General features: G+C 39.1%; 6 protein-coding genes across 10 annotated transcripts; 3 read left to right on the forward strand and 3 right to left on the reverse strand.

Annotated features, from left to right (window-relative positions):
- The first annotated feature begins 4,969 nt into the window (after positions 1-4,969).
- PNSB1 (NDH-dependent cyclic electron flow 1) lies at positions 4,970-7,953 on the forward strand. The gene is made up of 6 exons (XM_078996248.1): positions 4,970-5,696; positions 5,773-5,963; positions 6,123-6,380; positions 6,473-6,578; positions 7,471-7,556; positions 7,657-7,953. The coding sequence occupies exons 1-6, from the start codon at positions 5,106-5,108 to the stop codon at positions 7,820-7,822; spliced, it is 1,398 nt and encodes a 465-aa protein (XP_078852374.1). The 5' UTR covers positions 4,970-5,105; the 3' UTR covers positions 7,823-7,953.
- A 107-nt stretch (positions 7,954-8,060) lies between these two features.
- On the reverse strand, positions 8,061-9,079 carry PLMT (phospholipid N-methyltransferase). Its single transcript, XM_078996250.1, has 2 exons — positions 8,753-9,079; positions 8,061-8,488 (listed from the first exon to the last, which is right to left on the reverse strand). Exons 1-2 carry the CDS (start codon positions 8,995-8,997, stop codon positions 8,239-8,241), a joined length of 495 nt encoding a protein of 164 aa, XP_078852376.1. The 5' UTR covers positions 8,998-9,079; the 3' UTR covers positions 8,061-8,238.
- Positions 9,080-13,203: 4,124 nt separating this feature from the next.
- Positions 13,204-14,853, forward strand: LOC145044929 (uncharacterized). The gene is made up of 2 exons (XM_078993285.1): positions 13,204-13,458; positions 14,578-14,853. The coding sequence occupies exons 1-2, from the start codon at positions 13,320-13,322 to the stop codon at positions 14,661-14,663; spliced, it is 225 nt and encodes a 74-aa protein (XP_078849411.1). The 5' UTR covers positions 13,204-13,319; the 3' UTR covers positions 14,664-14,853.
- Positions 14,854-16,319: 1,466 nt separating this feature from the next.
- On the reverse strand, positions 16,320-19,804 carry LOC145048800 (magnesium transporter MRS2-1-like). 3 transcript variants are annotated; one of them, XM_078997419.1, is made up of 7 exons: positions 19,647-19,804; positions 19,433-19,512; positions 18,145-18,745; positions 17,901-18,029; positions 17,250-17,612; positions 16,974-17,021; positions 16,320-16,890 (listed from the first exon to the last, which is right to left on the reverse strand). In XM_078997419.1, the coding sequence occupies exons 3-7, from the start codon at positions 18,724-18,726 to the stop codon at positions 16,660-16,662; spliced, it is 1,353 nt and encodes a 450-aa protein (XP_078853545.1). In that variant the 5' UTR covers positions 18,727-18,745; positions 19,433-19,512; positions 19,647-19,804; the 3' UTR covers positions 16,320-16,659. The 3 variants fall into 3 exon arrangements, with proteins under 3 accessions (XP_078853545.1, XP_078853546.1, XP_078853544.1); XM_078997420.1 differs by having other exon boundaries at positions 19,605-19,804; XM_078997418.1 differs by having other exon boundaries at positions 19,581-19,804.
- Positions 19,805-29,803: 9,999 nt separating this feature from the next.
- On the reverse strand, positions 29,804-32,905 carry LOC144997180 (putative protein phosphatase 2C 60). 3 transcript variants are annotated; one of them, XM_078957021.1, is made up of 11 exons: positions 32,776-32,905; positions 32,145-32,288; positions 31,878-31,941; positions 31,680-31,788; positions 31,437-31,590; positions 31,226-31,351; positions 31,004-31,127; positions 30,857-30,933; positions 30,666-30,718; positions 30,425-30,479; positions 29,804-30,269 (listed from the first exon to the last, which is right to left on the reverse strand). In XM_078957021.1, exons 2-11 carry the CDS (start codon positions 32,259-32,261, stop codon positions 30,072-30,074), a joined length of 1,077 nt encoding a protein of 358 aa, XP_078813147.1. In that variant the 5' UTR covers positions 32,262-32,288; positions 32,776-32,905; the 3' UTR covers positions 29,804-30,071. The 3 variants fall into 3 exon arrangements, with proteins under 3 accessions (XP_078813147.1, XP_078813149.1, XP_078813148.1); XM_078957023.1 differs by having other exon boundaries at positions 32,798-32,900; XM_078957022.1 differs by lacking the exon at positions 32,776-32,905 and adding an exon at positions 32,616-32,755.
- Positions 32,906-65,674: 32,769 nt separating this feature from the next.
- LOC145046457 (shikimate O-hydroxycinnamoyltransferase-like) lies at positions 65,675-67,419 on the forward strand. The gene is made up of 2 exons (XM_078994742.1): positions 65,675-65,820; positions 65,961-67,419. The coding sequence occupies exons 1-2, from the start codon at positions 65,690-65,692 to the stop codon at positions 67,258-67,260; spliced, it is 1,431 nt and encodes a 476-aa protein (XP_078850868.1). The 5' UTR covers positions 65,675-65,689; the 3' UTR covers positions 67,261-67,419.
- Positions 67,420-71,701: the final 4,282 nt, after the last annotated feature.

Consider the following 71,701-nt stretch of genomic DNA (forward strand, 5'->3'; position numbering starts at 1 on the left):
TCTAGTTTGCTCATTGATTTATTCTAAGCACTTTTCCCAAAAGGCATGAGTGGGTTTGAGGCCTCTAAGGGCTTGATCTATGAGTTTAAGGCCAAGGAACCACTCCTAAAGGAGTTTACGGCCGTAAACTCTAATCCTTAGAGTTTTGGGAAGTTTAAAGCCCCTAATGCCTTTCTAGTGATTTCTAATGAAGTATGATGCTATTTTGGAGGATTAAAACCATCATTTGAGTGGGTTTTGGGGAGTTTACGGCCTAGATAAATGCTTGGGCTGTAAACTCCAAGTCATGCCCCATTTCATTGTGTTTAAGTCCTTAAATCCTTCCTAGCATTTTATAGAAATAGTCTAAGGCCATTTGGGGGACAAAAACCAACATTTTGGGCATGTTTGGGGAGTTACGGCCTAAGCATGTGCTTGGGCTGTAAACTCATTTTCATCCTTCATTTTGATGTGTTTAAGTGATCTAAACCCAAAGGAATAAGCCCTTAATTTATAAGTTAAGCCCTAGTGTGGTTTGGGAGTGTTTTTGGGGTCTTTTAACATGATTTTGAGGTGTTTACGGCCTAAGCTTGTGCTTGGGCCGTAAACTCTCTTTTAACCCCCAAATCCATGAGTTTTAATGTTTAAAAACTCCTAGGCCAATACCTCAATTTATTTCCAAGCCATTAGGGACAAGATTGGGTCCTTTTGGCCTCATTTTGGGTGTTTACGGCCTAAGGAGGTTCTTAGGCCGTAAACTCCTTTTTCATTGCTTCTAAGTCCGAGTTTTGGGCTATAAACTCAATTCAATATGTTTAGAATAAGTTAGGGTAAGCGGACTTACAATTTGGAAGGGTTTGGTTGCGGATTCGGGGCTAAAACGAGTCTAGAGAGAGAGTATATAAAGAGAGTGTAAAAAGTATCCAATGGACTCCACTCACCCTTACATAGGGTTTTGAGTCGGGACACAGTGGAATTCTACCTGATACTGCCGTTAAACGGGGCTTTTGGTCGCACCCGATTTAGTGGTCGTAATAATAAAACTTAACATTTCCAATTAAATGGAAATATGTGTCATGTATTTTATTTCCCTTTTATCATGAATTAAACGGCATATAAACATACACAATTGAAATGTTTATTAAACTTGACGACTTCTCATTAACGGAACTTTTGAACAGTGGAATATTCCGTTAACGGTAACGGAGAAATGTAACGGGGCAACTTGGGTTGTCGCACTCACCGAGTTGGCCATGCAAACTCATCGAGTCTCTTCAGTCCTATCTCCATTCAGATGTTTTTAAGCCACCCCAAAGCTCCATATTGCAGATATAAGCTCCTAAGGCATACTTCCTATGTAGAGTTGCAAACTTTACGTACATGCAAGATGATAAGGGCTAAAATCAAACTAAGAGGTTTTAGGTGATGAAAAGGCATTATCTTGCTAAAGGCTGAATCTTTATAACTATGAGGACCAAGATGAGCCTAGATGTAACACCCCGAGTTCAGAAGAGCAAAGTTCTGGGTGCTTAGTGTAAATATGGAAGACCGACTCGGCGAGTCAATAGGTAGACTCGGCGAGTCGGGTCGCGAATCTGGTCATGTGTTAAGTGACTAACTCGGCGAGTCGGAGGAGTGACTCGGCGAGTTGGTGCTGGGTGGAGAAAAACCTTGATCCGAAGTTTGTGCTTTATATAAAGGACATAATACCCTCTCTTTAGCCTCTTTACACTCCCTTTGAGTCCCAGAAACCCTAATAGTCGTGAGTTAGAGCTTGGAGAGTGTTTGGAGCTTTGAGAAATGAATTTGGTGGAGGAGACTTGAAGAAGCAAGAGGCAACCATCAAGGATTTCGTGTGGATCCAGAATCCACTCCAGTTTGGGGCACGTTTGTGAGGTATTAAGCTGTTACCTTAACCCTTTTCTTCTAGAATCATTCATATGTGGAGGCTAGGGTTTTCCTTGGTTAAGGGAATTGTTATAGAAGCTAGATATGAAGCTGAAACTTTAGATCTAAACTTCTTTTGAGTCCTAAGGTCATAAAGTTTCAATCCTTGGATGATTGGCGAAGCCCCTTTTGTCTAAAACCCAAGCCCTAGTGTGTTTTGAGTTTATATCTCCTTGATGTCACTTAAAGTTTGCAACTTTACGTGAGGAATAGCTTTTGGAAGGGTAGATCTATGGATTGGAGCTCCATAATGGCTTAAAAAGCCACCGCATGGGTTAAGAACTAGAGGTACTCGGCGAGTCACATGGGTGTACACAGCGAGTTGGATGAAGATGGGCAGGAACTCGACGAGTTGGAAGAACAACTTGGCGAGTCTGTTGAGGATTGCCTTGGACTCAGCGAGTTTGTTCTTGGACTCGGCGAGTCTGGTCGTGAAGTCCTAACTTTTTTGGTTGAGCTATGAATCAGTGAGTTGAGCATGAAGTGATTCAGAGTTTGTAGGACTCGGCGAGTTGGGTCACGATATGGGAGTTTTCAGAGCCCAGGGACTCGACGAGTCAGCGGGCTGACTCGGCGAATAGAGCCAGTCAGGAAGTTTGACTTTGACTGAGGACTTTGACTTTGACCAAGAGTTGACCAGTTGACTTCCAAGGGTAATTTGGTAATTATTGGTATTTATTGAGTTCAATCTTTTGGTATTATCAGTGGTGGGGTTCGTGTCGGAGGTTGGAGCAGCGTGATCCTATCTTTTCAGCCAACAGTTGCGAGGTGAGTTATCCTCACTATACTAAGGGGTCTAAGGCACCAAGGCCGGCCCATCAGATTTGATATCCTAGTAGTTATTGATATGTTGAGTTGAATTAGTAATGTATGCGTGTTGATATGTTAGTCGGGTAGGTCCGTAGGACTGCCTGTGATACTGATTGATTACTTGTATGTGCATTTATCTGTTACATGTCGACATGTTATGTGGGATGGGTTGAGGTTGTACTGCTCTGTGCGGTAGCCAACAAACCCTAGAGTATTCCAAATATGAGCTGAGGGCCCGGAAGGCATTCCAGACTCATACTGAGGACTCGGGAGTATTCCAGATATGAGTTGAGGGCCCGGAAGGCATTCCAGACTCATACTGAGGACTCGAGAGTATTCCATATATGAGTTGAGGGCCTGGAAGGCATTCCAGACTCATACTAAGGACTCGGGAGTATTCCAGATATGAGCTGAGGGCCCGGTAGGCATTCCAGACTCATACTGAGGACTCGGGAGCATTCTAGATACAAGCTGAGGGCCCAGTAGGCATTCCAGACTCGTACTGAGGGCTCAATGGCATTCCAGATACGAGCTAAGGGCCCGATAGGCATTCCAGACTCATACTGAGGGCCCATGGGGTAGTTCAGCTTGTAGAGCTGTGGACCCAGTGCATGATGTTCTGTTTCTATTCTGTTATGATATGTTATGCGTATGGTATATGTGGTTGGTATTTTGGGGGTATCTCACTAAGCTTTCGGGCTTACAGTTGTGGTTTAATGTTTTCAGGTACTTCAGGAGACCGTGGCAAGGCGAAGGCATGATCGTACCGCTCCTCATGTTTTTGTTTTATGATATGGTTCTTGGAATACTCTGATAATAAATGTATTGAAAACCTTTTTGTAATAACTTAATGAAATTGGGTTGTTTTTGAAATGTTTAAATTGGCTTGAATTTTTAGAGTGTTACACTAGATCTGAAGTTGCAACTTCAGATCATGGCCCAACACCCGAAATGAACCACCAACATGCAAAAATGTCCCTAATCTCAAACATAGAAAGATCTAGCTAGAAGAAGGTCAAGGTAACAACTTGTTACCTTCAAGTGATGCTAGAATGGAGTAGAATTAAATCCACAACTTTTCCTTGCTCCAAGCTCCTTGATCTTCAAGCTCTTCTTACCAAGATCCACCTTCCAAGCTTAATAACACACAAATATGGAGAGTAAATACGATCTAGAGTTACTGAGCTCAAAAGGGGCTGTAAGGGAGGCTAATGACTCTTTAAATAGGGTGCAAAGCCTTGGAAATTAGGGTTTCATCCTCCAGCTCCAACTCGTCGAGTTGGTCACTTAAGTCACGTGGCCAAATCCGTTCCTACTCAAGATTAGGGTTTCATTAAGGGTTGGACCGTCATGAGTTGCTTTTGAAGCAAGTTAGGGTAATCTGGATTTTAATGAGGATTTAGGGTTTCCAAAACTAACGAGTTTCGTTAGTTTTATCATGATTACCCTCAGAAAGCTAAATTTCCCACTATGTTACCATAATGACCCAACCGGGGGCTCTACCCCTTGGACCCTACTAGAGGCGCCCAGACCCCGCCAAAGGGGCACCACCCTTTTGGAAACCTCGAACCTAGGAGCGCTGCCCTCGGACCCCCGACTTGTCGTCGAACTGGCTTTTAATTTGATCTTATACATGCGTGCACTCCGCACAAACCCGTACATATATTAGAGTACAAATTAAGAAGCTCATTAGCTCACATGTTAATTCCAGTTACATAAAATGACATGGTGTCACTAAAATCACTAACAAAACTCAACTCGCCAAAAACATGAGTGCACATGATAATGATTTAAAATCCATAAGTATCTTAAAACATTTGGTAATTGATCGGAAAGAATTTAAGGTGATAGTATGTATTTAGTGAAATTTAATGAAAACAAATGGCCAATGACCTAGCGGTAAGGAGTGATCCTGTTATAGGAGGAGAGGTTGTGGGTTCAAGTCTCGGTTGAGACATAAGTGGTTATTTAAGAGTAGGTTACTTAGTTTGCCGTTAAAAAAAAATGAAAAGCTAAAGTGATCGATGATAGGCACCTTCCCTGTTATTTTGTGTGTAACCTTAACATCTAGTTTGTTGGTTTAAGTAAAGATGAAAAAAGGAAAAGGAAATAAGTAGAGAAAAAGAAAAGGAAAAAAAAATATGTAGGAAAAAAAAAAAAAGGAGGGAAAATTTTTTATTTTTGACAAGTAAATGCAACGTTTTGTCCTGTTTTAAGTCTGTTCTAAAATGATAGAGCTCTCAAGCCCCTTATCCAACCATCTTCCACACATTCAAATCCCAATATACCTCTTCAGCTTTCTCTTCCCAGTCATCTACAGATGACATAATCACAACCTCCAAGCTTGGAGTTCTGATCAGTATTCATCAATGGCTACCACTTCGCTACTACCCAAATCCATTCCACCAATTTTCACAAACCCCACTTCAATTTCCTCCACTCGATTCGGTACTCTTCCTTTTCAAAACAATCCAGCAGATCGTCAACCACATTGTCCAGTACGAACATCAACTGTTCAAGCAAATGCAAAAAAGAAAAACAAGTGGCTGGACCCATTCGATACAGGTGAGGACCCGGACATGGAATATGGATCGCAGTATTCTGAGGGTAAGCAATCCGAGGACCCAAGACCACCCGAGAATCCAGACAACCCGTATGGGTTTCTCAAGTTTCCACCGGGGTTCATGCCAGAAGTTATGTCGTTAGGGTTGAAAATCAGGGGTGATGTTAGGAGATGTTGTGTTGTGATTTCTGGTGGGGTTTATGAAAACCTGTTGTTTTTCCCAACCATCCAACTGATTAAGGATCGATACCCTGGTGTTCAGGTGGATGTCCTGAGCTCGGCCAGAGGGAAACAAGCTTTTGAGCTGAACAAAAATGTGAGATGGGCGGATGTTTTTGATCCAGAAGACGATTTCCCTGAGCCTGCAGAATACCTTGATTTACTCGGACTACTCAAGGTTAGATTGGCAAAATGGTGATTTAACAAATAATTTTTAGGAGTGATATGTGATTATATATGTGGTAGTTTTGCAGAATAGGTACTATGATATGATGCTTTCAACGAAACTAGCAGGTTTAGGACATGCGTCGTTTCTGTTCATGTCAGCAGCTACGGAGCGGGTGAGTTACATATATCCAAATGTGAATTCCGCAGGAGCAGGATTACTTCTATCCCAAACATTCACACCGGATCACTTGAATCTCTCTGAGGCTGGATATAACATGTCAGTTGCTTGCTGCCTACTATTATCATAAAGACAAATTCTTGTTTCATATGGATTTGTTTTGCTTTGCTTAACAAACTTAAATTTTAGTATTTTACAACCCAACGATGATATATGATTAATTGATTATAGGATTTATTTAATTTTGTTATCCAACAGGTACCATCAGATGACTGATTGGTTAGCGAGGCCAGGGAGGAGTGTACCGAGGCAAATAATTCCACCACTTAAAGTATCCATTTCCAGAAAGCTAAAGGACGTAGTGGCTGACAAATACAATAAAATTGGTGTTGAGAAAGGGAAATATATTGTCATACACGGTATACAATCCGATTCAAAAGCCTCTATGCAATCAAGGGGGGATACCGATAGCTTACTACCCTTAAATATATGGGCCCAGATAACAAATTCAATCAGGTACCTGATCAAAGTGTTGCATAATTTTTAATTTTATTTTTATTTTTATATATGTGATGGTTTCTTGTTTGATATGTAATGTTGTTATATAGGGGAGTCAAACCGGTCTATGTCATCCCTCATGAGAAAGAAAGAGAGAATGTGGAGGAAATTGTAGGAGATGATACCAATATAATATTCATCACCACACCAGGACAGGTTTCAATTTCTCTCCACCCTTTTGACTTAATACTTAATACACGTATTCAGGACAATATGTAGGAGCTGTTTCTATTTGACTTAATGGATTACATACTAAATCTAGACATACTAACTTAACCTTTTACCTATTTGCCTTCTTCCTTTTCCTCCCAACCCCTCTCACGTTGCAATTGATGAATATTGTCAAATTTGTGGTTTTGGAACATAAGGGTAAAATACTCACTTAGCCTAATTCAAATGGTTTATTTAACAAACCTTGTGTATACAACATTCTATTCATACATCAACCATTACCATCACCATTCAGCACTTTACAATACAATTATTAATGGGGAAAAGAAAAATAAACAGTTCCTTAAAGCCAGTATCCATCAATGTTAATTTTTTTACTTAAAGCATAATTAACGACCTTAAAAAAAAAAAAAAAAAAAAACGGAACTACCCGTATTAAGTCCTACCTTTTTAGAAGTTTTCCCTTGTTTCCTTTTTTTTTCTTTCACTTCCCTAAGTATTTGTCATTTTCTCATATACTTTTCAAACTTCATTTATCCAGACAACATTTTAGGCCTAAATGCAAGAAATAACAAAATACTTTCATTTATTATAGCTGACTACTCTCATTTCTTTGTATAACAGATTGTATTTCAATTTTTTTCTTATCAAGTCACTGACCTGCGAAAATTCTATCCAAAATATAGCCTTTTACTTTGAATTTTTTTTTTTTCCTTTTGTATCAAGACATTATATCTTGAAAAAGTTGCTTTGTATTTAGAAGACATTACTATAAATAATTAGGTAGATTGTTCAAAGTAGAGTGTTGTAACAGGAAATATGAATGTAAGATGCTATAGTAAACAAATGAATGAAAGCTCATTGCTATTTCTTGCAGTTGGCTGCTTTTATTAATGACTCTGCTGGGGTTATATCTACAAACACAGCAGCAATACAACTAGCAATCGCACGTGAAAAACCCTGGTGAGTTTCTCCATAAAAAAAAGTCAACTTTATGATGAGTCAAACAACAATAATGGTAATGACTTACTGGTCAAACTTTTTGACTTTAAATCTGTTGCAGTGTGGCATTGTTTGGGTCTGAAGAGAAAGCAAAATTGTTTCTTCCAAACATAAAAGACAGTAAATGCATTGTAGCTTCATCAAAGACAGGGAAGTTGGTAGATATCGACACTAATGCTGTCAAAAATGCAGTCCAGATATTTGAGATGCCACTCGCTATTGCCTAGAATCAACAACAGCATACCTTTTTTTTTCGTTTAAATATTTCTGTCATTTAATTGTATATTTGACATCAAAATTTGTTGATAAAATCCAGCTTCACAAGATACAATTGCATTATATAGCATCTGTTTTCTCATGTGTAGCGACTAAATTTACATGTTCATTCTTAGTTTTTATGAGAGGGGCAAATGCAAAAGAATAGCACACACATACTTTGATTTGTTTGTTTAATATAGGGTCAAATGCAAGAAATGGTGTCAAACTTAAACAGTTAAACACTAGAGGAAATTTATTAATGCATACAACAACATCAAAATTGGAGGACAATGAAAAACAAAACATGAATCTATCTGGAATAACAAATTTGAATCTGTGTTCTCGAAATCAGTCGGGAAACTGAAAGGTGTTGACCGGTCAAATTTCAAGAAAGTGGGTTGGCACGAGAAGCTGGATCCTCCTTTGATTCAACATGGATCATGAAAATGTAGCCTAAAACCCAGAGGAAGATATACAAGAAGGGAACCCATGGTATGCAAGCTACAAGGCTCATAATGCTACCTACATACTGAGGATCATTTATTGTCCCAAAAGGGAACTCAGTGACCCAAGGTATATTCTTCCCAAAGCGTACACCATAGTAAGTGCCTGACTCACCAAGCAACTGATATACCCTGTAATTAATTCATCATCCAAAAAAAAACTTAGAATCCGAGTAATCAGTTGATCTTTCAAATATTAAACACACAGCTTATGCACACAAAAGTTATTGTAGAAGTCTTATAATCATCAATTGTAGAGCGTCGATAAGATCTTAGCAAACCCTAATCTAAACCTAAGTTGCATTTTCATTACCAATAAAGTCAAAAATCATCCCAAAACTTCACCCTAATTGCTATTTCGTATTAACTAGAGGTTCAGGGCATATGTGTACCGACCTGAAGTTAAGAAACTGGCCGAGTAAGAAGAGGGGCCAGAAGTAGAGAGGAGGAGGCCATGAGAAGGTTGAAACGGAGAAGAGCGACGCGAACTGAACCAGCTTGAGAAAATGAGAAACCATAGCCATGATTTTGGAAGGGTCTCGACCTTTTCCGCAGAGATTCACCCATTTTTGTGGGTGATTCCATAGCCAATAGTAGAACGGAAAGGGCACCATAACTCCGAAGCATGCGAATATCCCCATCCCCTAAAATCCAGTTGCTCTCAACTGAGCGTTTGAACTTTAAATCTCGGTTTGCAGTTTGCAATGCAAAACCCCGTTTTATATCTTGGGATAATGATACGAGAGGGTAACACAACTTTGTTTATGTTGAGTGGTTGACTGATTTTTTTTTTTTTTTCGTTTTTGATTTATTCTAAATTATTTAAAATGATTCACATTTTATTCTTATAAAAGTTTAATGATTAAATACAAACAAAATTGAAAGTTTGTTATCCTTTCAAACTATTATCCCGTAAATAGTTCTAAATATTATTAAGAATGAGCACAAACTAAATATGAAAGTCACAAAAATGAGGATGTTGTAGCAATCGTGTGATATATCTTTATTATGTAAGGTACTGGAAATCACAGTTACAAATACAATAAAAGCAACTTTAATCACATAGAAATTAAAGAGACAAAGATTGTCGTGGTTTCAGATATATACTTAGAACATAGATAACTGTTTTCAATCTACAAGGTGCAGATGGTTGTTGTAAATTGTGTGAGGAAGAGAGAACGTATGTTAAAAAAGTGTGAATATAATGCAATGTTAACTTTGAATGGGGTTTTTCTCTTTACAAGCACACTAGCTTGATTAAAGAGTGCATAAGTTCAATGTTGTAGAGTAGTATATGAGTAGTCTAGGTGCTAGTTACATTTACATTGTTTCTGCATTTTGCCTAGTTTTCGTTGTTTTTACTAGGGATGAGCAAAAGGACCAAACCGGCCCGAACCGGCCCGGAACTGGGAACCGGCTTCGGCCAAAATCAAGAACCGAACCGGCCCGGCGGTTCTATCGGTTCCAGTTCTACCGGTTCCCGGTTCCTACCGGTTCTTGTCGTGTCTTTAAATGTTGGAACCGATCCTTGAAAAATAGCATCATACGGTTCCGGTTTTTGCCGGTTCTACCGGTTTTTGCCGGTTCTACCGGTTCCGGTTATATCGGTTCCGGTTCCTACCGGTTCCCGGTTCCAAAAATCCACAAAAATAATGTCCCGGTCCCGGCCCGACCGGTTCCATCGGGTTCCGGTTCCGGTGCCGGTACCGGTTCCGGCCGGTTCCCCGGTCCATATGCTCATCCCTAGTTTTTACTTTCAACTTGTTTTGATGATACTTTTCTTCATGGTTATTATTTAATCTACTTTTTCTATTTGTATGTTAGTTCTATATGTACATTCTCACTATGCTCCTTTTGATTTTTAATCTACTTTTCGTTTTATTGTTCGTATATGTGTTCTTTTGCCTTTGTGAAACTCTACTGATTTATTTCTCCGTTGTGGGTTGGCATTTCACTCATGAATAAAGAAACTCTAGTTAAAAGTTTATCTCATTGACTAGGATTAAAATAATGAACTAAAACATGGTTATGTGATATGCATTCTATTCTGTAATACTCCTTACAAACACAACATAAAACAAATCATAGTTACTGAAACCAAAATTATTAATCAAAGTAATTGCTACCAATAAGAAAAATAAATTAAGGGGTGATTATAAAAAAATGATAATGACTTGAAATGGTAACAAACTTTCAATTAGTTCATATTTAGTCACTGAACTTTTTTTCGTGCTTGATTTACCCATGAATTATTTGAAATGTTCACATTTTACCCTTATGTCCGTTTGTAACCAGTCATAAGGGTAAATGTGAACAATTTCAAATAATTATGGGGTAAATCACGCATGAAAAAAATTAAGTTACTAGATGTGAACAAAGTAGAAAGTTCGTTACCTTCCTTTCCAAAAAAATTTCTAAAAACTTCGTTACCTAAGCTTTTCTAATCCCCCCAAACAACTAGGGATGAGCGTGGGACGGAACCGGTACCGACCCGTCCCGTTCCCGATTTCCCGAATACCGAATTTGATCAAAAGTTAATTCCGAGTACCGAACCGAATTAACATCACCAGTACTCGGTACTAGTACAGGTACCGGCGGTACCGATTCCCGAATTTCATGTATTTGGAGTACCAAGTACCGTCCCGTATTTCTAAATTCGGTACGGTTCGGTACCGGTTCCGGTACGGTACCGGTACGGGATCAGAATTTGGAACAAACTGCTCATCCCTACAAACAACCCTAAGCTCCCTAGAACTCCTAGAAAAGCTCCATAAACCCCTATAGAACCGTCCCCTCCCCTAGGATGGTTCTAGAATCAGTCAATGTCCAACTTTTGGACATTGACACTTTTAGTCATTCTACTTTTAATTAATCCAATTAATCCCAATATTCTAATTAATTTTTGATTAATTCTTAATTAAAAAATAATATTTCTAATTAATATATTTTTTTCAAGACATATTAATAAATTGTTTATATTGATTTCTAATTAATCTATTAATCATACAATAATTCAACAAATCATCATTTCTTTCCAAAAACCATTCCAGTCAATTACTAGGTTTGAGGGCAACCCAAAATGACTTTGCTAATAATTTAATCTTATAAAAATTTAGTTAATAGCTTAAACACCTAGTCCAACAAGCACTTCCATTAGCTGACCCTCATGTCGTGACCAACTCATGGTCACGTTGTGGGAAACAAACTCAACCCGATCCCACTCAGTCACGATTCAACTCAGTCAACTCAACTCAATCTCGATCCAAAACATCATCACATCGTGATGTATAGGTCATCAAGTTAAGCAAAAATTAGTCTAAGTTAATCGAGGATAACCCTAGTCTTCACGTCGTGACAACATGGATGTTACCTCGTGAAAACTAATTATCTTAGCTTAATGGATTCAACCATTTTCCATCGATTCCACGAGCTCCAAAGCTCATATCTGATTCTTCCCACGATATTAATGGATAAAGTTTCCAACTTTATCCATTAAGACATCCCTCTAAGCCAAGATCTCAAGTCCAAGGTCCTTAATGACAACTTTAATGCATGAAATCAACCATTAAACACTTAATTCATATAGTCTTCAATCCAAAATTTCCAGAAGGGTTTTAGGGACCCAATGATCACTAAAAATATAAACTTTATGGAAATGCATGCCCCATGCATGTCCTTTCCCAAACCTAGGTCAAAAGATGCAATATAACCAAAAATTCATGCAAGGTCCCTAAATTACAACCACATCTTAAATATATGTGATATAATGCTCTTGGGACTTAGAGGGGTTATAAAGTTGCAAACTTTATCTTTTCTACTCATCCCATCTTCACAAGTGGAGCAACATATGGCATAAAACTTAGATCTAAGAGACATACAACAACAAGATGAGAGTTTGAGGACTTACAAAAAGTCCATAAGCCACATATAAGGATGAAGAGGGATTCTTGGAGGATCTAGGCACCAAAACTTCTTCTCCTTCCTTCAAAACCACCAAAGCTTGCAAAAATAAGCTCAAAAGCTTCAAGAGAGTTAGGGTTTGACCAAAGGGTCGTTTGGAGGTGATGGAGGTTGAGGGTGAAGAAAACAATAACCCCTCACTTTCTTTAAGTAAGGTCTAAGTCCGAAATTAGGGTTTTACATCTGAGTAGGTGTCACGTCGTGGCCTATAGAGTGTCACGTCGTGATCCATAGAGTGTCATGTCGTGATACATAAATGATTCATCCCGAAGAATGCGATCATGTCATGACCCTCCAAGCATTCATATTTACTTTACATTTTCATACCTTAAGGATCCGAATGTTACACACTTTTTCTTTCTACAGATGTCAGTGACGCTATGATTGACCAAACGCAACCAGCTGTGGATATGGTTTGTGATTCCATAGTTGTCGTCAATGATTTCTTTTCCAACGAGACCATTGGGGGTGGAAGTGGGAATGGATAAGGGCTAGGGTTTAACTACCCGGTATATATGTATTAACTTTAACTCCGACGATAGGTAGGGTGGTGGTGCAGGAGACCAGAGAATCAGAGATGGTTTTCAGGGGGTATGAAACACAAATACGGTAAAGGTAAAAAGGAGGGTGTGGGGGTGGCGTCTAATTAAAGGTAGGGTAAGTTTATTTAATGTTTTGATTTATATAATAATTAAAATTGAATTATAAAAGAAATTCAAAATAACATTAAGGGTAAAAATGTAAAATAATCAGTCAAATCAGAGGAAACAAAAACACAATCCGTTCAAAAAAGGAAATTAGAAATCACACGTTACCCCAAACGAGATAGACCATTTGTGTAATTTACCCTTTTTATTATTTGGTCCATCGTTATTGACCCGATGATTCCTCATTTGTTAACTATATCGGATCCTAGAAGTAAACAGAAGGGTTTATTTGCTTCGCACGAAGAAGGCAGTGGGAAAGAAACCAGAGGGTTTAGGCCGTGGAGGGGAAATTAGAAATGGGAAGCCAGGCGAATCATGGAGGATTTAGGGCAAAAATGGAGCACTACCTTTACAGTGGTGAAAAGAAGCATGTCGCGGCTGGCATGGCCATCATCGGCGTCCTCTTTGGCGTTCCATGGTACCTCATGAACCGAGGTAATCTCTCTATCCATCCATTCGTCGTTACTGGTCACTTAGATTGCATCTTTTTAATCTAAACATTAGGGTTTTTATTCACGCTTTGATTGATTGCATCTAGGATCAGTCGATTTATCTTTTATGTTTTTGCTAGCTTAAATTATACACCAAGATGCAAAAAATGCCTCCCATGATCAGGGTTAGATATTAGTAAAGATTAGCAAAGTAAGGGTAAGGTTATTAAGGGTCATATAATAGATTTCTAATTCTAGGGTGTGTGTGGACTTCCATTTTGGAAGTGGTTATTCAATAATTGGATTGCTTTGTTTGGGTATCAGAAGGTTATTAAGGGGTCACATAATCAATTTGCACTTGTTAGTTGTTACTAAACAGTTAAGTAAAATTACTTAGATTTTTTTATCTCCTTCTATTAATAATCATATACACTTCATACATGTAACACCATGAAGGTGATTATTACATCTTCAAGTAGCATAAGCAACTCGTACACTGCCTCATGCAAGCGTTCATTACAGTATATGTGATTATTCAGCATTATATATTCAGTTTTAAAACACATATTCTGACACCATCTTATTGGATTATCTGTAAGGTTAAAAGAATAGTCAAGTTAGGTTAATGTTGGGAAGAGTTTTGTTGCATGTTGTGATAAAGTGTTGTATGCATAAGGTCTTATTCTTTTCTAGACTGAATAAATTAGTTGAGTGTGAGTAAATGAACATTTTCCCCTTATATTCCCAAAAGCAAATTTCACAGTATTCATCAAGCTTTTAATGTGAGATGAGTTAGGAGGAAAAGAAAAGGCAAATATGTAAAGAGTTGGTGTCTTAATACATTAACTCAGGTTTTTTGAGTTAACTCATTAAGTCATTATGTCTAGATCAAGTAGAAAAGAATTAGCCATGTATAGCTGTCGACATTAAGTGCTTAACCCATTAACCCCAGTGATTCTAAACAAAACATCCCCTTAGTGGGACTTTAATGGGGACAAAACTTAATCCGGTATTATTATTATTTTTTTGACTTGATGCATAAAGGACAACTTAACTAAAAACTAAAAAGTCACTATAAAGTCCTAATTTTTACATATTTGCTTATTTTTGTTGTTAATTAAAGGTACAAAACATCAATCCCATCAAGACTACTTGGAGAAAGCTGATAGAGCTCGAAATGCACGTCTACATTCTGCACCATCAAAATAAATGATAAACTGATATCTACACCCATCATGTTTTGTTTTATAGAATACTCGTACAACCTAGTATGTCCAAAATGCTGTATTGCTTTTGGTTTTTTTCATTATTTTGTTAAGCGAATGATTTCTTGTGCTTTGTATTTGGATTTTGAAAGATAGAAATAATTGGATTTTGAAGGGGCATTTAGTTGGCAGAATGCTTTATGTCAAAAGAAGAAAGGAACTAGAACATAGATGGATGATAATGTCTAATGTTTGACCAAAATGAAAATTAGTAACAAAATTGTTTAAAAAAAGTATATATATATTCAAATAGCTTTGGTTCTATGTAAACAATTTATTGATTTTATTTATTTTAGTGTCTATCTGTGTACATATATAATATAACGAGAGTATTTTGGTAAGAATGGTAAAATCTAGGGGTCGTTTGGTTTGCTGGAATATGTTGGAATTGAAATTTAGGGATGAACATGGGTTGGTTTGGATCGGTTTTTTGCTAAAACCAAACCAAACCGTAGAAAGTCGGTTTTTCGGTTTTTAAACCCATATAGGTTCGGTTTTTGCATGGGTCGGTGTTTCGGTTTTCCGAGTTGGGTTTATGGGTTTTCGGTTTTAAACCGTGGGTTTATGAGCTCCTGTTTTTTTCCTAGTTTTTTGATTCAAACCTAGTGAAAATACATTGCGATAAATAGTATTGTATCTACTTTAAATATACTAAAATAAAAAGTACGAATTCTAGTATTATAAAAGCATAAAAGTGATCAAAAGATCAAAGTTTAACATTATTAAGAGTTTGTTGAAAATAAACATAAAGTATTAAAGAGATTAAGTCTAAAGTCTAAAACTAAAAGTTTAAATCATAATATAAATAATATATATGTGGGTCGGTTCGGTTTTTATGGGCGGTTTTATACATCAAAACTGAACCAAACCGTTATTTTTCGGTTTTTCTAAAATTCAAACCTAAACCGTCGGTTATTGCTTTGGTTTCGGTTTTACGGTTTCGGTTATGTCGGTTTCTTTTGGTTTTTCGGTTTTCGGTTCGGTTTTTGCTCATCCCTATTGAAATTTAATTCCATCATTTTCCTATGTTTGGTTCAAGTTTTGAGAAGTAATTGGATTCTCAAATGTGTCAAACTTTCCTTCCATTGAAAGAAAATAAATTCTATCTAAAAGATGAGGAAATTCAAAATTTCTTCAAATGAGAATGTTAAAGATTACCATATTACCCTTTTCATTTTTAACACTAAATATGAAAAACCTCCGTCATTACTCGTGACCACTTCCACCGCAACCTTCGCCACCATTACCTACCATCTCCACTACCACCCACCACCACCACCTCCGCCACCCACCCACCACGACGACCACCACTAACCATCACCATTGATGTCGTTGCCACTGCCACCCACCACTACCATCGCTTCCGTTGCCACCACCACCATCACCATCGCCAACACCATTACCACCACCACCGTCACCACCACCAACACCACCCATAACCTCTGTCACCATCGCCGCCGCCCCACCACCGTTTACTATTTTTATAATTTATATAATATATCTTTACATATAACTATAAAACAAAGTAAAAGTAAACAAAAACCAAGAAGGATAGTTCTATCATTTTACACTGTTTCAATTTTATTTTTCGCCAACCAAATAAAATATAAAATTGGATTTAAATTCCATTTACTGCTAACCAAACAGAATATTGAATTGGATTTCAATTCAAGACAAATTCCAATTCCTTTAACAGATTCCAATTCCTTCAAAAACATTTTGTGAACCAAACGCAGCCCTAGGGTTCTCACCGAACTTAATTATGTGACTTTGCATAATTTAAAACATCCATAAAGTAATTACAAAGAAGTAAAAGGAAATGAGGGAAGGTTTGATTCAACCCTTTTATCAAATAATCTCCATAGGGTGTTTTTTCATTTTGCATTGAAGAAATAATAAGAGTTCGGATCTGGTGGTATCCAATACCATTGAAGGATTTACTACAATGGCATGAGTCTTCTGTACTTGAAAAACCAGAGAAAGGAAGCAAACAAAAAGAGTCCAAAAATCCCTGTAACAAGCAGTACCCATTTAAATGCAGACTGGCTAGTAAACAACCCGATCTCAAAATTCATCCCAAAAATCCCCGCCACCACCCCAAATATCGCCACAATAAACGTCGCTGTTGTCAGCAACAACTCAAACTGTATCAGCTGGTTCCGAACATTATCCTGCATTGCAGTGATACATCCACATTCATCATCTTACTTTTCTTTTCAATACAAACAGTAACCACTCATACATACATACATACCAATTGAATATTGATGAAGTCTTCAGTATCATCAATGTATTCCTTCAGCTATTACATTTACACCCACAACACCAAAAGGAAACCATCAATAAACGTTTTAACTAAATCACAACACAAATCCACTAGACACAACCCAATATTACAACAGACAGAGTAAATTACAATTTTGGTCCCTCAGTTGCTCTATCTCAAGAGAAGAATCAGGTATACTCTAGGGGACCAAAACTGTAACATAGTTATGAGTTGATATAAATAAAGTACAAAGGAAAGAGATACCGATGTGAGCTTATTGAGAGTGCTATCAGTGACAATAAAATAAGCTTCAAGAAGCATCTCCAGCTCATCAATATTTCCAGTTGCAGTATCTGAACTCCTTATGCTATCATGCCTGCTGCTCCTTGCAAGGCTTAGATTCTTTTCAAGCCTTTTCCCATTTCCATCTCTTGGTGAAGAAACTGGAGACACAGGAGCAGATACAGATTGCGTTCCATCTGTTGATCTGTATCCCGCCATAGATCCATCTCCACCACCAGTACCACCACTGTAGAATAACGACTCATTTCCCCCTTTCTTTTCAGTCAAATACATTTCAGCCATATCTCCATCATCATCCATCAGTTGCTCTATCTCATCTCTTACCTATTACATAGTACATACAAACCTTTAATATATATCTAACTTACAACAATGCTCCCTGACTTTTGTGATTTTTTTTTTTTTCAATTTTGGTCCCTTCTTTATACATGTTAGATTTCCTCTCTTCAGCACTTTTCTACATGTCTTTTACTTTGTTCATGTTCATGTTCATGATAGGAAAATAAACAATCCGGACCAAAATGAAAATTATAAAAAAACTCAAGGACCAATCTTGTAATTTACTCTATAAAAAAATTAATAAGCAGGAAGAGATGGAGGATATTATAAGACCTTCTGAACCCTCCGAGTCAAAGCAACTAGTCTGCTTTTCAGTCTACGAACACGCTCCAAATTCGAAGTACTGATCTTTGATGTAAGTTCATCAAGCAATGGATATGCTTCAATTTCTAATTCTGATGCCTGATCAAATTAAGCAACATTTTTTTTATAAACAGGCAAATGATGTTAGGGTCAAACTGATCACAATTTAGTCATCATTAAATCCTAATAAATCGTAAGAGCAATTAAACAAAACCTGAGTGTCCAGAAATGTACAAGCAGCCTCAAGAGCAACTTCTAAAGCCTTGAACTCAAAGGGAAGATAGTCGGGTGAAGGGCTTCCAAACATATCCCGAAAAGTCCTAACTCCTTTCCATCTGCTAAAATCAGAGCTTTCTGATTGCCAAACATCACCTGCATCCCCTGCAGCTTTTAACCTTCGTTGCAACTCCACCACATACTGTAACACATAGCTGTCGAGTGAATTCAAAAGAAGAACTTCATCCGATGTTATAATACACCGAATCTGCTCCAAATTCACAACTATTGCCTTCTCTCTCCCAAGAATTGTTGAGGGGTACACGAATAATGGATCAAGAAGACGAAGATCACGTGCAGGAAGATCACAGCGACGCATCATGGTAAATTTGTCAACTTCAATAACTTGGGCTTCACCAGATGCAGCATCAACACGGATCCATGATCGAAGCCCTTGCCCACGTTTTTTTAGGCCCAGAACATCTACTCCTTGAAAGGGCTGCCGCCTGTAAGATGCATCTCTAGGGTTTATACCAGATGCAGGTTTTGATGGGAGGAGACGTTCTTTTAGGTCTTCCATTACAGAGCTCTGATTGCACCTACATGTATGGATAGACTTAAACAAACTTTCATAATAATCTGAATTCAATTGTTTACGCAATAACATCTAGTTTCGATTTTTCGTAGTTATTTGATATGCAGATTACATGTTCGTGCAAAGTTCCAAATACAATATATTATTAGCTTTTTTGACACCAAACAACAAGTGGACCTCTAAATTTAGGTCCTTCCAAAAGAATGAAATTACATAAAACCTAATACGATCCAGTCTAGTGTGATAATCTCAGAACTGGTGGGAAGTATCTGTGTTGTAATGTGGCAAAAGATGGCTATTATTGCCTAAATTTCTACAATTCTATCAATGAACTGCGACAATATTTAGGCATTACAAACTTCGTCTGCTGGAATGACTATGGTCTATGGGCGTTAAAGCTTCCTTTTAACAGATTATTGTTGTCTAGTAAAAAACTCAAACATGATTATGCACCTCATTACTTCATTTGCAAATAGCAAGTCAGAAACGATCAAGAGGATTACAAACTCAACTGACAAATACTAGTGATTGTAATGTAATGTAAACATAGTACACTCTCAGACACTGTCGTTTAATTTGCACAATATCGATTTTTTTGAGGGTTGGGTTCATCTTCCATCAACTTTACTTATTAATTCACGCGATTACAGTCTCGGGGCACAATCAGTGAATTATATGAAGAATCACTTACTTCCTTCATCCGATATCGAAGAATTAGGGTTTCACTCGACCACAAATGAATTGCAACAGTTCAAGACGCGATCAAATAACCTGCGACAAACAAAATACGGAAAATTTGGAATCAAACAATTCAATTAGAACTCGGAAGCGTATATAACCTTATAGATGCATGAATTGTCTACATCTTCGTGATGAATGAGAAATTGAGAAGTGACGAGGTGTACCGCCGTCTATGATTGCATAAAATGCATACGACACACGTTGTTCTTGCTCGGTTGGAATCTGACGCAATCAAATTTGGAGTCATATCCTTCAAGTTCGAACTCCTATGAGAAAAGCCGGGCCCACCCAAAACAAATGGTGGGTCTTTACTCCTTCGATCGGCTTGAAATCTTGAATAGACAGACAAATAGTTAAATCTAACCAACTTTTCTATTAAAAAATATTTATTTTTCATTTTCATTCCTATATTATCATATAGGCAAAACTCCATATATGGTCCTTGTGGTTTTATAAAATTTAAAGTTTAGTCCTTAAATTTAAAAAACTTAAAATTTAGTCTTTAAATTTAAAAAACCTCATAGATGGTTTCTGTGTTTTCAAAACTTTTAATGTTTGTTCCTTATTGCTCGCTCCGTCAATTTGTATCCATTAAGTAAATGACATTTTCATCATTTCACTATCACAATAACTATATATGAAGTTTTGTCTTATTAAAAAAAGAAAAAAATTTATTTAATATAAAATGGTCTCTCTCATATCTTTGACGAGTGACTACTTTCTCTCTCTAAAATCAAAATAAAATTCTAAAATCTACAACCTGTTCATCATTTGGATTTTGCTGTCTTGTGCTTGCTTCAATTTTCGTCAAAAAAAAAATCTAGGGAACCCTGTCAAGAAATCTTGATTTACCTTACTAAATGGGGTTTTCTAATTGAATCCTAAAGCCTTTCTGAACTTCAAATCTTGTTTACCTTTTTTGCTCCGATTTTGTGTTTATCGGGATGTTTGTATTATGGAAGATATGGCTACTTGTGATTCTTCCTAAGGTTTCTCAGGTTCTAATTAATGATTTCACAGAAAGCAACATGCAATTCCAATGATTTAAAAGCTTTAGAGGGTTTCAGGAATGAATTGAAATCCGTCATTGATGGATGGTGGCCTATGAATTCATCATCATCATCATCGGCCATGGCCTCCTTCCATGGTGAAATCCTTGAAACTTTCAAGAATTTCTGGTCACTTTTTTACTTTTCCCTCTCTAATTGAAGTTTTAGTAACCTCTCAACCATTATTGATTTGTCGTATAACAATTTGACAAGATGAATACCTTCTTCATTAGTGAATTTAACATTTTTGTCCAAATTTAGTGTCGCTTACAATGATTTAACTAGGTTCATCCCGAAGGGAGGTCAGTTTACAATGATTACAAATTCAAGCTTCGAAGAAAACAACAAGTTATGCGATTACACTTACCATAATTCAAACGATCTCTTTCCACAATCCCAAAACAGGAAATCTAGGAAAAGAAAATGTGCAGTTGCAGGTATGGCAATAGAAATCGAAATCAGAACATTATTCATTCTTTTACTCATGTTCTTGATCGTTCTTCGCACAACAACCATAAGAGAAGTTGATCCAGATAAAGAAGGTGAAACTTATAGCAACAAAGAAGAACGTGAATCGAGACTAGTCGTTCTTTTCTAGAAATCGAACGAAAGTAACAAAGATCTTTCCCTTAACGATCTTTTGAAATCAACCAACAGTTTCGATCAAGCAAACATAATCGGATGCGGAGGATTTGGTCTCGTCTTCGAAGCCACCCTCCCAGTGTGACATCCCCAAATTTTACAGCTAGAAAAGACCGATTTAGTTTATGCTTTTAAAATCAAATCAGAGTAATCTTCCAATAGGTGTTGTGGAATTTGTTCCCAAAACAAAATATAATAAAAAATTTATCAAAGCATTTCTTAAAGAAATGTATCTTCATTATATAACAAAACATCGGTATGTCATGTTCCGATACAGACCAAAAACATAAACAGTACATTATAAGCCTTACAACAGTTATTTACAACTACTGACCTATAATCCAAAAATCCATCGTCATCATCCAACTATGTTATGAGTCCACTACCTGTAATATAAAAAGCTAAGTGGGTCAGGCTTGGGAGCCTGGTGAGCATATAGGGTTTTCAACCCACAATAAATAAATTTATTATGTTTAAACATCAAACAATTATCCCAATTTTTCATCCTCATTATCCTCTTTATTACCCCACTCTATCGATCCTCACAACGACACCATCTATACTCTCATATCTAAAATCAACATCTTTACCTAATTCATACTCCTGAATCTAAAATTTACCTCTTTACCTAATCCATACTCCCGGATTGGGTATGTCTGATCCATACTCCCGGATCAATAACTGTGCCCATTCTATACTCTCGGACTAGGGACAAATTAACTATGTCTTAATCCATACTCCCGGATTAATAACAAATAACCATATCTTAATCCATACTCTCAGATTAATAAATAACTATGTCTTAATCCATACTCTCGGATTAATAACAAATAATCATGTCTTAATCCATACTCCCAGATTAATAACAATAACCATGTCTTAATCCATACTCCCGGATTAATAACAAATAACTATGTCTTAATTATTTCTTAAGGATTTACCCTAAGAATCATCTATCATTCATTCCTAAGGATTCATCCTAAGGAATAGGCATGAAGTACATCGTCGCCAGGGTTTATACAACAAACACTAAATCCATAGCTGTCAGGGTTTATACAACAGACACTAAGTCCATAGCTGTCAGGGTTTATACAACATGTGCTAAGTCCATAGCTCTCATTTATCGACAGTATTATTCACGGGAATCCACTTGCAATACATGTCAATGTGTTTTTAGAGTACATCTGATAAATATATAGTTCATAACACCCACAGGTTGCGAGCATGCTAGTGTTCCACGAACCGTCTAAAATAGTCCATGGTTGTCATCCATACTCTTCTGAATGACGGGGGCCAACGTTTGGGTAAGGGCTTCTCTCATATTCCACCCCTCACCCTCATCTCATGATCTATATCACCGATCATCTCATTTATCCAACTCATCTTTCATTACATACCAACTATTTCATCTACCCATGTTTTACCCAACATTTTTGTAGATATAAAAAATATATATAGTTTAAATCATTTAAAATCTGTATAAATCATTCATTCAACATCCATCTCAAATAAACAATATATATATATATATATATATATATATATATATATATATATATATATATATATATATATATATATTCACATAGCATGTATTTTATATAAAATACATCATATCTATGTGTAAGATGAAAGTGACTATACACTCACTTGTTAAGACGATAATTGGGCAGCACCCCGTCTCTTAAAATAATCTTCTTCGATGAAACCGGGATCTTTTCCCAAAAACCAGGCTTCACATGGTCATAGTTTCGACTCGAAAACTCTTTTTCTCAGGATCTTCGGGCTCTTCGGGGCTTGCTCATGGTGCTAGGATGATATACTAGGTTTGGGGGTAATTTTTGCAATATTGAAGAAAGTTTAGGGGTAAGAGGAGTAAAATGGTAACATCAATTTGGCTGGCATCGTCCGCTATTTATAGTGGCTGGATACCCGAGTTACGCTGGGCGTAACTTTAGAGTACGCGGGACGTATTGCCTCTTCAATGAGTACGTTGGATGTACTAAGGGATAACTCCGGACGCGTCAAGGCTATGACACGTGTTTCTCATGCGAAGGAGTAGGGCTACGTGGCCAATCTCGGACCGTGAACACGAGTACACTGGGCGTACTCCGAATTTTCAAACTTCAAAATTTCGTAACGTTTGCATACGAACTCCGTTTTTGAAGTTCTTTATATCCATTCATAGGTGAGACTGTGATCTACAACTTTCGGTTGATTCCATCGGCTAATTTTGACTTTATTTTTAAAGTTGTATTTTTAACAGGCCAGGATACGAAAAGTCCGTTAAAAATTCATAACTTCTTCATCCGACGTCCGTTTTCGTCTGTCATTTTACTGTTGAACTAATATCAACAAGATCTTCAATTCTTGTTTAGGTTGTTTCGGCTAAAAATCACTCGATCTAAAATTCGAGTTTCGGGTTGCATACTACTATGTCAAATCTTAGAAAATTCATAACTTTCTCATACGAAGTCTGATTTGGACATTCTTTTTATGCACACTCTCGGTTTAACGAACACTATGACTTTCGTTTAGATCACTAATGCTAAAATGCACTTTATTGTACATTCACTTTTACGTCATACATCGTTGTGCCGGTTCTGTCGCGAAACTTCGACAGATCATAACTTTTTCGTTATAACTCGGATTTTGGTATTCTTTATATCTCCGGAATCCTTATTCCAACCACTACAACTTTCTTCATAGATATCAGCTTTATCTAATATTTATTTTCGACGCTTATTTTTATTCTTAATTTATTAAATCATAATAATTAAGTTTAAAGCACATAATTCATTCTTAATACTTCAAAACGAGTTCCAATGGTTGACCTAGATTATTACACCATCATTAATGCTTAGCCTAGAAACACGGGCGTGACACCTAGACGGCCAAAAATTCGCCATTAAACAGTTGTCCGACGACACTGGTCAAGTCAATCGCAAATTCCAAGCTGAAGTGGAAACCCTCTCGCAGGCCCAACACCTAAATCTCGTCCTCCTTCATGGCTAGTGCCGACATAAAAAGGACAAATTCTTGATCTATTCATTCATGGAAAACAGAAGTCTCGATTACTTGTTACACGAAAAACCAGACGGGCGGTCAAAATTGAACTGGGACACCCGACTACAAATCGCACAAGGCGCCATTAAAGGACTCCGTTGTTGGTGATTCTTAGTGTGGGTGGTATAGTGAGATGCAAAATGGATTTGAGGATTTAGGGGGTTTAAGGATCTTTTGAGAGAGAGAGAGAGAGAGAGAGAGAGAGAGACCCTTTTATATCAAATAATATATTTTATTTTTTTCTTTTTTAAATAAGAAAAAACTTCATAAATGGTCCATGTGGTCATAGTTGTTAAACTCGTACGAGTCACAAGTCGAGCCATTTGAGATCCAAAACGATTCAACTCGTAAGGTGACTCGTTTTTTGTTTGACTCGTAAGAAATTTCCGGTTCAAGTACTGACTCGGACCGAGTCGAGTTGGCTCGTAAATCGGACGAGTCATGAAACCTGTGCCTTACTTTCGTTTATCCAACAGTTAAAGTTATTATCCAATGGTTAAAGTAATTATCCAGCTGTATGATGGGTTTTATGGAGATAAAAGTCAAAGAGTAAAATGTATTGTCATTTTTTTCTTAAACTAAACTTCATGTCTGCTTCTTCTTTTCTTAAATCGAACTTCTCGTCTGCTTCTTTCTTTTTTCCTAGAATTCTTCATTTCCTAATACTTCTTCTTCTTTACCTTCCTGCGATTCTTTTTCACTTTTCCTACGATTCTTCTTCTTCACTTTTCCTACGATTCTCCTTCACTCCTTCATCACTTCACAATCCTTCATTACTTAACATGTAAGGTTTCTTTCTTCTTTTTCAGTTTTTTATATATATATATATATATATATATATATATATATATATATATATATATATATATATATATTTTTATTTATAAGATTATGGGAATGAATGTTAATAAATTTGTTGCATCAGTTTTTTTTTTTATCTCAAATATTTGAATTTTCTGGGACAAAAGGAGTCCCTAAGGTATTCAGAATATATTGTTTTTTAAACATATGTGAGTTAGTTCAAAAAGCTAACTCTTTCCCAGATTAGTTTTCTTAACCTGTTCTTGTTTTCTTTCTTCCCCATTCTCTCTGTTGTTTCTGTGTTCAAATAATACATGTGTGTAATTTTTATTTTTGATCAGGTTCTGTTTAGTAATGTGATTATCTTTAATCAAGTTTTTTGGTTTGTAGAGTTTAATTATGCCAAAAGGAAAGACAAAACCAGATATCACTTTGGAACATTGTACTAAAGTAGGCTAAAAAAATAGAGTTAGATTGCAATGCAATTATTGCAATATTTTTTTTTTCTGGAGTATTTAGAATGAAGAATCATCTTGCTAGAACAAAAATAGATGTTTTTGTTTGCACGGTGGTTGATGAAGCTACAAAAGAACTTTTCAAAAAAATATTGAGGGATTTTGAGGAAAACAAGTCTAAGGGAATAGATGATGAATGTTTTGAAGTTGAGAGTGACGGGAACGGGACTGTGTAATCGGTTTTCAATAAAGGAAAACAAAAAACAATAAATCAAGCATTGAAGGATAGAGAACCCGTAACTCGAGCTTTACGTTGACCTATATACGGTAAAGCGCTGCCATTTAACTTGATGAAGTCTCCATTATGGAAAGAAGCTTTGAGACTCGTAAGGAGTTTGGGAAAGGATTGAAACTTCCTTCATATCATGAGGCAAGAGTGACATACCTAAAGAAACAGGTAGAATGTGTTGAAAAATGGTTGAATAAGTACAAGGAATAGTGGAAGAAAACGGGGTGCACTCTTATGTCCGACGGTTGGACGGATGGAAAACAAAGGTTTATCAAAAAATTTCTTGTGAATAGTCTAAGTGGCACGATATTTGTGAAATCAATTGACACATCTTCGTTTGCTAAAGATACAAATAAGTTATTTGAAATGCTTAATTCAATTGTTGAAGAAATTGGGGAGGAGAATGTGGTTCAAGTCGTCACCGATAGTGCTTCGGCTTATGTGTTAGCCGATTCAAAGTTGGAGCAAGAGAGACCTCGATTATATTGGTCACCATGTTCTGCCCATTTGATTGACTTGATATTGCAAGACATCGGAGATAGAAAAACTTTCAAATACACCTTAGATAAAGCATGAAAAGTAACCATTTATATTTATAGACATTATGTTTTGTTATCCATGTTTAGAAGGTTCACCGGTGGTCAAGAATTAACACGAGCCGGAGTAACATGATTTGCTACTTCTTTTCTTACATTGAAAAGAGTTCAAGAGTTAAAACATCATATTCGACAATTGTTTGCTTCTAATGAATGGGTTGAATCTACCTTTGCTTCTAAAGATGAGGGGAAGTTAGTTGAAATAATTATTTTGCTTCTAAAAGAAATTTTAAATATTATGCCCCCCAAAGCAAGGGTAATATCACCTATTTAGGGGATGTTTGTATCTGAATTCTTAAAAATCAGCTTATTGTGATAGAGATAAGTTAAATAAACTGATTTTAATAAGCATCTCCCTATTTGTTTATTTTCTTATTGCTTATTTCCACCGCAAATAAGCTAATAAGCTATAATCTAATTTATCCAAACATCTCCTTAATACCAAAATGTTTTTTTTAAGTTTTTTTAGAAAAAAAAAAAGGACTCAACATTTTAACAAGTTATCGGGAAACAAAAATCAAAACCAAACTTTTTTTAATGAGCTTGCTAATCAAAAGCTTTATTGTTAGACTCCACAACCTTTTTTGTTTTTGAGAAGTTTATGCAACGTGTCCAACATTAGTTTTATTAATAATAATAATAACACACATCTACCTAGCTACCCTGTAAGGGTGGTAAATCGGGCCATCGTGACGTGTTTTTGTCTGACACGATACGATACGATATCGTGTTTATTTTAACTAACACGAAAACGAACCGATTAAAAACGACAAATACGACAAAGATAACATAATAAAAAAATTAGTTTATTTAATTAATATTTAATCATACATAACACGAAAAACATGACAAATAAATGTTAAATCGTGTCAATTATGTGACGAATTTTAAACACGAACACGACACGACACGATATTGTGTTTTTTACACTTAACTCGAACACGACACGAACACGAATTCGAATTTTAGTTTCGTCCCAATGTCGTTTCGTATCGTGTATTTTTGTCGTGCCGTGTCAACAATTGCCACCCCTACCCTACCCCATACTGAAAAATCTTGATACTAAAAACACCCCACATTTCCCGACCGAAGAATAAGACGCCACTAAAATACTATTTATCTCATTTTCCTCTAACTGTATCAAGACAAATAACGATTTGGAATCTTCAAGATCGATTTCTTCTGATTTGTAGATTTGCGATGATCTGATAAATCGGTTTTTACATGTAACAAAGTCGTCCAAAATGTTTATCCTACTAGGTACACACCTATTTTCTTGATTTTTTTTTTTTTAATTCTAGGTGGGAACTCAATGTAACCATGAGATGGGTGGGTTTGTGTGATTGATACATAATAACATCTAGGGCAGACAATTCTCGACACGACACGCGATACGACCCGCGACACGACACGAAATAAATGGGTTTGGGTTGAGTTTTTCAACCCGCTAACCTGCCAACCCGCCAACCCGTTTATTAAACGGGTCATATATGGGTTTCTCAAAAAATAAACGGGTTGACCCGCCAACCCGTTTATATCATTAGTAAAAAAAATTATTTTATTTTTAAATGTATTTATGTATCAAATATTAATATTTGATAAGTATTATATAATATATACCATTTATTCATACATCATTTGACTGTTTTGACATTATAACTCGTGGTGAATGGTCTAAGGTCAGAAGTCGTAACCTATAAGGCTAAGTCTGTAACATGTATCTATGAATGTTTTTAATTTTCATTTGGATGTTTAAGACTTAAATATCTAAAATTCGGACCCACAAACCTAAATCTGACCCAAGAACCCGCCAACTTGTGAACCTGTATAAATAAATGGGTTGGTGGGTCATATATGGGTTTATGTTCTAAACCCGCCAACCCGTGACCTGTATATTTAAATGGATCGTGTTTGGATTGATATATTTTGACCCGCCAACTCGAATACGATACGATTGTCAGACCTAATAACATATGTGGATAAGGAAGAGGGAGAAGTGACACCACCAATAAGCGAAAGATGAAGGGTTTATGTATAGGGGTGCAGTTTATGTTGAACCTTTCTCCTGTGATAAGGTATGGAGTCACCGATGAAAGTGGTTGAGATAGCGGTGAATATCTTTGACAGTTTGACTTTAAGAAGGTGGGAGTGAAAGGGGTGAAGTGTGGATGTGAGGTTATTTACTACTTTATAGTAACATATTAATTCAAATAAAGTTGGACGGTACCCAAATAAATAAGCAACCCACACGAACCATTTTGCAATTTTCTCTATATATAAAAAAAAATAAGATATTTAATTTTACAACAATATCGAAGGTCTTTAGTATTTACAAATAAACATGTTTTTCATATATAAGCCATCATGAAAACATTGATTGATATCTCTTAGATGATAGATACAAAAATATAAACGAAATTGTAAATGGTATTACAAGTGAGAGCATGTGTTGGATATAATTTTTTTTAAACAAATTAGATGTTTGTTTCCCATAATACAACAAACAAAATCGTTTATTCAGAACCACCGGGTATCACTATTACAAAACTTTATGTACCGGAAGGCAGTATGTAAAGACAACAATTGTAACTCGATAATTGTGTTTAATTTATTTTAAACACAACAAACTAAACTTGAAAATGTGCCTAATTCTCTTTTAAAATAACAGATTCAACATCTACCATTTTTCAGCACCATCCAGTTTGAGCACAAAACAAATTCTCGACACCATACTTAGGGGATTAACTGATCATTCATCTGGTTGTTGTTTTGGACATTCAATATTTAAAAAAAAAAAAAAAGGTATAAAATAGGATAACATAAAACCCTTGAGATTAGAAAAGTCACAGATTTATGGTCTAAATCGGGTTAAAGGCCATTTTTTCCCAACAATACTTTATATGAAAAATAATGGATCAAGAAAACTTAAGCTACTAAGATAAAGTCTAACTAGGATATGTAAGTGATACCTTTCGAACATTCATCTAAGAGAAATTTATTGTACTAGTGGACCAATATATTATATGTGATGTCCTTAAAATTGTTCCTTTTGTTTGTGCAAACAATCAATATACTTCAAATAGAATTCTTTTTGACCTATTTAGGTTTTCATTGTTATGTTGGTTAGGATCATGAACATGCATCTGATTATGCAAGAGATCGTATGAGTTGAACCGAAAAGCTAATTACCAAAACATGACAAACACATTTAAAAGCTGGTTGGTTGAGTTCAACTTTAACCTTTTTATTTAACTTAAAATGCTTGCAAAAAAAAAAAAAAAAAAAAATGGTGTTATATTGTACAAGTGATGATGCATGATGGCCCATTTGTGGGACCCTAGCATTCCCATATGCACATAGTGACTGACAACGTAACTAGTTCGATTAAAAAAAAAAAAAAAAAAAAGGTGTGTATACAAGCACTTGTTTCCCTAAGAAAGTAGGATTATCAGGTATGGTTCAAAATGAAAGCCAATGTACGACTCTTACAGCATACAATACAAGTCAGAGTCAAATCCAGGCATGAATCCCAGATTTGTGTATCTGATGCTATACAAACAGCATTCAGTAATAATCTGTACTGTATCTGTATGTGACCCAACCACCCATGAACACAAGAAAACAAAAAAAGAAAATCAACATTTACAAAAATCATGTTGAGAAGAAGGAACCAATGGATCGGATTACCCGGCTAGTCTGATCCAGGCACTTCCTGATCGTTGGATGAATCGGGTGGTGGAGGTGGATGTGAAGTAGATGGGCCGGATTGAGATTGGGGTTTCTTGAACTGAACCAAAATCATTGTCATATTATCACACCCTTCCCCACCAGAGGTCGGTGCTAAACACCTATCAAATACCTTCTCACACACCCCTGACAGCTTACTTTCCTGCATCATTTCATTTATGGCTTATGCATCACTCATCACATTATAACATAACTCAACACAATTTTGCAAAAACTCCCACACTTGACCCTTGACTCACTCTCCATCTCCTCTATATATGCAAAATATAATAGTTACAAAATAGTTGATGGGCTTACAGTTTTTAGTTGTTCGTGAACAAAGTCTACAAGTTGCTGGCTTGACATGCAGTCCCTGTATAATAATAATAAATAAAAAAACTTTAAGTAATACATGTGTTTGATAATATATTGATTATGAGATCTGGCAAAATGCAATTGTAGACTTAAAGTAAAGTGCATGTTTTATTGACAAAATTTTGTGAGATCATATTGTAAGCTAAGATATAAAAATGAATGAAGTAAAATTGAAAAAGCTTACCATATTCCATCGCAGGCAAGAACAAGAAAATCATCATCATCACAAAGCTCAACCTAGTTGGCAAAAAGCAAGTCATGTTATCTGGACCCACAATAATAAGCATTTTATCAGCAAATTTTATATGTTTTTAAGCAACTTATGATGCTACTACATATGGCCTAAAAAATCATAATTCCAATGCTTCAACATACCGTGTTTATATCAGGATTTGCAGTTAGAATTTGTTTTTCAGGGGGAAGTGTTTTATCTTTTTTCAGCTCCATATCACCTGAATGATATAATGGTAATAATAAGAAAGGTTTTCTAAGAAATTTTTTTTAAAAAAAAGTGAGAAGTACCGATAGCTCTAGCCAAGTTTAGACTCCCATTAACTCGACCATAATGAATATAACCACCAGCTTTATATATCCTTTCTCTCTCAACTTCAAGATCAGGCTTATGGTCTTTTGATAAATTATACGCCTGTATGTATAAAAAGTTGAATGCATATTCATGATTCATGAACCAAAATGGAAAAAACATATACAAGTTATCATAGTGACAAAAACAACATTTATTACCTGACCCTTGCGGGATATAACACAACGAGAGTCACCAGCATTTGCTACAACAAGTTGATTATTATGGATGATTGCCACACAAGCTGTGCTGCCACATGCGGGTCCCTCGTAATTAGAATGTGGTCCCTACATACATACATACATCAATCATTGAAACAACTCATTTCATCCAGACATCAGTATATTTGGTGTGTATGAAGGAAGAAAGTACCTCCTCAGTAGACCAATTATCATTTAGACCTTTTAAATCGTTACCCTTTGGTGACCAAATTAGTCCCTCTATCATGCCACTGAATTGATCCATTTTATTTCCCAATATAGCCAACTCTCTCCAGCCACGTTGTCCACACATCATCTCATCCATTCTGCATAAAGATAACAATTTCTTCAGATCACAGACAAGACAAAACAACCATGTATTTGCTTAGTGAATAAAATAACATAGAAGAGTAACCTGAGAAAAGATTTCTGGGCAGCAGTTCCAATATCACCAGCAGCATAAGCTTCCTGCTTCAGGACTTGCTGGTGAAGATACTTGGCACAGAACTTAGAGACTGCCTGACCTGAAAGATAATAAAAAAAAGCTTAGTGAGGACACCTTATATATGAAGAAACAAACATGTGTGTATATAATCTATATCCATATGCTTACCTCCATGGCCATCATAAACACCAAAGAAAGATGTGGAGTTGTCCAAGTCAAGTAAAGCAGCATGCTACCAAACACCTCATAGTGACACATAAAATCTTGGTAAGTACTATATTGATCAATGTTTGGGCTGACTGAAGGTTGTATCATAGAGAGATATAGAGAAAACCCAACAAGATTACAAGAGCATTAAACTATCATACCTTTTTAGAATATAGAAAATCCAACAGGAACAATAGCTTATATAAGTAGCCTATACTAGGGACTTACAGCATCTTCCATTGATGTGCGCCACCCTTGCATGGATGAGACTCCATATCTCAGTTTCTCATTCTCACCATCGTCGGATGTTTTATCAGTTTTAGGTGTGCTTAGGTAAACCCCCATTTCTAGTAATCAACCAGGATGTGAAACCTAAAATCCCAAAATTATCAATCACAATTACAGAAGTTATAGTTAGATATAAAAATAGACGCCACATCTGGCATCTAAAGAAAAATACAGCTATATCACTTCATATATTCAGACACGTATAACTATTACAGTTCAGATGCATCATGAAATCACCAAACAAATAAAGGAAACGAAACCAAAACACCAAACAGAAACACAGATTCCAAACGGTCATGCCCTAAAATGCTAAGCCTAATTGAAATTTCAAACAATTATCGAACCAATGGCAAATCTAACGTAATATTAAATATTCCACAAAGTTCAAATCTAGAAAACGAAGATGCTCACATAAAGCCCAATCACGATGGATCAATGATTTCAAAAACGAAATGACAGATTAAGGGTGAATCGAATTGTAAAAATTATCTGTTTCTAAGCGAGCATCCGAGTGTAATTAAGATCTAAGCCGCATCACAAGAAATCAAATATTCAAATTAACAAAACTTACGAGAGATTGCAATTGTCCGTACAGTTTTGTTCCAGTGGCGAACCCCCCAGTCCCCAGAGTACTTGGGTTACTGAATTAGCCCGGGTAAAAAAGGGGGATTGAATTATGGATGGATTATTTATCGGCCAGGTGGAATACACTTATTGGGTTACATAAAATAATATTGATAATTGTCAATTTTGGGGTTTTTGATTGGGCTCAAAATATCAAACATTACAATTCTAAAATTCCAAAATTCTCTTATACAATCTTATTTTGATTTATTGACACAACACAAAATATAGTTTTTTTTTTTGGAGTTTGGTATTTCAATTTCTTCAAAAAAGACGAAGGTTTATTATGGGCAAACATAGTTAAGTAACACATTTTCTTCCAAACTGCATGTGAGAGAGAAAAAAGAGAAATAAAGGATTTGGTAATCAATGAATTTGAATATCTTTAAATCATGTAGATTCATATTGATATTTATCGTTCATATTTGGGTCAACGATAAAAATTAAATGTGAGATATTATATGAAAACGATTTGTGTTTCTAAGTATAAAACATAAAGTAACTTTCAATATACAAATAGGGATAACGACTTAAAGGGTAATGTATTTTTCAATTTGTATATAATTGGTCATTGAGTTTTTTTTTCGTCGATATTTACCCTTTCAATTTGTTAAATTATACTCATTCAGTCGTTATGACCGACTACTCCATGTTAGCCGAATAGCCAGTAAAACTGACTTAATAGGATAATATATTTCTCAATTTATACACATTTAGTCCTTAATATTTTAGTACACATTTAGTTCTTAATTTTTTGTACATATTTAGTCTTATGTAATATTCTCATACAGGGTGTAGAAGTTTTGAGCGAAATTAGTAAAGAAAATTTAGAAAATAAAATATAAATAATAAAAGAAAGTTATAAGTAAATGAATCAAGATTACATATAAAAGAAAACAATCAATTTATACTTGAAATAAAAAAATAAACAATAAAGGGTTATAATTGACAAACTAGTCAAACTTGGGGTTGGATTTAAAAATAATTATTTACAATCTACAACCTACTTGTTAGGAAATCAGTAAATAAAGGGAAAAAGTCTTATTTATAAAACTTCGTTATTTAATTCGCTAGTCAAATGGTGCTACCTTATGATATTTAGAAAAATAACACGAACATTTTTTGTATAAGATAAAACTAATTGGGTAACTAGTTAGTGGTGTCTCCCCTAAATGACAACATTTTAAATGAAGAGATTGTTGAATTAGTGTCTAAATCTGTAACTATATTTGGTATCTATTTGATCCAGTTGTGTATGATCATTTTGGGTTGTCTTCACCAAAGCAACGAGACATGATGATTTTTGGAGAGAGATAGAGGTTATTATGGTTTATTAATATATTATATGAATAATATATGAACAGATAAATCATGTGTAACATCCATAAATTTTACGCAAAATTTAAACTTTTCAATCATAAATAAAAACCAAATAGCATTGTTTACAAAAATGTTTTAAAATCATTATCCATTAGAGTGTCCCAAGAAAAAAATCATAATAAAAGGATGAGGAGCGATACGGTCACGCCTTCGCCTTTTCATGATCTCCTGAAGTACCTGAAACAATAAACTGAAAACTGTAAGCCTGAGGGCTTAGTGAGCTACCCACAAAATATCAATACCACGCTGACAATACCATATCAGTAATAATCAATCAATCAACATGCATACTGGGCCATCGGTCTGATTAAACCGCCCTACAAGGCCTACAGTCTATCTGGATCTATCCCGAGCCTTCGGCATGACTGGTTCGCCACGTGGGCCTACAGTCTCCCCGGACCGCTCATAGGGTGTGTTGGCCTACAGCACAAAAGCATGACCACCTCAACCCAACCAACAAGCAAATACTATGTGCGCATAACTATCATATACTGGCATATATAAACATCAAGCATATATATCACTGGTCATCAATCATAGAATTCTCTCGTAACTAGACTACCGACCTAGCAGGTCACTAACATACCAATCCTTACGGATCATAAGAGCATAACATACTGTCTACCCTAATTCCGATCTAACAGATCATAACCACATTATACCATAACAATAACAACTAAAGGGTCGGCCTTGGTGCCATAGACCCTATCGTTATAGTGAGGATAACTCACCTTGCAGATGTGGACTCGGAAGGTAAGCTCCAACTCTCTGATCACTTGACACAGGCTCCACTACCTATAGCACAATATGCTTGTAAGTCCTTAACCTTATAAGGTACTCCATAACCCACTAGTCAACCCCTGGTCAAAGTCAAAGTCCTCAGTCAAGGTCAACAGTCCATGTTGACCTCAAATCGTGGAGTACCCTCGGCTACTTGCCGAGTTCCTTGAAGCACATTCCAACTCGCCGAGTCATGGGGTGACTCGTCGAGTTCCTTCGATTCTCGATCAAACTTTAAGGCCACCCGTCGAGTTCCCTCCTTGCAACTCGATGGATACACACACATACATATCCAGGACAAAACTCATCCGACTCACCGAGTTGTTCTTCAACTCGTCGAGTCTATGGCAATCATCATCGGACTTACCGAGTTGTTCATCCAACTCGTCGAGTTCACGATCATATTTATGTGACTCGCCGAGTCAACCTTGCGACTCACCGAGTCCATTCAGTCCTTTTTCCATACAGACCTATTTTGAGCCATGCAACGGCTCCAACTCACAGATCCAAGCTTCTAGGGCATGCTTATCACGTAAAGTTGCAAACTTTATGTTCAAGCATGGCTTTAAATGCTCCAAATGCCAAATCTAAACTCTTAATGGGGCTTCATGCCTAAGAGGGACCTCAATCACAACCAAAATTGTAACTTTATGCTTCTAGAATCCGAAGAGGGTCCAGATTTGAAGTTACAACTTCAGATATAGCCCATAGCTCATCATACCAACTTGATATTCTAAGAAAATCCTAAAACTCAACCAATAGAGGAGATCTATAAGGAAAATTATGGTTTAGGTACCTCTGGAAGATGATATCTGAGATGAATGTTGATTTCCACACTCTAATTGCTCCAATCTCCTTCTCTTCCAAGTCTTCTCCTTCCAAAAATCTTATTTTCAAGCTTCAACACATACACAAGGCACACACACACACACGAATAAGGGCTCTTAAGGACTCTTTAGAACTATAAAGAGGTCCAAGGGAGGCTAAGGCCCCTTTAAATAGTGGTACAAACCCCGAGATTTAGGGTTTCATCTTCCAGCTCCTACTCGCCGAGTCCCAATATGGACTCGTCGGGTAGGTCACTTAACATGTGATCCCACCCTGCTGCTACTCGACGAGTAGGGCAATGAACTCTTCGAGTAGAGCTTAACCCAATACATCTTATTTAAAACAATATCTAAGAATCGGGGCGTTACAACCCCCCCCCCACTTGAACTAAACTTCGCCCTGGAAGTCCGCTGGAATAAACAAGGTCGGGTAATGCTTGCGCATCTCCGCCTCCGGCTCCTATGTCCACTCGGATCCCCTCCGATGTTCCCACTGTACCTTTACCAAAGGTATTTCCTTGTTTCGCATAATCTTCTACTTCCTTTCCAAAATAGCCAGATGCCTCTCCACATAGTTCAGGCGCTTATCGACCTGAATGTCATCCAACAATACCACTGCCTCCTGATCCATAATGCATTTTCACAATTGTGAAACATGAAACGTACTGTGGATCCAGTTGAACTCCTCCGGAAGCTCTAAATTATAAGCCACCCTGCCAACCCTGGCAACAATCCTGAACGATCCAATGTAACGGGGACCCAATTTTCCCCTCTTCCTGAAGCAAATCACACCCTTCCAGGGTGAGACCTTCAGGAGGACCATGTCACCCACCTGAAATTCCATCTCAAATCGGCGTCGGTCGGCATAACTTTTCTGCTGGCTCTAAGCGGTCAACAATCATTGTCTAATTTGTTGTATCATCTTGGTAGTTTGTAGAACTACCTCTGTCCGACCCATTACCATGTGTCCAACCTCGCCCTAACAGACTGGGGTCCTACACTTCCTCTCATACAACAGCTCGAAAGGCGAGGCGCCAATACTGGAATGATAGTTGTTATTGTAGGCAAACTCTGTAAGCGGTAGGTGGGAATCCCAACTCCCACCGAAATCAATGATGCACGCCCTCAATATATCCTCGAGGGTCTGAATGGTTTGCTCACTCTGCCCATCAGTCTATGGATAGAACGGCATGCTAAAATGCAGTGTCGTACCTAGTTCCTCATGTAACTTCTGCCAAAAATGGGAAGTAAACCTGACATCCCGATCGGAAACAATGGAAAATGGGACCCCATAGCGAGAGACAATCTCGCGAACGTACAGGTCGGCCAACTATTCTACCGATGAACTCTCCCGTATGGCTAGGAAATGGGCACTCTTGGTCAATCGATCCACGATGACCCATATAGCATCGAACCCCCTTGTCGTCTTCGACAACTTCGTGATGAAATCCATTGCGATTCGTTCCCATTTCCACATGGGAATCTCCAGAGGCTGCAGCTTTCCATGCAGCCTCTGATGCTCGGCCTTGACCATCCTACAGGTGCCAAAAACTCATGTTCAACAACCAAAGAGTACTCCAACTAAGGGTCGTGCATTCCAAATTACCACAGAGGAGGCACGCGAGAGGACCCGAATGTTGTGACGGGTATATTTCTTGTCAACTCTAGACCTGCTCACATCTTATTTGATTCTGGTGCCTCAAATTCTTTTGTGTCTCATGAATTTGCACATTCCTTTCAAATTGCTTGCTATGCACTAGCGCAACCATTTCATGTAGATACTGCGGGAAGTATATCATTACTTGCTGATAAAATCTATAAAGATTGTGTCATAGAAATTGAAGGCTACAATTTTCTTACTAATCTGATTCCTATCTCCTTGCCCAAATTTGATATTATTCTTTGTCAAAGAACCACACAGAACTCTTGTGCTATGAAAAGATAGTACGCATTCCCATTGAAGGAGAGAATCCTATTTATGTCTACGGTGAACAAAGAATCTTAAAAATAATATCTTTCTTCAAAGCCCGTAAATTCATATCGAATGGATGTTCTATTTATCTGTCTTATAAAGTTGATATCTTAAAAGAGGAGAAGAAAACTTGTAGCACCCGATTCCTGGTATGTATTTTATTCGAATATATTTCTCATTTTGACCTGGGACTCGGCGAGTTGGCGGCCCAACTCGTCGAGTAGAAGCGGATTGGACACGGGAGTTAAGTGAGCGACTCGACGAGTCGGCGTTCGGACTCGACGAGTCCGCACTGTCTGGACAAGACCCTAATCTAAGGGGTTTGCACCCTATTTAAATATCTCATTCAGTCACCTTTCATCCTATTGCTTCCAGAACCCTCCATATCGACCCTAATTGTGTGTGTGTATGTGTGTGAAGATCTAAAGGCTTTTGAGTGATATTGGTGGTTTGTGATCAAAGGAAGGAAGGAAAGGCTTGAGGGAACAAGAATAGGCCAAAGGAATTCAAGCTTGAGCATCATTCACATTCCATCTGAGGTATAAGGCTCATGCCTTGTCCATTACTAAGATAGATCTCTTCTTGAAGGAAATTAGGGCTTCTAGGAGCCATTCTTGGCAACCCATGATTGCAAGTATGGTTGGAGGCTAGGGCTTCATATCTAAGGTCATTAAGGGACCCTAAGGCATAAAGTAGATGTATTTGAACCCATTGAAAGCCCCATGCATATTAGGAGCCCCTTTTGAGCCATTTGAGCTCATTCTCCCATGCATGCACGTAAAGTTTGTAACTTTACATACTAGATCGATCTTTGGAGCCTAGATCTATCATTTGGGCTAGAGTTGTACACCAGAAATCGAGAAATGGGACTTGGTCAGTAGTGACTCGGCGAGTTGTTCTTGGGATTCGGCGAGTCCAAGGCAATCTCCCAACTCTTGAAGATGAACTCGACGAGTTGTTCATACAACTCGGCGAGTCGAGGACAAGACTGGTTCATAGGATGAGGATGAACTCGACGAGTTGTTTATACAACTCGGCGAGTCAGATGAAGGATCATTCGATGTTCATATAGAAGGAGAACTCGTTGAGTCATTTCTAAACTCGACAAGTAGATTTGTGGATGAGGAAAGTTAAAAGGATAGGGACTCAACGAGTTGGCAACCCAACTCGACGAGTCAGGTCAACTGGAAGTTGACTTTGACTTTGACTTTGACTTTGACTTTGACTTGTTCAGGGGTAAAATAATCATTTTACCCTAATAGTAGATATCAGGTTCTGGCTGAGTGTGTTGTGGGGATTATAGCCGGAGGATTTCTGGAGCAGCAACAGACAGAGATTTCCCGCGCAGATTATTAGTAACTACTCGTACAAGGTGAGTTACCTTCTAGTAGTGGTGGGTCTATGGCCACAATACTGACCCACCAGCATGAGTTGTATGTTAGATGATTGTCTTTGTGATATTCATCTAGGTTTACTACTACCTGGTATGTTATGTGCTAGTATGATATGATGTCATATGCCAGTAGCAGGAAGGGAGATAGTCCCCAAGATTTTCGGTTGATAGGGTCGAAGAAGGGTAGTCATACCCATTCATACTAGATAGAATATGATTATGTGATACATGTTATGTGGTAGTAGTAGAGGGGTGAAAATAGTCCCCAATATCCGGTCGACAGGACCGAAGGGGAGGCTAGCACCCATATATGCTAGGAAGTATCCGGTCGACAGGACCGAAAGGGAGGCCAACACCCAGATATGTTAGGCAGTATCCGGTCGATAGGACCGAATGGGAGGCCCGCACCCAAATATGTTAGGCAGTATCCGGTCGATAGGACCGAAGGGGTAGGTCGGGCACCCAGATATGCCTGACAGTATATGTATGTTATGTGATTGTATTGTCTGTGGTACGATGGGGGAACTCACTAAGCTTCGTGCTTATAGTTTACAGTTTTGGTTTCAAGTACCTCTTCAGCAAAGGGAAAGGAGCTTGCGTGGTAGTAGCACATCATACACACACGTATTGGCTTTCCACATTTGAGATATTATGGGATTGTACTCTGACATGTTACTATTTTATGATTTGGGTTTTCATAAATGATAAACTGATTTATGAAATGATATGTTTTTATGTAGTTTTCTTATGAATGTTCTTATAATCAATTAATTAAAAAGAAATTTTTGGACTCGAAATTTGTGAAGTTACAAAACTGTAAATGATATTCCCGTTGTTAACAAATATCCTGATGTTTTCCCCGATGATTTTTCTGGACTTCCTCCGAACAAGCAAGTAGAATTTTGAATTAACCTTGTGCATGGTGCTGCTCCGATTGCAAAGACTCCTTATCGTTTTGCGCCAGCTGAAATGAAAAAAATGATGATCCAACTGCAGGAATTACTTGACAAAGACTTTATTCGACCACGTAACTCTCCTTGGGGTGCTCCAGTATTGTTTGTCAAGAAGAAAGATGGTTCGATGCGAATGTGTATTGATTACCGTGAGCTAAATAAGGTGATTATCAAGAACAAGTACCCACTACCTCGCATTGACGATGTGTTCGATCAACTTCAGGGTGTTAGCTATTTCTCGAAGATTGATTTGAGATTTGGCTATCATCAGTTGAAAGTACACGAGCAGGATGTGCCGAAGACTGCTTTCCGTACTCGTTATGGGCATTTCGAATTCCTTGTCATGCTATTCGGTTTGACAAATGCTCCTGCTATATTCATGGATATGATGAATCAGGTATGCCGCCTAATGCTCGATAAATCTGTCATCGTATTCACTGATGATATTCTAATTCATTCCAAATCTGGATCTGATCATGACATTCATATTCGCGAAGTATTAGAACTTCTTCGAAATGAGAAATTATATTCTAAATTCTCGAAATGTGAATTTTGGCTTCGCCAAATTCAATTTCTCGGCCATGTGGTTTCTGGTGACGGTATATCCGTAGATCCTACCAAAATCGAAGCCATTCAAAATTGGGAAGCACCCCGTAATGCTTCTGGGATTCGCAGTTTCTTGGGTCTCGCGGGGTATTACCAGAGATTCATTAAAGATTTTTTCATGTATAGATGTACCTCTCACAAGTCTTACACGAAATGAAGCAAAGTTTGAATGGGATAAAGCCCAAGAAAAAGCTTTCTCAACTTTAAAAGTTCTTTCGACTCATGCTCTGATCTTATCACTCCCAGAAGGTGATAATGATTTTTCTGTGTACAGCGATGCTTCAAGATTGGGACTCGGTTGTGTATTATTGCAGCATGGTAGAGTAATAACATATGCCTCAAGACAACTGAAAGAGTATGAAAAGAATTATCCCACCCATGATCTTGAACTCGTTGCAGTGTATTTGCCCTAAAACTTTGGGGACATTATCTTTTTGGTACGAAATGCCAATTGTTTACCGACCACAAAAATCTCAAGCATATATTCTGTCAGCAAACTCTGAATATGAGACAACAACGAGCTATGGAACTGATCAAAGAATATGAGTGTGAAATCCTATATCATCCAGGAAAGGCCAATGTAGTCTCAAGTATATGTTTGACACGTGTAAGACACAAAACATGAATTTAAAATACGCATCAGACACGAATAAACACGAAACACGAATTTCTAAAACACATACATGGAAAACTCGTATCATGTTATCAAATAGTCAGGTCTAATTTGATATCACAACTTGGAATAATAAATGTGGATTCAACCAATTGTCTTTGTTCCTAAACTACTTGAACTTGGAACAACTGGTGAATTTCTGGTTTGTGATTTAAATAAAGTAATTTTCATTCTTGAGGGGTACTCGACGAATCAGTAGCCTGACTCATCGAGTAGAGACGGGATTTACACGCGATTTAAGTTGGCGACTCGACAAGTCCATATTCTCGGACTCGGCGAGTCTGCCAGTTTGGATGAAACCCTAATTTCAAGGGTTTGCACCCTATTTAAACGTCATTATAGCCCCAACCCAGCCTCCTTCACTTCCCATAGACTTATTCCCAAAACCCTAGCCTCCTTGAAGTGTGTGTGTGAGTGATATTTGCCTTGTGAAGGAACTTTTGGTGCATTTTGGAGCAAGGAGAAGAAGGAGAAGGTAGAAGAGCTCAAGGAAGAAGAATTAGATCCAGAATACACTCCTCTTTGGCCATCCCTTTTGGTAATGAAGTTTCCATCTTGATTATTGTGCTAATAGATCTAGTTTGTCCCCAAATTGTTGGTTTTAAGCTCAAAACCCCCAAATTCTTTGTGATAAAGCCTTGTGATCGAGTCATATCTCATATCTAGCCTCTCTTGAGCTCCAAAAGCTCAAGGAGACCACCTTTTGGAAGCCATGGCTTTGTTTTGGTCTAATAACCCCCCATAATAGCAAAGTTTTAGTGTTATTGCTTCATTTCATCTTAGATACACGTAAAGTTAGAAACTTTACATGTTCAGATAGTCCCGGGAGCTTAGATCTACGAATTGGATGCACTAAAGTTTATTAGAACCGACTGTATGGAATCTGCATGCAAAGGACTCGGCGATTCGGGTCATGAGTCTTAGACTCTCGGTTCAATAGTAGTGAGTCTGTGTAGTGAGTAGAGTAAGGACTCAGTGAGTTAAGACTTGGATCTGGAAGTAGGCGGACTCGACGAGTTGTTCATACGACTCGGCGAGTCATAGGTTGGGTGTGTTCTTATGTTGAAAGGGAACTCGACGAGTTTTTCATACAACTCGGCGAGTCAGTTGAAGGTCGAATCGACTTTAATGTAGAAGGAGAACTCTTTGAGTCTTTGACAAACTCGACGAGTAGTGTTGGGTGGGAGAATAGAAGGAAAGATAGGGACTCGACGAGTTGGCAGCCTAACTCGGCGAGTCAGGTCAAGTGGAAGTTAACTTTGACCAGGACGTTGACCTTGACCAGAGGGTAAAATAGTCATTTTACCCTAATATTAGTTATCAATGTTTGATTAAGTGTTTTTATGGGATTTGTAGTCGGTGAGCTACCGTAGCAGTAGTCAGACATCTCCCGATCATCATTTTAGCAGTCAGTCGTACGAGGTGAGTTTCCTTCTAGTAGGAATGGGTCAAAGGCCACAATGCCGACCTGTTTAGTTAGCAGTAGTTTCCGGACTTCAGTCCAATGCAATAGTTAGTATGTTTGATGTCTCCGTGACTCAAGCAGGATTATGTGTTATATGTTTTGGGCTACGGTCCAATGTAGTATGCAGTATATGTGTTTATGCTAATGCTATGATATGTACAGTCAGTTTCGGACTTCAGTTCGATGCAGAGGGAAAGGCCCTGGTTAGTTCCGGACTTTGGTCCAAGGCAGTTCCGGACTAGGTCCGATGCAGGGGGCAAGGCCCCGGGTTAGTTCTTGACTTCGATCCGATGCAGTTCTGGACTTCAGTCCGATGTAGGGGGCGAGACCCTAGTTAGTTCCGGACTTAGGTCTGATGCAGTGGGCAATGCCTAGTATGTGATTATTATGTTGATGTATGGTATGTGGTAGTTTGGGGATCTCACTAAACTTCGTGCTTACAATTTCAGTTTGGTTTCAGGTACTTCAGCTAGCAAGGTGAAGGGCTCAGGTTGATGGCATGGCACACACCACAATTTTACCCTGGGAGTTATACTATGATATTTTACACATGTTTTTTTATATCGGTTTTGATTTGATACATTGTTATGAATTTTTGAGATACACGAGACATGGTTTGATAATATGATATTCGAGATTATGTTGTTAGTTAATGTTAAAACAAAAAATTTTGGGTCGTATTTTCGGGAAGTTTCAAATTGACAATGTACTATTTTAATTATGAATTCACACAAATTAATATAACCCAAATTCAATTATTATGACCAAAAGATTATCATATAAACACAACATGGCAATTAAAATTAACTAGAACCAAGTAATAATCAAGTGTGTTCATCCAAAAGTCCTAAACATCCCCGGAAGTAACCTAATGATTTAGCCTTCCATTGAATTCATAAAAACAGTAACTTGGATGAAATGATTAAAATGCATAGTAAAATTCATAAACAAAATTAAAATCATCCAAAAAATTGTAACCTAATGATTATCATATAATGAAGGGAAATCTCCAATAAAGTCCTAAAATTTTAGTTCGGTTTATGTTTTAGTCCTAAACTAATTTTTGTTTACTAAAAAGTCCCAAAAACCGGCAAAAATTTGCATTTTGACCCTTTTTGACTGGTTGGAACCGGTAACAAATTAATTTATGACTATTTCATAAATTGACCGAAAATATTGGGACTTTTCTGCAAAAACAAAAAATATTAGGGTTTTTTCTGCAAACAAAAACCTTATTACTATTATATTAAAAATATAAATAAGTATATTATTTTTTAAATTTGTTATTATTAATATTATTAATAATACATATAAATACATTTAAATGAAAAAAACATTAAAGACATTTTATAAAGGTGAAGGTTGAGCGGATGATAATGCTTTAAGCTTTGAAATCATGAATGTCTGTTAGTATATTCTAACTTTGTATACGCCATTTCACATTTTGTTATTATTGTTTTAATTCAGAATATTAACATTTAACAATTTAAAAGAAGCTACTGATTTTTCAAATTGCTTACAAATAGTGAGCATGTGATATGCGTGTATGTCTTGTGTGTAAGTATTTTTGAATTACCAACATGTGTGTTGCTCTTTTTCATTACTTTATCGTTGTGGTTTTTTTGGAAACATAGCAAATATAGTGTGATAAAACGAAATAAATCATATTACTTTCTATTAAATAAGATATTTTAATTAATGTTTTCGAATTTTGATATGGGCCACCAATGTAAATATTTATTGTGGATCTGTTGGATTTGAAAATAAATCATTCTACCTTAAGAAATTTTATATACAAAGTGAGAAATCCTTTTATCTTAAACTATTCATACATAATTTTACAAATAGGCAACTTCTTTTAAATTGTTAAGTGTTAATATTTTGAATTGAAAACAATAATAAGAAATGTGAAATGATCATATACAAAGTGAGAACATACAAGCAGTAATTTCAATGCTTAAAGCATTACCATCACCACCACCTTCACCTTTAAATAATTTCTTTAATATATTTTTATTTAAGTGTATTTATATGTATTATTAAAAATATTAATAATAATGAATTTAAAAATTAGTATACTTGTTTATAATAATAATAATAATAATAATAATAATAATAATAATAATAATAATAAAGTTTTTGTTTGTAGAAAAGTCCTAATATTTTTTTGCAGAAAAAATCCCAATATTTTAGGTCATTTTGTGAAATAGTCCCAATATTTTAGGTTAGTTTATGAAATAGTCCAAAATTAATTTGTTGCCGGTTCCAACCGGTCAAAAGGGGTCAAAATGCATACTTTTGCCGGTTTATAGGACTTTTTCGTAAACAAAAATTAGTTTAGGACTATAACGTAAACCGGACCAAAATTTTAGGACTTTATTGAAGATTTCCCTATAATGAAACAAATAAACCTTGGGAATAAGTAATCGTATCTGAACACTACTAGAATTGATGAGATTTACCGATTGAATGATCTTCAAACGTTGCTTGACGATGAATTGAATGAATCTGTATTGAAATGGAATGGAGTTGTGTTTTGAAATGATTCTAAGGGTTTAGAAGCCTCAAAATCGTAGGTAAGAGCTCTGATTTTTGCCAGTGGGAACCCTAAAAACAAATGCATATGTCCCGATTTATATTGTGTGGCTCAAAACAGTGAAATCAGGCGATGTGGGACGTTGGACGTCCCAGGAGACGTCTTAGACATGGTTTAGGACGCTCATGAATTATTCGTTTCATTTTAGCATTGTAACACTCAAAATTTAAGCCAAATTTAAATTTTCAAAAACACGTCGAATTCATCAAAACATTACAACTTTGTTTTCAAAATACATTTATATCAGAGATTTCCCAGAAACATAACACAATAGGAGGAGCTGTACGATCATGCCTTCGCCTTGCCGCGATCCCCTGAGGTACCTGAAACAATAAACTGAAACTGTAAGCCCGAGATCTTAGTGAGTTACCCCCAAAATACCGATACACATACAGTCCACATAACAATATCAACATTAGCATATCATATCAATCAAAAACAGAACAACATGCACTGGGTCCACAGCTTTACAAGCTGTACTACCCCTGGGCCCTCAGTACGAGTCTGGAATGCCTAGCGGGCCCTCAGCTCGTATCTGGAATGCCATCGAGCCCTCAGTACGAGTCTGGAATGCCTACGGGTCCCTCAGCTCGTATCCAGAATGCTCTCGGGTTTGTTGGCTACCGCACGGAGCAGTACAACCTCACCCCACCCCACATAACATGTCGAAATGTAACAGATAAATGCACATACAGGCAATCAATCAGTATCACAGGCAGTCCTACAGATCTACCTAACTAGCACATCAACTGGCATGCATCACTAACTCATAGTTAACATAACAATAACTACTAGGATATCAAATCCAATAGGCCGGCCTTGGTGCCTTAGACCCCTTAGTATAGTGAGGATAACTCACCTCGCAACTGTCGTCGGAAATAAGAAAGATCAACTCTCGGGTCCAACACGAACTCCACTACCTAAAAGTACCACACGACTTTTTTCATAAATCTCCCAATCCCAGAAACCCACAGAATTCAATTGATCAACCCCTTGGTCCAAGTCAAAGTCCACAGTCAGAGTCAACAGTCTATGTTGACTCGACTCGCCGAGTGCAGGCCGCCGACTCGCCGAGTTCTTCCTGAGTTCAAGAAGTCGTGAAATCCTTGATTTGCTCGCCGAGGTCTCCTTTTAACTCATCGAGTTCAAATGCGGCCAAGATTTTGGGAGAAACCGTAGCCAACTCGCCGAGTTCAAGGCAATCTTCAACGAACTCGCCGAGTTCATGGCCATCTTCAACGGACTCGCCGAGTCCCTTAATCAACTCGCCGAGTCCATGCAGATGCTCTTTAAGCCATGGCAAGGCCCCAAATTACAGATCCAAGCTCCTAAGGCACGTTTATCACATAAAGTTGCAATCTTTACGTACATGCAAGTCTCTAAAGGCCCGAAATGATCAATCTAAGCTCTTTAATGGAGTTTTACACCTTGGGAGAGTTTCAACCTTGCACAATCTGGGAACTTTATGGATCTAGAGGTCAAGGGAAGTCCAGATCTGAAGTTATAACTTCAGATCTCAGCTTAAACATGGAGAGTCCTTCATAACACCCATCCAAGGGAGGTTCAAAGTGAAAAGAGCTTAAGGAATAACCTATTACCTTCCAGAGAGTGATGTCTGATGCAATCCGTTAGCTTTCCTGAGTTCCTGGCCTTGCTTTTCCTTGCTTCTTCAAATGCTTCCTTCCAAGGTTACTCCTTCAATCTTGGACACGAAAGAACACACACATACATGTTTTAGGGTTTGAGAGGGACAAGAAGCATAAGGGGAGGCTGGTGGAGGCCAATGATCCTTTAAATAGGGTGTAAAACCCCCAGAATTTAGGGTTTCATCTGCCAGCTCCTACTCGCCGAGTCCCTCACTAAACACGCGTTCCATTCCCACTGCTACTCGGCGAGTAGGGAAACCAACTCGCCGAGTAGGGCATAAGACCAATTATTCTTTAATTAAATTTATACCTGGAATCGGGATGTTACAATTCTCCCCCACTTGAACTAGACTTCGTCCTCGAAGTCTGCTGCGGTGAATAGTCCCAAATAATGTTCTCGCATTTCTGCCTCTGCCTCCCACATCCATTCGGATCCCTTCCGATGCTCCCATTGTACCTTCACCAAAGGTATTTCCTTCGTTCCCTAGTATCTTCACCTTTTTCTCCATTACGGTCATGGGCCTATCCACATAGTTCAGGCGCTCATCGAATTGAATATCATCCAGCGACACCACCGTCTCCTGATCCATAACGCACTTTCGCAGCTGCGAAACGTGGAAAGTGTTGTGTATCCGACTAAGCTCCTCCGGCAGCTCTAACCTGTAAGCCACCTTGCCAACCCTGGTATTGATCCTGAACGGTCCGATATATCGGGGACCCAATTTTCCCCTGTTCCTGAAGCGGATCACGCCCTTCCAGGGCGAGACCTTCAGGAGTACCTTGTCCCCCACCTGAAATTCCAACTCGGATCGGCATTTGTCGGCATAACTCTTCTATCGACTCTGAGCGGTCTGCAAGCGTTGTCTAACTTGATGGATCTTTTCGGTAGTCTGCAAAACCACCTCCGTACTACCTATTACCCTATATACAACTTCTCCCCAACAGACCAGGGTGCGACATCTCTGCCCGTACAACAACTCGAATGGCGGGGCGCCCAGACTAGAGTGATGGCTGTTGTTGTAGGCGAACTCCGCAAGCGGTAGGTGGGAGTCCCAGCTCCTGCCGAAATCAATGACACATTCCCTCAACATGTCCTCGAGGGTTTGAATAGTCTGCTCGCTCTGGCCATCGGTCTGCGGGTGGAATGCTGTGCTGAAGCGAAACCGCGTGCCTAGCTCCTCGTGAAACTTTTGCCAGAAGCGAGAGGTAAACCTGACATCCCGATCAGAGACAATGGAGACAGGAACCCATGGCGCGACACGATCTCCTGAACGTACAATTTGGCCAGTTTCTCAGCCGATGAGCCCTCTCGAATAGCCAAGAAATGGGCGCTCTTGGTTAGTCGATCCACGATGACCCATATAGCATCAAACCCCCTTGCTGTCTTCGGCAATTTGGTAATAAAGTCCATCGTGATCTGTTCCCATTTCCACATAGGAATCTCTAGGGGCTGCAGTTTCCCATGCGGCCTCTGATGCTCGGCCTTGACCATCCTACAGGTCAAGCATCTCTTAACGTACCAAGCTATTTCCCGCTTCATGCACGGCCACCAATAACTCAAACTGAAATCTCGATACATCTTGGTGGCCCCCGAGTGAATAGAGAAATGAGACTTATGAGCCTCTTCCATAACCGTCTGCCTAACCCCACCCGTCATCGGGACCCAAACCCGACCACATCAGGTTAATAGTCCCCGACTATCCTTCACAAACTGGGTGTCCTCGCCTTTGATCCTTTCCAGCTTCCAATTTTCCGGGCGGATTCCCTCGACTTGGGCATCTCTGATCAAACCCATCGGCGGAGAATCCACTAATATCCTCATACATACCGCTGGGGTGGAAGACCCTCCTGACTTGTGGCTCAAAGCGTCCGCCACTACATTCTCTTTACCAGGATGGTAAAGAATCTCACAATCGTAGTCCACTACCAGCTCGACACACACCAGAATGACCCTTTCCACACTTCCCACATGTGTGGTTCTGCTGAGCCCTGATCCTAGTATCAGCAGTCTTAGAACGCTTCGGGGCCGGCTGAGAATGCGCCGGGGCCTGCCGCTGTTCTCTCAGTTGTTGCTCAATCTCCAACTCACGCCGTCTGGCGGCCTCCTGCAACTCTAGAAGAGTATCACATCGCTGGGTAGACACAAACTGACGGATATCCGTCTTGAGCATGCTCAGATAACGGGTCATCTGAAACTGCTCTGAAGCAAACTCCAGGCAAAACATCGCCCTCTCAGTGAACATCCGGGTGATCTCCGTCACCAAATCCCCATCCTGTCTCAAACTCAAAAACTCCTGTGACAATCGATCCCGTTCAACCCGTGGAATGTAACGGGCACGAAACATATCCGTGAACTGCTCCCAAGTAACAGTAGCTCTCTGATGATCAGAGTATGACCCAGTCGCAAGCCTCCACCAGTCCTTGGCCCCCAACCTAAGCAGGTTCAGAGCACACCTGACCTTCTGGTCAGTAGGACACGAGCAGGTGAAGAAACACCCCTCCACATCTGAAATCCACCTCATAGCCTTGATGGGATCCTACGTCCCATCATAAGTAGGGGGCTTCGTGTTATCGAAGTCCCTGTACTGAAAACCCCTACCAACTCCTCCCCCCGTCGCTGATACAACTGATGCACCTGCTGCGGGAAGTTTCAAATTAACAATGTACTATTTTAATTATGAAATCACACAAATTAATATAACCCAAATTCAATCATTATGACCAAAAGATTATCATATAAACACAACATGGCAATTGAAATTAACTAGAGCCAAGTAATAATCAAGTGTGTTCATCCAAAAGTCCTAAACATCCCCGGAAGTAACCTAATGATTTAGCCTTCCATTGAATTCATAAAAACAGTAACTTGGATGAAATGATTAAAATGCATAGTAAAATTCATAAACAAAATTAATATCATCCAAAAATTGTAACCTAATAATTATCATATAATGAAACAAATAAACCTTGGGGAATAAGTAATCATATCTGAACACTACTAGAATTGATGAGATTTACCGATTGAATGATCTTCAAACGTTGCTTGACGATGAAATTGAATGAATCTGTATTGAAATGGAATGGAGTTGTGTTTTGAAATGATTCTAAGGGTTTAGAAGCCTCAAGTGAGTCGATCGGATTGGGCTACCCGAAGATGTACGCTGGGCGTAAGCTTGGCGTACGCGGGACTTAGTGCAACATTGGATGCGGGGGCGGAGGTGTTTACGCACATCGTACCAAGGTGTACGCGCAATGTACGCAAGCAGACTCAAAACCCTAATTTTTAGGGTTTAAGCCATATAAATACAAAATTATGACTCAAACCCTAGTCTCCTTACCAGCCTCTCATTCCTCATCCTTGTGTGTTTTTGGCCTTGTGATGTTCATTGTGATGTTTAGAAGCTCGAAAGGAGAGGGAAGAAGTTGAAGAAGAAGAACTTGAGGAGCTTGAGCTCAAGGATTTGAGATAACATCACCTTTTGGCACTCATTTGAGGTAAAAAGCTTTCAACTTGCCTCATGAATGCTTAGATTTATGTTAATGGAGTTTTGGACCTTTTTAGGTCCCAAGAATGGATTTTTATGAGTCCAATCCATTTCTAGGCTTAGGTTGCCACCCTTAGTGCTAAATGTGTCTCAATAATAGTAAAGTCTCGATCTTTAAGGTCCTTTTGTGACCATGCATGAGTTATAGTCATTTCCATGGAAGTTAGTTGCTATATTCCAAGTTTGGGTCCATTTGGTGGGTTTCAAGCCACCAAGTAATCGACTTTATGAGTTAAGACATGCTAATGGACTCAGATCTGTATTTTAGGCTTAACGTCTTAAGGGATTAAGCACTTTTGAGGAATATGGCTTAACATGGTGGTATGATGGGTGTATAAGCCAGTACGTGCATCATACAAGCCATGCAGCCTATACGCTTAGCATACAAAGGAGTACACCCTGCGTACTCACAGATTTGGGCTTCACGTCATTTTGGGCCAATCTTTGGACTTCTTAGCTTCTAGGCCTTAGTGGGCCACCAAGAGTCAGTTATTGGGCTAAGGATATGTTTGGGCATAGGGGAAGGCCTATTTGAGGTGTTGGGACCAATTTAGAGAATTGGGCCATTAGTGGGCTATTAGTAGGCTTGGAAAGATTAGATAGAATTGGGCCTAGGATATGGTCCAAATTAGACTAGGGGTAAAATGGTTATTTTAACCTAAGAAGGATTATAGGATTTTGACTAAGTGTTGTTATGATAATGATAGTTGGGGAGTCGTTGGAGCAACCATTAGAGATTCTTTACCATGAGATTCCGCATTCAGCTTTGCGAGGTGTGTTTTCTCCTATAGGAATATGTCGAAGGCACCAATGTCGGCCCGTTTATGTATGTTAGTATGTTCCGAACTAAGGTTCGATGTCGGGCAATGCCCGATGTAGGTTATTATGTTTTCAGATTCCGATCCAATGTCGGGCGGTGCCCAAGGAATGTTTGTATGCTTGATGTCTTTGTGATTCTTGCATGTGCTTGTTTTATATGTTTCCGGACTTCGGTCCGATGCCGGGAAAAGCCCGATGAATGTTTATATGTTTCCGGATTTCAGTCCGATGTCGGGATGGACCCGATGAATGTTTATATGTTTATGTTATGTGATTATTTATGTGTATTTGTTGATATGTTATATGTATACTGAGCTTTGCTCGATGTCGGGCGGGGCTCGATGTCGGATAGGGTCGGATATAGCGGGAAAGGCCCATGTTATGTTATTATGTGATTATGTGTATGGTATGTGGTAGTTTGGGGAGACTTACTAAGTTTCGTGCTTACAGTTTTCAGTTTTGGTTTCAATTACTTCCGGTAGCAAATGGAAGAGCTCGGGATAACTGCAGTTCACACACCATGATTTTAGCCTGGGATGTTTTTACTATGATATGTTTGACATATGGTTATGAAGTTTTGAGAAACAATGACTTATGATTTTCATGTGATGTTTTGATAACTATGGTTTTATTAATAATTATAAACAAAATTTTTGGACCGTGTTTTTGGGATATTTCACTTAACGCCATTACTGGATGTCTTGATCCAGTTAAGCCTGTGAATCACAAGGAAATAATATACGTCAGTTGTCGTCCGGGAGGGGATCTCGTAAAGAAGCTCCAACGGTCTAGTCAATATCTAAATGAGAGAACAAGGGTTTAACTTAAGATAGAGGAAGAGGCGATCCTTCTCTTGGAGGAGAAGGGTTCTTTTTATACTTGTGGTCGTGAGGACAGACTTCAACAATACCTTTTTGTCCTTTCTGAGCCGATAGGATGTAGGGGTGTCCTATTGGCTGATCGTGCTCCACTAGTGATTGCTCTCTATTGGTGCAGAACTACCAGAAGGCAGTGTCCTGTACGCTACACATGTCGCTTTGGGGAGCGTCTAGTACTATTTTGTCTTGCTGTAGACCGGTGCTTCTCGTCCTATGCCTGGCTTTGGTGCTAGGGCGCCGGGACATAAGTGAGAGGTTGCGAAGGCGAGGGTCCGGAACTAACACTTGTTAAGCGATGACCATTGACTATGTTATCCTTAGGTGACAATTTCGTTATCTTTGACGTATTCCTAGTGGGATACGTTAACAGTTAGTTTCCAACATGTACAATTGTTTGACTGTCAAACCAACAAATAATGGGATAAAATAATATTAATAAAGCTTAAATCACTACTATTTCTTATACTAAAGATAGTATAGAGTAAGCAGGATCGGTCCACAGGAATACATGACTTCTTATCTTGCCATATTTTCACACAATATACAAATAATATTAAAATGGGGGATTGTGTTTGAACTTGAATTAAACTTCATAAATAAGAAAGATTGATAACAAAACGCAGTAAAAGAAGTACATTTTCGATTCTGACTCTTATACATGTATTATGTTGAAAGATGTAATATGATTATAACTCATGTTCAATCTAGGTTGGTAAGTTAGATATTAATAAACTCTAATATCAAAATTGGCAAAAGTATTTTATTCAAAACAAGTTCTTCAAATAAAACTTCATTTAATTGATTCAATTCAAATAAGTTCTTGCATCAAATCATTAAATGACATTAAGTTCTTGCACTAATTACCAACAATGTTTAACATTCCTCTTAAGCTTGGGAATGTAAACATTTAATCCTTGATTGCACTAATTTTGATCTAATTACAACCAAGTATGTGTTACTAACATCAAATCATAAAACATATACGAATTTCATAATTTGATTAACTAGATTGAATAGAACCCTAATTCATTGATCAAGTGAAAAAGAGAACCAACCAAACACATGATTAATATTAAATCAAAGATTACTAGATGTTAAACACAAATCAAATTCAAGTTACAACTTCACAACACATACTTAAGAATTTAGATTCGGAAATGATAGTGAAATCAACCACACATGTCTAGGTTGACCTACAAATCAAACAAGTTTAAACTTCAAATTGACTTACAAAAAGGAAATTAAAGTGTTTCCAAGTGTTAATCTACTTCCAAAAGCTCTGAAAATCGCCTTCTCTCTGCCCAAAATCCGACCTAACTTCCCACCAAACTGATTGTCTAAATTATAAGAGAATAAAACTACTTTAAAAATTGTCGAGACGTTTACACGGTCCGTGTAAATTAAAGGTTTCCATTTACACGACCGTGTAAAAAAGAAAAGTAGAATGCTCAATCCTTCCAGGCCCTCGAAGTAGAATGCTCTTGCATATGCGTTTACACGGCCCGTGTAAACTATAAGCTATCATTTACACCCTGTGTAAACTCCTGTGAAGCCAAATTCTTAATTTCTTCATTCTCTCTCTTCTTCAATGCTCCAAAACTTCTGAAACATTGTCTCCAACTCTTTTTAACTTCCTCCATCAAGATCCAACCTTCAAAAGTCCCTGAAATATCATAAAAGTGTGTGAATGGAATTGCATCACGAAAAATCCCAAAAAATATGCAAAATGCATGAGTTTAAACCTAAATGCAATGCACTTTTATGAACTAAAACTACAAAATGAATGCATGAAATGCACCTAACAACAATCCTTAGCTGGAACATCACAATCACATATCTTCACAACGTCTCAAACCTGGATACGAGCAACTTGGAACCAATTCCTTGTAGTCGACGATTTGGAAGAAGTTCTTGAATATGGCAACAGTCGGATGAAGAAAATTTTGAGTTTTCACGAATGGGTAAGAAACAAGTGAGTAGAGGTCCAAATGAGTGTTTCAATTAATAGGGTTGTTGGACCGATTTACTTTCTTTGCCACATCACTAGCCCACATACGAGTTACATGTAAGCAACTTTGACATATTAAGCATCTAAGTACAATCGATAAACCTTTTAATTTCGCGATAAATGGTTTAATTGTGTAACACCGTAAATTTCAAAACAAAATTTTCAAATTTTCATAAAACATACTTCATTTAATATTCATAAAACAACCATATTTAATTATCCAATTCAAGTAAATATAAAATCCCAAGATCACAAATGTATAAACTCCGTGTGTGTGTGTACGGATCAAGCCGGCGCCTTCCCGTGGTCGTCACTAGTACATGAAACAATAACATCAAACACTGTAAGCACAAAGCTTAGTGAGTTCCCCAAAATACCATATATAACACATATTAGCCACTCGAGGCTATAACTCTGTGGGTCCGTGCACCCAAACCTTGTGAACCCTCAGGTTCTAACTCTGTAAACATGCACAACATAAATCACATAGAAATAATGCAGTACAACTCATAACATACATAACATACAAATACTCTATCACATAACTCTGGTTACCTACTCAAGGTAAAGTATAGTGAGAAGACTCACCTCACATGTCTCGGTAAGTCGTGAACCCTGAAATCACTAGTGCTCGATCTCCCAAGCTATAGTCCTCCTAAATCACAATACATCTCTAATTAACACTCTCCCAACTAAGGTTGAATACTCTTAATAAGTCAACTTAGGTCAACGTTGGTCAACGGTCAACTTTGACCGGACTCGGCGAGTGCACAATAGCGACTCGGTGAATCTGAGCGTATACACTGATTTCCCTGAAATCCTCCCTTAACACGTCGAGTACCCTCCTAACTCGACGAGTTCCACCTGGCATGAGTTGTGGGGCCACCACGACTCAACTCATCGAGTCTCAAGAACAACTCAGCGAGTCCAGCTTGACTCAGTCCACCTGTCCACTCTGACTTCCCCCTGACTCACTGAGTCAACCCTCCCCAACTCGGCAAGACCACTCGCTTTGTGGTCGGGCAACATTCATACTACTCGCCGAGTCTGTTCTTTGGACTCGGCGAGTCTGTGCCATGCAATGACTCAAACTTGCTCATAAGGTCAGATCCAGTCCATTAACCCATAGATCCAGTCCTTCCAAGCTTATTTAGCACGTAAAGTTACTATCTTGATGCACATACAATCTCTATATGACCATAAATGATGTTTTTGTCTCAAATACTACAACTCAAGGTCATAAACTCCATTGCTATACATAAAGCTTGATGAGTGAGGCTCTCTGGACCTCTATGGATCCAGATCCAGAGTCTCAACACAAGAAGGGAACTATTTGGCATCAAATCATCCCATAAATGTCCATAAGAAGCCCTAGATCCCATTATACTTCACAAAACAAAAAGTAATCCGAAATCATACCTCTAGATTGATGATTTAAGCTTCAAATCCACAGAATGGCAACCTCCTTTGCTTCCTCTTGCCTAGAATCTTCTCCTTCTTTGCTAAATGACACACACAAGGGTCAAGAATGCTTCCTTTCTCTCTCAAAACGTTCAAGCACTCAAGGGTTTCTCTTTAAGGGTTGGGTGAGCACAAATGACGGCCATAAGGCCCTTTAAATAGGTCTCAATCCCCGGAAATTAGGGTTTCACCACACAGCGTGGACTCGCCGAGTCCGGACGCGAACCCGTGCCTAAATCCGCGATCCTACTCGGTGAGTTTGAGCTCCAACTCGCCGAGTCCACTCACAATTCCACAAATAAATCTAAAATAAATACCTGAAAATTCCAGGCTGTTACAATTCTCTCCCACTAGAACTAGACTTCGCCCTCGAAGTCTCACTCTGCAAATAACTCCGAATGTTGCTCTCGCGTCTCACGCTCCGGTTCCCACGTCATCTCGAACCCCTTCCGATGCTGCCATTGAACCAAGACCAAAGGTACCTCCTTGTTCCTCAGAACTTTGATTTTCCGATCTCTGATGGCCACTGGTCTCTCAGCATAATTCAGGCTCGCATCCACCTGAATATCATCTAATGGAACCACTGCCGACTCATCAGCTATACACTTCCGCAATTGCGACACATGGAAAGTGTCGTGAATCTGCCCCAACTCTGCTGGCAAATCCAAGCGATAGGCTACCCTGCCTACCCTCGCGACTACCCGAAATGGTCCGATATATCGGGGCCCCAACTTGCCCCTCTTCCTGAATCGGATCACTCCCTTCCAAGGAGAGAACTTCAGGAGCACAAAATCACTGACCTGGAACTCAAGTTCGGACCGACGCCTGTCCGCATAACTCTTCTGTCGACTCTGAGCAGTCAGTAACCTCTGTCTGACCTGCTGGATCTGCTCTGTCGTCTGAAGCACTATCTCTGTATTGCCCATAACACGCTGCCCGACTTCTCCCCAACAAATGAGGGTCCGACACTTCCTCCCGTACAACAGCTCAAAGGGTGGCATACTGATGCTCGAATGATGGCTGTTGTTGTAAGAAAACTTGGCCAACGAAAAATACGTGTCCCAACTTCCCCCGAAATCCAAAACACATGCTCGGTGCATGTCCTCGAGGGTCTGAATCGTCCGCTCACTCTGTCCGTCTGTCTGGGGGTGATATGCGGTACTAAAATGCAGCCTAGTACCCAACTCCTCGTGGAACTTCTTCCAGAACCTGGAAGTGAAATGCACGTCCCGGTCGAAGACAATCGAGATCGGCACCCCATGCCACGATACCACTTCCCTCACATATATCTCTGCTAACTTCTCTGCGGAAGAACTCTCACTGATGGCAAGGAAGTGAGCGCTCTTCGTTAACCTATCCACAATCACCCAAATTGCATCAACTCCCCGAGCAGTCCTTGGCAATTTGGTGATAAAATCCATGGTGATCTGTTCCCACTTCCATTCGGGAGCCTCCAATGGCTGCAACTTACGATGCGACCTCTGATGTTCGGCCTTAACCTTACGGCAGGTTAAGCACCTCTCGACGAACCACGCAACATCTCTCTTCATACAGGGCCACCAATACTCCTTCCTCAAATCCAAATACATCTTAGTGGCCCCGGGATGGATCGAGAATTTCGACCAATGAGCCTCTTCCATCAAAATGGCACGCGTACCTCCCACGAACGATACCCAAATACGCCCCTGAAAAGTCATAAGCCTCCGACCATCAGTAACGAACTCCGATACCAATCCAACAACTCGCTCTCTCTTCTAGTTTTCCGACCTCACTGCCTCAGCATGTGCTCCCCGAATGGTGTCCAACACCGGAGTCATCACGGTCAAACGCAAACATACACCTCGCAACGGGGCACTCTCCGCCCGACGACTCAGGGCATCGGCTACCACATTAGCCTTGCCCGGATGGTACAGGATCTCACAATCCTAATCCTTAACCACATCCAACCACCTCCTCTGCCGCATATTTAGGTTGGGCTGATCCATCAAATACTTCAGACTCTTATGGTCCGTGTATATCGTACACCGAACCCCATACAAATAATGGCGCCAAATCTTGAGGGCGAACACCACTGCCCCAACTCTAGGTCATGGGTGGGATACCTCGACTCATGAGGCTTCAACTGCCTCGATGCATACGCTATCACATGCCCTCTCTGCATCAGTACCGCTCCTAACCCCAAAATCGATGCATCGCAGTACACAACAAAGTCCTCCATTCCCTCTGGGAGGGCTAACACCGGGGCCTCGCATAACCTTTGGCGAAGCGTCTCAAAGGAAGCCTGCTGCTTGGGACCCCATGAAAAAGCAACACCCTTCCGGGTCAACTTAGTGAGTGGCACTGCGATCTTAGAGAAATCCCTGATAAATCTCCGATAATAACCAGCCAACCCTAGAAAACTCCTGATCTCGGAGGGTGACCTTGGCACCTCCCAACTCATCACTGCCTCCACTTTGGCCGAATCGACCAATATCCCATCCTGGTTAACAAGATGTCCTAGGAACTGGACCTCTCGCAACCAGAAATCACACTTGGAGAATTTGGCATAACGCCTCTCCGATCTCAGAACTCCGAGGATCTCCCTCAAATGCTCCTCATGCTGCTCCTTAGATCTCGAATATACCAAAATGTCATCAATAAATACGATCACCAACCGATCCAACATCGGCCTACATACCCGGTTCATGAGATCCATGAACACTGCCGGAGCATTGGTGAGCCCGAAAGGCATCACCACAAACTCATAATGCCCATAACGCGTCCTAAATGCCGTCTTCTGGACGTCCTCATCTCGTACCCTCACCTGATGGTATCCGGACCTCAAATCGATCTTGGAGAACCAAGATGCTCCCTGCAACTGGTCGAACAAATCGTTGATCCTCGTCAACGGGTAACAGTTCTTGACCGTCAGCTTGTTCAACTCTCGGTAATCAATACACATCCGGTGTGAACCATCCTTCTTCTTTACAAATAGAATGGGCGCTCCCCACGGCGAGCTACTCAGCCGAATAAACCCTTTCTCCAGCAGCTGCGAGGATAGCTCTTGCATCTGTGGAGGTGCAAAACGATAAGGCACCTTAGCGATAGGCGCGGCCCCCCGGGACCAAATCAATACCGAACTCTACTTGCCTCACAGGAGGCACCCCTGGCAACTCCTCTGGAAAAACATCCGGAAACTCACGCACTATAGGAACCTCCTCCACCGACCTCGGCCTCCTGGAATCAACCCGCGTATCTAACAAGTATGCCACAAAACCCTTACAGCCCTGCTGTAAACACCGCCTCACCCTAGCGTCCGAACAAAATGTTGATCCAGAACGGGTACCCTCGCCGTACACTGTAAGAACTCCCCCACTAGGGTCTCGTATAGTCACTAGCTGTTGCTCGCAGTCGATAACCGCACCGAACTTGCTCAACCAGTCCATGCCCACGATGACACAAACATCCCCCATGGCAATAGGAACCAAATCAATCGGGAACTCAACACCGAAAATCTCGAGTACGCACCCGCGGATCACCTCCGTGGCATATATCGCCTTCTCGTCAGCTATAGAAATTCTCAGAGGCCGACTCAGCGCCTCGCGACTAATACTGATGTGCTGACTAAAAGCCAAAGATACAAAGGACCGACTCGCACCCGAGTCAAATAATACCAAGGTAGGTACATAATTCACAAGAAAAGTACCTACGCATAACATAATATAAGCATAATATTTCAACATTATAATAAAGACACGAAAGAATACATACCAGCCACGACATCGGGCATTGCGCGGACCTCCTCCGCGGTCAACTGAAATGCTCTCCCACATGCCCTCGGCGCCTCGGCCTTCACTGGCCCACTACCGGTAGCTCTGATGGCGGCAAGGGCTGATCCCTGAGGTGCTCCCTGAGCTGATCCCCGCAACTGCGGACACTCCACCTTCCGGTGTCCGGTCTGGTTGCAGTGAAAACATACTGCAAACCCCTTGGGGCAGTCCTTGGCCATATGCCCCTCCTTGCCACATTTGTAGCAAGATCCCGCTCTACACACTCCATCATGACCCTTGGCGCACTTTCCACAAGTGCGGCCCTTCTGGCTCCCTGATTTGGGATCAGCGGGCTTGGCCTGCTTGGCTGCCGGCTGGAATTGTGCCGGCCGCCGATCCCTCCCATGAGACTCAGCCTCCTCCCTAGCCTGGGTCTCTAGCTCAATCTCCCTCTTCCAGGCATTTGCCTGAAGCTCAGAAAATGTCCGGTATGAGAAGTTCGCCACGAACTCCCGAATATCCCGTCTCAAAATACTTAAATATCGACTCATACGTGCCTGCTCAGTGGACACATGCTCAGGGCAGAACATCGCCCTCTCGTGAAACATCCTGGTGATCACTGTAACAGACTCAGTGCCCTGCTTGAGGGTCAGAAACTCCTGGGCCAAACGCTCCCTCTCCACCCGGGGAACGTACTCATCTCGGAACATGGCAGTGAACCTTTCCCAGGTCACTGCCGCAAGCTCAGCAGGCGAAAAGTGTGTTGTGACAAACTTCCACCAGTCCTTCACTCCCAAGCGAAGCTGGTTCACCGCGAACCGTACTCTCAAATGCTCAGGAGATGAGCAAGTGAAGAAACACCCCTCTATGTTAGAAATTCATCTCATGGCCGCCACCGGGTCCTGGGTCCCATCAAACTCCGATGGTTTCGTGTTGCTGAACTCCCGGAACAGCAACGCGTCACCACCCTGCGGCCTAGCGGCAGCAATAGCTGCAGTGGCCGCCGCAACCGCAGCCTCAGAAAGAGCGGCATAACACTCGTCGAAGGTCTCGATCAGCGCGGTCTTAATGGACCCGAACATCTCTGGTATCTCTGCCCTGATGACCGCAGCCACCTCCTCATGAATGATCTGTCGGATCTCCTCATCACTAGCCCCGACACCTTCCAGCATATGACGTGTCCTCACCATGATCAACCTCTGAAATACAACATATGATAAATTAGAATCCGCTCGAGCATACTCACACTCGACAACTCATCCCTCCTTAATTCTTGGTATTCCGAAGATTCTTATTTGGACCGTGCACCGCCCCGGTGCTTTCAGTAGTACGGGCCCAATACTACTGTCCACACCGTCTCAGTACACACCCCAAATCCTCCTCTTCAGATCCCAAATTCTAAGTACTCTATCACTCTCTAACAGATCTCTCATAAGCTCCTCACTGCTACCTATTCGCTCTCAAGCATCTCATAGCAGCTCACATCTCCCTAGGCTAAGGCATCACAAATCAGGGCACTCTAGTCCTAATAAGAATACCTAGCCTACTCTAGCAAGAGAATACATCATAAACATATAATATAAGGGTATTTTGGGAAATCACTGTTCGGGCACTGACTGATCGTACACACGTTTCTTCCTTGAATTTCTCTAAAAATCTTTTACTCTTAGAAAAGTTAAATTTTCTTTTGAAAATATTTTTCCAAATCCTCAGTTTGAGTTCAGATACTCCCGAAGGTGTACCTGAATCCCTCAAACCAAGGCTCTGATACCAAATTGTAACACCGTAAATTTCAAAACAAAATTTTCAAATTTTCATAAAACATACGTCATTTAATATTCATAAAACAACCATATTTAATTATCCAATTCAAGTAAATACAAAATCCCAAGATCACAAATGTATAAACTCCGTGTGTGTGTACGGATCAAGCCGGCGCCTTCCCGCGGTCGTCACTAGTACCTGAAACAATAACATCAAACACTGTAAGCACAAAACTTAGTGAGTTCCCCAAAATACCATATATAACACATATTAGCCACTCGAGGCTATAACTCTGTGGGTCCGTGCACCCAAACTCTGTGAACCCTCAGGTTCTAACTCTGTAAACATGCACAACATAAATCACATAGAAATAATGCAGTACAACACATAACATACATAGCATACAAATACTCTATCACATAACTTTGGTTACCTACTCAAGGTAAAGTATAGTGAGAAGACTCACCTCGCGTGTCTCGGTAAGTCATGAACCCTTAAATCACTAGTGCTCGATCTCCCGAGCTATAGTCCTCCTAAATCATAATACATCTCTAATTAACACTCTCCCAACTAAGGTTGACTACTCTTAACAAGTCAACTTAGGTCAACGTTGGTCAACAGTCAACGGTCAACTTTGACCGGACTCGGCGAGTGCACAATAGTGACTCGGCGAGTCTGAGCGTATACACTGATTTCCCTGAAATCCTCCCTTGACACGTCGAGTATCCTCCTAACTCGACGAGTTCCACCTGGCATGAGTTGTGGGGCCACCACGACTCAACTCGCCGAGTCTCAAGAACAACTCGGCGAGTCCAGCTTGACTCAGTCCACCTGTCCACTCTGACTTCCCCCTGACTCACTGAGTCAACCCTCCCCAACTCGGCAAGACCACTCGCTTTGTGGTCGGGCAACATTCATACTACTCGCCGAGTCTGTTCTTCGGACTCGGCTAGTCCGTGCCATGCAATGACTCAAACTTGCTCATATGGTCAGATCCAATCCATTAACCCATAGATCCAGTCCTTCCAAGCTTATTTAGCACGTAAAGTCACTATCTTGATGCACATACAATCTCTATATGACTATAAATGATGTTTTTGTCTCAAATACTACAACTCAAGGTCATAAACTCCATTGCTATACATAAAGCTTGATGAGTGAGGCTCTCTGGACCTCTATGGATCCAGATCCAGAGCCTCAACACAAGAAGGGAACTATTTGGCATCAAATCATCCCATAAATGTCCATAAGAAGCCCTAGATCCCATTATACTTCACAAAACAGAAAGTAATTCGAAATCATACCTCTAGATTGATGATCTAAGCTTCAAATCCACATAATAGCAACCTCCTTCGCTTCCTTTTGCCTAGAATCTTCTCCTTCTTTGCTAAATGACACACGCAAGGGTCAAGAATGCTTCCTTTTTCTCTCAAAACGTTCAAGCACTCAAGGGTTTCTCTCTAAGGGTTGGGTGAGCACAAATGACGGCCATAAGGCCCTTTAAATAGGTCTCAATCCCCGGAAATTAGAGTTTCACCACACAGCGTGGACTCGCCGAGTCCACCCTTGGACTCGTCGAGTCCGGATGCGAACCCGTGCCTAAATCCGCGATCCTACTTGGCGAGTTTGAGCTCCAACTTGCTGAGTCCACTCACAATTCCATAAATAAATATAAAATAAATACCTGAAAATTTCGGACTGTTACAAATTGACTAATAAAATATGATTTTAATAGTTTATTGCACAAAAAAATAACTTTAGTGATCGAATCGAAAAAATACATTTAACTTTAATATGTTACGGTGATATTTTTCTTATTTTTTTACAATTTTGTTTTTGATGAATTCGGTTCCGTAAAGTTGTTTTTTAAATAATTATTTTTAGCTTTCTTTTAGTAATATTTGACGAGTTATAAGTTACAGCAGATAATGTTACAGATAATGTTAGATTTTTTTCAATTGCAAAGTTACACAATGATCCCTATAAAATAATCGGCTTAAGTAAAAAAAAAATTAATTTATACAGTTACAAACGATCATTAATAGTTCCATATATGATCCCTTTGAAATAGTTTATAGTAGACAAGGGCACCCACTAGTATATAAAAAATTAATCTGGCTTCTTCAAATTTCTATAGAACAATTCACCCAATGGTAATAAGAGTTATAATATTACTTTACCCTTGCAAAAGTATTGGCATTGTAAGATGGTGTGGTCTGCACAAGTCAAATAGCAAGTATTAACGACTAACGAGTGGCAGTGTGGGTCATGCGGGCCAACTCAAGTGGACTTTGACGAGCCGATTAGTGTGACTTTTGATCTTCATCTTTATCTTTAATCTTTATCTTGTTTTTCTTTGGAATTTTCTTATATAAAACGTAAAGTACAAATACATGTGATAATTTGTTCAAATATTTATTAGAATATTATTGATTATTTTAAGATAAAACAATATTGTTAGATGGAAGAATAGCTGTTAAACTTATAAAAAACACAACAGGTTCACACACATTCAAATACATTTAGATTGAGGCCATACTTGCGAATTCGTAGAAATCTAAAGATTATAATCACCTTCAATAGTAATAAATAGATTTATATTCGATCTTTGTTGGTTCGTCGGCCATCAATGACCAAAAGCTGTAATAATAATTTGTACATTTGTCTTTCATAATTAGTAGTTAATTAATTAAAGATTAGTATGATATCTACTAACCTGAGACTAGCCAACTTGGTAGAGATTTTACCTTTTAAACTCCAATTTCGGATTTTAATCCGGACGTTGATAATACTAACTTTTAACAAATAACTACTAGCCAATCGTTTTAAAAAAGATTAGTCTACTAACTTTAAATATGTTACTTTTTGATGGTGTTTTTGTTTGAAAAGCATAACAAATGCATACCGTAAAATAACAAAGCAAAATAAATAAATTATATATTATAATAAAAAATAGTTTCATTACTCAACCATCTAAACATAATGATCTTTTTATTTTTCATACTGATTAAGTAATATCGAAAATATTACTTTGTTCATTAACAAAGTTTTGTTAATTTAGTGAGTTGGTTTAGAGAAACGAGAAAAAAAAAGAACTTCACTTGTGTGAGTATATGTATATATTGCCTATGAAATTTATGATTAAGTAAAATGGTTGGAAAATAGAATCTCATATAGCCTTCCGACATACTTCCTACAACATTAAAAACTTTCAGATCAACAAATAACACCATCACAAACCATCACGGGTCGTTCGTGTACTCTCAACACACACACATAGAGAGAGTTACCCTCATTGATTTGTTGCAAGTCATGGTAAGCATCATGAAGAGCCACCATCTTTCATGGAGGTGACCTAAGATAGTGTGTACAGCCATGGTGGCCCTTGCCACAAGACCACGTACAACCGTGTATATGATATATTTTACGGGCTTAAAGTTAAAATGAAAAACATACTTTTAACTATTACATTAGAGTATCGACAATAATAATTATTAATAAAATAACTAAATTAGTTAGAAATGTCTAATTGAGACTCAATATATTATTATGTTGATGCTAAATTTAATGATATACAAGGAAATAGTCATTGAGTAATTGGTCAATATCAAACAAGAAATATTTTTATATAGATGATTAGCAATAACAAATAATTGATATTTTTATAAATATATGTTCCATTGATTATTTTTAGGATTCAACGTATTATAGAAAGTATAATAAAAAAAATATTAAAAAAATGGAATTATAATGTATAAGATAATTCCATAAATGTTATGTAGCTTAATTTTAAGACTTCAATACATTGGACTCCAAGACCTCCAACTTTGTTTTACCATGCATTTTTTTTTGTGTGGCCTTTGTCGCATAGCCTCGAGTAGCCCGACCTCTACTTATTAACAACTAGAATAAAATAAATGTACAAATGGCAAAATTTAATTAAACAAACAAGTTTACAAATGACTCCCAACAGTTTAGTTTAGTCTTTCTTTTTTTGCTTATCCGACATATACCTACCGCTTGTAGTCGGATCCACGATACAATGTGTTTGCGATATTAAAGTTGGTAAAACATTATTCCTTCGTCACCATCCCACCAACTTCCTATTTGCGATGTATGCTTTCAACTTCAAACATAAAATTATTAATAGTACTATCTATGGTCCCTATGGTTTGGTCCATTTTGATCAAAACTTGTCTTGTTAATTTCATAATTTGAGTATGGCTGGAGGTTTGGAACTGTTATTTAATAATTAGTTGGGATGTGACTTTTGGTAGTCAACTTTGGAGTTTGACTTGACTTGGTCGCAGTAGGTGAGCCCCAACACAACACAAAGGAGTCATCGTATGAAGCATCGTCATTCTTCATATAAACCTATAAAAGCAACCAAAACTCTTACCCATTTCAAACCAAATCAACACCGGCCACACCTTAATCACTCATTTCATCCAATACCAATTCTAACACATTTTCACAGGTATTCATTTCTTGCTTTCAATCCAAAAACAAATACCGTTTTAGTTAATTTCACTAATTATGCAATGGTTTCAAATTGCATTACGTACTAATTTGAATATTTGATCAAGTTCTTACGGTTTACTTTTTCATGAACTGCAGTAAGGAGATGAAGATCACGATTAGAGAATCAACGATGGTGAGACCCGCGGAGGAGACGCCGAGGATAAAGCTATGGAACTCTAACGTCGACCTCGTGGTTCCAAATTTTCACACACCGAGCGTCTATTTCTACCGGCCCTCCGGAGCCACCAACTTCTTCGATGCAAAGGTCATGAAGGATGCTCTGAGTAGGGCTTTGGTTCCGTTTTACCCCATGGGAGGACGATTGAAGAGAGACGAAGATGGCCGAATTGAGATCGATTGTCAAGGACAAGGCGTATTGTTAGTTGAAGCAGAGTCCGATGGCGTGATCGATGATTATGGTGACTTTGCCCCCACGTTGGAGCTCCGGAAACTTATCCCGGCGGTTGACTACTCCCTCGGAATCGAATCATATTCCCTACTGGTGTTGCAGGTAACTTACTTCAGATGTGGGGGAGTTTCGTTAGGAGTCGGGATGCAACATCATGCTGCAGATGGTGCATCTGGGCTGCACTTCATCAACACATGGTCCGATATGGCTCGTGGCCTTGACCTTAGTCTCCCACCCTTCATAGACCGAACCCTCCTCCGTGCTCAAGACCCACCACGACCCGTTTTCGAGCACGTTGAATACCAACCTGCTCCGCCGATGAAATCCACATCCGAAACCTCATCAGATGAAACCGTCGTCTCAATTTTCAAATTGACACGGGACCAACTCAACGTGCTCAAATCAAAATCGAAAGAAGATGGTAACACAATCAACTATAGCTCCTATGAAATGCTCTCCGGCCATGTTTGGAGGTCTGTGTGTAAAGCCCGCGGGCTGCCAGATAATCAAGACACCAAGCTATACATCGCCACCGATGGCCGGGCCCGCCTTCAACCCGCCCTACCACCGGGCTACTTCGGTAATGTTATCTTCACGACCACTCCGATAGCGGTAGCAGGCGAGCTTCAATCGAAGCCAACTTGGTATGCTGCTAGTAAAATCCACGATGCGTTAGTGAAGATGGACAACGATTATCTTAAATCAGCACTTGACTATTTGGAATTACAGCCTGATTTGAAGGCATTGGTTCGTGGTGCACATACCTTTAAATGCCCTAATCTTGGAATAACCAGTTGGGCTAGGCTGCCGATTCACGACGCCGACTTTGGGTGGGGCCGGCCTATATTCATGGGTCCCGGGGGGATTGCATTCGAAGGTTTGAGTTTTGTGCTACCAAGCCCGGTTAATGATGGGAGCTTGTCGATTGCCATTTCACTGCTAGCCGAACATATGAAGCTTTTCAGCAATTTCTTGTATGATATCTGAAATCTTGGATACATACGTTCTTTAAATTTGTTCATTATTGTATGATTTTAATTTTTACAAAAAGGGAAATACTTATGTTGAAACGAGCTTATATATAGCTCCGTTGGTTAGAGTTTTTAACAGCTATTCAGCTTAAAATATTGATATATTTTGCACAAACATTTTATTATTTCTATCTGTTCGAAATACCTAAGACGAACCGACTCGTGGTCTACGTAGCCATGGAAAACGCTCGTACACACTACCCAGGTCATTCGTGGTCGGGTGTTTTTGTGGTCCATCGAGATGCATGCAGTGGACGATCGCGACCAATGGCAACCTTCATTCTCTTTCTAGCAATTTGTCGGTCAAAAACTTAAACTTTTAATATGTTTTTTTTAATATATCAACATTACCTATATAAACATAACAATTACAACATTTACATTCAAACCATTCTCTTTAAAAAACATATTTATGGAAATTTTTTTAAGAATTTCAATTCGGATGACGAGGGAGAATTCATCTCGACGCTCTTCAGTGTTGTGCAACACATAACATAATGAAAAAGTTTGTACGTTTCACATTTAAGAGCGGCTGTCAATCGAGATCGTCAAGCCGTACATGACTTATTGGTACATGATTAATTTGTCAATAATTGTGTAACACCCGGTTCCTGGTACGTATTTAAATTTAAGTAACTTCATAGTTTGCTCTGGAACTCGGCGAGTTGGAGGCCCAACTCGTCGAGTAGACTCGACTATTGATCGGGGGGTTAAGTGACCTACTCGACGAGTCGGGAGACCGACTCAGCGAGTAGGACTGTTTGGATGAAACCCTAATATTTGGGGTTTGCACCCTATTTAAACAACTTATAACACCACAAACCAGTCTCCATTGTCCCTCCCAAACCAGAGAAAACCCTAACTCGAAACCCTAGCCATTATTGTGTGTTCTTGAGCTTGTTGGTACCATTTTTGTGTGTTTTTTAAGTTAAAAAGGAGGAAGGATGCTTGGGAGTTCAAGTAGAAGCAAGAAGATCCAGAGGTTTTGCTCCATTCTCAGCTCAATCAAGGTAAAAAGTTGGAACATTGACCATTTATCTCTTAGATTTTGATTTGGGGCTATTTCTACCCTTTTTATGAGCATAGTGAAGCCATAATCGGGTTTTGTATGTGTGCTTGGTGTTGCACTTCAGATCTGGAGCTATTGGGGGTCCATATGGCATAAAGGTGCCAACTTTGTTGTCATAAGCACCCCATGCATATTGTATACATCTTTTTATGGCTTTTTGAGCCAAAGGCCTCATGCATGGACATCAAGTTTGTTGTTTTACGTATAAAATGGACCCTAGGAGGCTAGATCTATGGTTGTGATGCATTAAGACCCGTTATAATCAACTGTATAGTTTTGGACAAAGAGGGACTCGGCGAGTTGTACAAAGTGGAGAGGATAGCCACTTATCGTATGGTTTTTTACTCTATTTGGAATTGATGTCACTAATCCAGATACTTCACAATATCACTAGATCCCAAAACAAAAAGTATATTTTACAACAAAAACCACAAAACTTAGAAATAACTATTTTTTACCAAAAAAAAAAGGAAAAAAAAAGCAGAACAACAAGGACCACCTTTGAGCTAAAACATGAGATGAAAGTTCTTTTACATGTAATAGAACTGCAGGGGAACACAAATAACATATCTGACCATAGAGAATCAGGGACACAATGAAGCTTAGGTACTACTTTTCGTGCATTTTGGATTTGGTGGCTAATAAGGTATGCTTTTTTATCTTCCATTTTCAAGAATTAGTGTAATATCCCAATTTTCAAGACCAAAAATTTCATTTTCGATTTAACAATTCATAAAACAAATTACAGAAAACATCAACGAGTTATCTCATTTCATAAAATCCATAGATCATGTATCTCAAAAGCATGTCATAAGATCATAACGTCAGAGTACAAATCCCAAGAATCTCATATGCGGAAAATCGTGTGTGTGATGTGATGCTACCGTGCCGGCTCCTTTACCTTCAAAGAAGAAGGACCTGAAACAAAAACTGAAAAACGTAAGCACATAGCTTACTGAGTTCCCCCATCGTACCACATACCATACAATAAACATACTGTCAGACATATCTGAGTGTCTGGCCTACCCTGCTGAGTATATATGGGTGCTCAACCTACCCTCATCAGGCATACCAAGGTGCCCAACCTACCCCTTGTCAAGCAAATCTAGGTACTCAACCTACCCTTCTAGGCATATCTGAGTGCCCGACCTACCCTCCGGTTTATTTCAACCGGCTACGGTGACTATTTCACCCCTACCATTACCACATAATAACATAGCATAACATACTGTCAAACATATCTGGGTGCCCAACTTGCCCTCTCGGTTTATCTCAATCGGGTCAGGGGACTAGTTCCCTTCCTACCACTATCACATAATATCATAGCATACTAGCACAAATAGCATAACATATAGTGGCATACCAGAAAATTATCAGAAAGACAATCATCTTTACTATAATCAACTACCAGTGCGGCGACATTGGTGCCTTCGACCCACTCCTACTATAAGGTAACTCACCTCAAATGTCACGTAGTAGCTGAACAGTCCTCGGCTCTGGGATCAACTCCTCTCAAACTACTACACATAAATATCTCTTCTAATTAACCTTTCATTCTCATAACCAATTTAAGGGTCAACTCTGGTTAATGGTCAAAGTCAAAGTCAACATCATGGTCAAAGTCAAACATCCTGGTTGACTCAACTCACCGATTTGGTCCATCAACTCGTCGAGTTCCATGATCCATAAAACTTTGGAAATCTCCATCCTACTCATCAAGTTCTTTCATGAACTCGTCGAGTTCCTCCTCATAACATAGTCGGGACATTTCACTCACAACTCGCCGAGTTCCTCCTTGAACTCGTCGAGTTCTTCAATCTTCAAAACCCAAAAACCATGTCCAACTCACTGAGTCATCTCCTAGACTCTACGAGTTTGCCCAGTAACAAAAAAGGTTGGGGAACCATGACCCAACTCGCCGAGTTGCAAGAACAACTCGCCGAGTACCCCTTGTCAAGCATATCTAGGTGCTCAACCTACCCTGCCACGCATATGTGGGTGCCCGACCTACCCTCCAGTTAATTTTAATTGGCTATAGGGACTATTTCACCCCTACCACTACCACATAATAACATAGCATAACATACTAACGGGCATATCGAGGTGCCCAACCTTCCTTGCCGGTTTATCTCAACCGGGTCCGAGGACTAGTCCCTTTCCTACCACTATCACATAATATCATAGCATACTAGCGCAAATAGCATAACAGACAGTGGCATACCATACAATTATCACAAAGAAAATCATCTCTACTATAATCAACTACTAGTGGGTTGGCATTGGTGCATTCGACCCACTCCTACTGGAAGGTAACTCACCTCAAATGTTGCGGTAGCTGAACTGTTATCGGCTCTGGGATCAACTCCTCTCAAACTCCTACACATAAATATCTCATTTAATTACCCTTTCATGCTCATAATCACTTTAAGGGTCAATTCTGGTCAATGGTCAAAGTCAAAGTCAACATCCTGGTTGACTCAACTCGCCGATTTGGTCCATCAACTCGTCAAGTTCCATGATCCATAAAACTTTGGAAATCTCGATCCTACTCGTCAAGTTCTTTCATGAACTCGTCGAGTTCTTCCTCATAACAGAGTCAGAACATTTCACTCACAACTCGTCGAGTTCCTCCTTGAACTTGTCGAGTTCTTTAATCTTCAAAACCCAAAAACCATGTCCAACTCGCTGAGTCATCTCCTAGACTCGATGAGTTTGCCTAGTAACAGAAAAGGTTGGGGAACCACGACCTAACTCGCTGAGTTGGATGAATAACTTTTGAGTCCCCCATAGTCTAAATCCATTCAGTCGTTTCCAGTCAGGTTCAATGCTTCCAAACCGTAGAGTTGGTCCCCTAAGGTCGATATATCATGTAAAGTTACTAAATTTATGTCCATACATGGGTTATTTAGCTCAAAAGGCCCTAAAAGGTGGTTCACAAGTTGCATGGGACTCCCATGGACATAAAGTTGGCACCTTTATGCCATTGAGTCCCTCGACGGCTCTAGATCTGAAGGTTCTTTCTACAAGGGGACATCCAAATCCCAAAGGCCACCATTATTGAACCAAAACATGGAGAAAAAACCCTAAAACTAGATCTAAACACTCAATAAGCCAGGTAAGAGATTTATACCTCAGGTGAACCAGATTTGAAGCTCTACTTCTGGATCCACTCTTCTCCTTCACTTCCTTGCTCTTTCCTCAAGTCTCCTCTTCTTCAAAACCTCAAGAAAGTACCAAGAATGGCTCAAAACACTCAAAAACGTATTAGGGTTTCGTGGCTAGATTTTGGGACGATGAAGGCTGCAAATAAGGCCACCCTTTGGAGATT

Source organism: Lactuca saligna, chromosome 5 (genome assembly GCF_052625555.1).
Source record: "Lactuca saligna cultivar CGN05327 chromosome 5, ASM5262555v1, whole genome shotgun sequence".
Classification (NCBI taxonomy): domain Eukaryota; kingdom Viridiplantae; phylum Streptophyta; class Magnoliopsida; order Asterales; family Asteraceae; genus Lactuca; species Lactuca saligna.

Excerpts from the sequence above, each read along its gene's own strand:
- LOC144997180 (XM_078957021.1), bottom strand. The coding sequence starts at position 32,261 with ATGGGGGTTTACCTAAGCACACCTAAAACTGATAAAACATCCGACGAT. Across the intron at positions 31,591-31,679 it reads GCCCAGAAATCTTTTCTCAG|AATGGATGAGATGATGTGTG; the intron begins GTTACTCTTCTA and ends ATCTTTATGCAG. Across the intron at positions 31,352-31,436 it reads ATAATTGGTCTACTGAGGAG|GGACCACATTCTAATTACGA; the intron begins GTACTTTCTTCC and ends GTATGTATGTAG.
- LOC145046457 (XM_078994742.1), top strand. The coding sequence starts at position 65,690 with ATGAAGCATCGTCATTCTTCATATAAACCTATAAAAGCAACCAAAACT. Across the intron at positions 65,821-65,960 it reads ATTCTAACACATTTTCACAG|TAAGGAGATGAAGATCACGA; the intron begins GTATTCATTTCT and ends CATGAACTGCAG.
- LOC145048800 (XM_078997419.1), bottom strand. The coding sequence starts at position 18,726 with ATGGAAGACCTAAAAGAACGTCTCCTCCCATCAAAACCTGCATCTGGT. Across the intron at positions 17,613-17,900 it reads TGACTCGGAGGGTTCAGAAG|GTAAGAGATGAGATAGAGCA; the intron begins GTCTTATAATAT and ends ACTATGTAATAG. Across the intron at positions 17,022-17,249 it reads CTCTCAATAAGCTCACATCG|CTGAAGGAATACATTGATGA; the intron begins GTATCTCTTTCC and ends TAAATGTAATAG.
- PNSB1 (XM_078996248.1), top strand. The coding sequence starts at position 5,106 with ATGGCTACCACTTCGCTACTACCCAAATCCATTCCACCAATTTTCACA. Across the intron at positions 6,579-7,470 it reads TCATCACCACACCAGGACAG|TTGGCTGCTTTTATTAATGA; the intron begins GTTTCAATTTCT and ends TATTTCTTGCAG. Across the intron at positions 7,557-7,656 it reads ATCGCACGTGAAAAACCCTG|TGTGGCATTGTTTGGGTCTG; the intron begins GTGAGTTTCTCC and ends AATCTGTTGCAG.
- LOC145044929 (XM_078993285.1), top strand. The coding sequence starts at position 13,320 with ATGGGAAGCCAGGCGAATCATGGAGGATTTAGGGCAAAAATGGAGCAC. Across the intron at positions 13,459-14,577 it reads ATGGTACCTCATGAACCGAG|GTACAAAACATCAATCCCAT; the intron begins GTAATCTCTCTA and ends TGTTAATTAAAG.
- PLMT (XM_078996250.1), bottom strand. The coding sequence starts at position 8,997 with ATGGGGATATTCGCATGCTTCGGAGTTATGGTGCCCTTTCCGTTCTAC. Across the intron at positions 8,489-8,752 it reads GGCCAGTTTCTTAACTTCAG|GGTATATCAGTTGCTTGGTG; the intron begins GTCGGTACACAT and ends AATTAATTACAG.